Source organism: Panicum virgatum, chromosome 5K (assembly GCF_016808335.1).
Source record: "Panicum virgatum strain AP13 chromosome 5K, P.virgatum_v5, whole genome shotgun sequence".
Taxonomy (NCBI): Eukaryota; Viridiplantae; Streptophyta; class Magnoliopsida; order Poales; family Poaceae; genus Panicum; species Panicum virgatum.
The window spans coordinates 59,685,647-59,753,819 of NC_053140.1; the positions used below are offsets into that span (position 1 = coordinate 59,685,647).

The 68,173-nt window shown below is 47.8% G+C and overlaps 8 protein-coding genes across 10 annotated transcripts; 5 read left to right on the forward strand and 3 right to left on the reverse strand.

The window, feature by feature from the left end:
• The first annotated feature begins 2,623 nt into the window (after positions 1-2,623).
• LOC120709112 (transcription factor TCP20-like) lies at positions 2,624-4,989 on the forward strand. Its single transcript, XM_039994637.1, has 2 exons — positions 2,624-4,383; positions 4,495-4,989. The coding sequence occupies exon 1, from the start codon at positions 3,121-3,123 to the stop codon at positions 4,096-4,098; it is 978 nt and encodes a 325-aa protein (XP_039850571.1). The 5' UTR covers positions 2,624-3,120; the 3' UTR covers positions 4,099-4,383; positions 4,495-4,989.
• A 5,093-nt stretch (positions 4,990-10,082) lies between these two features.
• LOC120709114 (probable phosphoribosylformylglycinamidine synthase, chloroplastic/mitochondrial) lies at positions 10,083-15,803 on the forward strand. Its single transcript, XM_039994641.1, has 4 exons — positions 10,083-10,354; positions 10,623-10,725; positions 10,805-15,000; positions 15,383-15,803. The coding sequence occupies exons 2-3, from the start codon at positions 10,660-10,662 to the stop codon at positions 14,993-14,995; spliced, it is 4,257 nt and encodes a 1,418-aa protein (XP_039850575.1). The 5' UTR covers positions 10,083-10,354; positions 10,623-10,659; the 3' UTR covers positions 14,996-15,000; positions 15,383-15,803.
• A 960-nt stretch (positions 15,804-16,763) lies between these two features.
• On the forward strand, positions 16,764-21,375 carry LOC120709115 (beclin-1-like protein). Of its 2 annotated transcripts, none has more exons than XM_039994642.1 (10): positions 16,764-17,165; positions 17,675-18,033; positions 18,231-18,401; positions 18,767-18,891; positions 19,136-19,184; positions 19,774-19,932; positions 20,015-20,100; positions 20,254-20,325; positions 20,419-20,568; positions 20,954-21,375. In XM_039994642.1, exons 1-10 carry the CDS (start codon positions 17,018-17,020, stop codon positions 21,138-21,140), a joined length of 1,506 nt encoding a protein of 501 aa, XP_039850576.1. In that variant the 5' UTR covers positions 16,764-17,017; the 3' UTR covers positions 21,141-21,375. The 2 variants fall into 2 exon arrangements, with proteins under 2 accessions (XP_039850576.1, XP_039850577.1); XM_039994643.1 differs by having other exon boundaries at positions 16,846-17,165; positions 20,006-20,100.
• A 555-nt stretch (positions 21,376-21,930) lies between these two features.
• Positions 21,931-28,870, reverse strand: LOC120709113 (protein ESSENTIAL FOR POTEXVIRUS ACCUMULATION 1-like). Of its 2 annotated transcripts, none has more exons than XM_039994639.1 (9): positions 28,496-28,870; positions 28,293-28,364; positions 27,938-28,008; positions 26,977-27,825; positions 26,787-26,880; positions 25,815-26,663; positions 23,538-25,710; positions 22,993-23,132; positions 21,931-22,544 (listed from the first exon to the last, which is right to left on the reverse strand). In XM_039994639.1, exons 1-9 carry the CDS (start codon positions 28,536-28,538, stop codon positions 22,228-22,230), a joined length of 4,608 nt encoding a protein of 1,535 aa, XP_039850573.1. In that variant the 5' UTR covers positions 28,539-28,870; the 3' UTR covers positions 21,931-22,227. The 2 variants fall into 2 exon arrangements, with proteins under 2 accessions (XP_039850573.1, XP_039850574.1); XM_039994640.1 differs by having other exon boundaries at positions 23,538-25,707; positions 28,496-28,857.
• Positions 28,871-32,991: 4,121 nt separating this feature from the next.
• LOC120710308 (L-type lectin-domain containing receptor kinase IX.2-like) lies at positions 32,992-42,196 on the reverse strand. Its single transcript, XM_039995941.1, has 3 exons — positions 41,380-42,196; positions 34,298-34,363; positions 32,992-33,941 (listed from the first exon to the last, which is right to left on the reverse strand). The coding sequence occupies exons 1-3, from the start codon at positions 42,194-42,196 to the stop codon at positions 32,992-32,994; spliced, it is 1,833 nt and encodes a 610-aa protein (XP_039851875.1).
• A 4,644-nt stretch (positions 42,197-46,840) lies between these two features.
• Positions 46,841-53,269, forward strand: LOC120709116 (protein DEK-like). Its single transcript, XM_039994644.1, has 11 exons — positions 46,841-47,281; positions 47,509-47,542; positions 49,141-49,220; positions 49,303-49,362; positions 49,994-50,104; positions 50,184-50,261; positions 50,709-50,780; positions 51,706-52,168; positions 52,323-52,420; positions 52,499-52,529; positions 52,613-53,269. The coding sequence occupies exons 1-11, from the start codon at positions 46,964-46,966 to the stop codon at positions 52,789-52,791; spliced, it is 1,524 nt and encodes a 507-aa protein (XP_039850578.1). The 5' UTR covers positions 46,841-46,963; the 3' UTR covers positions 52,792-53,269.
• A 621-nt stretch (positions 53,270-53,890) lies between these two features.
• Positions 53,891-55,982, forward strand: LOC120709117 (omega-hydroxypalmitate O-feruloyl transferase-like). The gene is made up of 3 exons (XM_039994645.1): positions 53,891-54,178; positions 54,261-54,689; positions 54,789-55,982. Exons 1-3 carry the CDS (start codon positions 54,176-54,178, stop codon positions 55,674-55,676), a joined length of 1,320 nt encoding a protein of 439 aa, XP_039850579.1. The 5' UTR covers positions 53,891-54,175; the 3' UTR covers positions 55,677-55,982.
• Positions 55,983-65,191: 9,209 nt separating this feature from the next.
• On the reverse strand, positions 65,192-67,705 carry LOC120709118 (auxin-responsive protein SAUR24-like). Its single transcript, XM_039994646.1, has 2 exons — positions 66,748-67,705; positions 65,192-65,317 (listed from the first exon to the last, which is right to left on the reverse strand). The coding sequence occupies exons 1-2, from the start codon at positions 67,212-67,214 to the stop codon at positions 65,311-65,313; spliced, it is 474 nt and encodes a 157-aa protein (XP_039850580.1). The 5' UTR covers positions 67,215-67,705; the 3' UTR covers positions 65,192-65,310.
• Positions 67,706-68,173: the final 468 nt, after the last annotated feature.

Sequence of the window (68,173 nt, forward strand, 5' to 3'; positions counted from 1 at the left end):
GTCCGTCGGGTGGGTGGATCGATCGATCGATCCCCAAAAGCAAAGGAGACGCGGCTGAGAAGAAAGGAAAAGATTAGAAACAAGCACAGTCTGTGCTTGTTCGTTCAAAAAAAGAGAAGAAAGGAAAAGATGAAAGCGGGCGGATGCCATACGCGTCGATGCGACCGCACGGTGGCACCCAGCCGGCTTGCTTCTTCCTTAACCCGGCTCGGCTCCTGCGAGATTGATTAACCTAGGCGGTTGGCGGAGAGGAGGAGATTAGACTGTCGGGTGACGAATAGACCGGCCGGTTTAGGGTTTACTCCTACTACGCTACGGCTGACTAATCGGAGGTCGGAGGTAGGTTGGCCGATTTCGATTCCTTCCTTCGCCGAGCTCGAGCCTGTGGTCGCGCCGTCGGCGGCCAACGCGCCTGAGTTTGACCCGGGGTGGCCCACCCGCATCGCATGCTTATCCACTCGCCTCCGTCCATCCCATCGCACCCCCATCCGACAGGGACGTCGCACACCAGCTACAAGAAAAAATGAAAAAAAAACAACAACAAAAGCCAGAAAATATCTCAACCCTGGGAGAGCCTGCGGCCGCCCTGCACCGGAGGAATCTGCTGCGGAGTGTGTACCGCCCCCGGAGGACACGGGACACTGACGGCAGATGCCCGGAACACCAGGCCCTGTTTGGTTTCTTTATCACAACTATCACGCACAATTCTCGAAAAAAAAATCTCACATGCATGTAGTACTAAACGAAATTTATTTGCAAAATTTTTTCACGGATGGATGTAACTTTTCACGACGAATCTAATAACAGTAATTAATCGATAATTGGCTACAGTGATGCTACAGTAAACATCCTCCAAACGCGCGGTCGAATGCCTCATTAGGTTCGTCTCGCAAAGTAGCGCAGGGTTGTAGAGTTAGTTTTGTAAATTGCCTTTATTTATTACCCCTAATTATTGGTCAAAATTTTTATGCTACTTGTGCTACTTCAAACCAAACAGGACTTCACTCGGACCATGACCTCAAAACTCAAATCAAGGCCGTGTTTAGTTTGCCCATGAAAAAATTTTCATAAAAACTTTTTGATGCTTTGACTATTAATTAGAGATATTAAATAAAGTCTAATGGTAAAACTACCTCCGCAATCATGATACTGTAGCAGCTACTCTAACTAATGAGGCATGTGACCGTAAGACTAGGGAATGATTAGGCGTGGTTATTGTGGCATCACTATGGCAATCATGATGGAACTTGCCTCGTTAGATTCATCTCAAAAAATTACACTCATATGTGTAGAAAATTCGCAAATAAACTTCATTTAGTACTTCATACATGCATTCATCATTTTTGAAATTTTTTTGATGGGGTAAACCAAACATGGCGCAACACGATTTGTCTGCCCGCAACGCAACGAGTTCAGCACGAACGAGTTCATTTCACCCTCCCAAGTCCCAAATCCCAACCATGATCAAAACACTCCTGCCTGACTTGGTTAGCACTTACCACTAGCACACTTGTTCGTAGAAAGAATCGCGATGCTCTTTCTTCGTTCCTTTCCTTCTCAAAGAAAAAAAAACTGAAGCCCTTTATTTAAAATTCTACAATATTCTACTCTGCCATTAGCGCAAAGAAGAAGAAGAAAAATATTGAAGCCCTTTATCTAAAATTCAGTTTCAGAAAGGGTGCGTAGGCCTGCGTGGCTCGCGGAGTCCTTCAGACAGGCCAGGCAGACAGCCGCGGGCGGCGAGTCAAAGATGGCATGACAATACGCAGGCGGGGCCGCCCCTGGAATTACTCCCTCCGTCTCAAAAAAAATTTGTAAATCTTACTTCCTAAGAAGTAAAACAATTTCGAGTTTGACCAAATTTATACAAAATAATATTAATATTTGTATTACAATATAAATATCTTTAGATTAATCATGTATTATACTTCTATACTACATATATTTGGAGACACAAATGTTAGTCATTTTTTGAATAAATTTTGTCAAAATTAAAATAGTTTAACTCTTCGAGAAACGAAATTTACATTCTTTTTGGGGAGTAGCAATTTAGCATGGTCTAGTTAAAAATACTCTTCTCCATTGTCATCGTGAAGCTTTTCTGCCTTCTAGTTACAGGATAACATTCAGATCACTACAGTACCGCTACTACCTGACACTAGAAATCTAGAATTACTATTCTTTAAGTGTGAACAGTTAGCTAAAAATAGAGAGTATGTTATTGTGCCCAGGGGCGGAGGCAGACCCCGGGCCACCCGGGCCATGGCCCGGGGTTCGGCCCAAATTTTTCATGTATATTATCTATCTTTCCGTATATATTTTCATGTATCTTTTGAATTGTGAGTTTGTGGACGTCTATACTTAAAACTTGGCCCGGGGTTCGTCTCAATCCTGGTTCCGCCCCTGATTGTGCCCCATCTGGCGAAAGTGGTAGGATATACTACTATCACGGGCACAGGCTGTATGAACAGTCTTCTGATTACTAATGAACACTGGTGCAGCAGCAGCTACCGGTCCAAGTGGATTGTATGTAACAGAAAAAAGAATTGCACCCCTCATCCTGCTGCTGCTCCTGCTGGTGCCTGACAGCTTTCCCTTTCTTTTCTCCCCTCCTTTAATCCTTTTGCATGCAGTGACTCCTACCAACCTCAGGTGAACTCCCAAAGCGCGGCAGTAATTAGTACTAGCTAAAGCATCACTTTAGGCAGATTAACAGCAGGTGAAAGTAAGAGCTAGAATGATGTGAGTGGGGGAAGCGGAAAAAAAAAAGATAGAGGAGCAGCAGTTGAAAAAGAAAGTCCAAGTAGCAGAGTAAATCTAGAAAGTGGGCGTGGTATCTTTCCCTAGATTTTCTTATTCCCCCTTCTCTCTCCTTCTACTCTCTCTCTCTTCTTCCACCCCCTCGCCTCCCTCCCCATCAGGCTCCCTGGCCGGTCAGCATCTCCCCATCCGTCCCCCTTGCCCTTCGTCTTCGCCTTGTTCTTGGCTTCCTCGGGGCAGGGAAGGGAAGAGGGGAAGGAGGAGGCGAGACCCTGATTTGATCTGCTTGCTTTTGGTTGCCGAGGAGAGGAGAGGGGTTGGTGCAGTTGGAGGCGTGCCTCTGTGTCTGTGTGCGCGGAGATGGACCCCAAGTTCCCCACACCCCCACCGCTAAACAAAACGGAGCCCACCACCGCGACGACCACCACCACCACCTCCTCGACCGCGCAGCAGCAGCATCAGCAGCTGGATCCCAAGGACTACCAGCATCAGCAGCCGGCGCAGCACCAGGAGCAGCACCACCACCACCTGCAAATCCAAATCCGCCAGCCGCCACAGCAGGACGGGGGCGGCGGCGGCGCCAAGGAGCAGCAGCTGCAGGTGGCGGCGCCGGCAGGGGAGCGGAGGGTGGCGCTCGCGCCCAAGCGGAGCTCCAACAAGGACCGCCACACCAAGGTCGATGGCCGGGGCCGCCGGATCCGGATGCCCGCGCTCTGCGCCGCGCGGATCTTCCAGCTCACCAGGGAGCTCGGCCACAAGTCCGACGGCGAGACGGTCCAGTGGCTGCTGCAGCAGGCCGAGCCGGCCATCGTCGCCGCCACCGGCACGGGCACCATACCGGCGTCCGCGCTCGCCTCCGTCGCGCCCTCGCTCCCGTCGCCCAACTCAGGGCTCGCCAGGCCGCACCACCACCACGCGCCCCACATGTGGGCGCCGCCCACCGCTTCAGCCGGCTTCTCCTCGCCGGCCTTCTTGAATTCCGCCGGCGCCGGCGCCGGCGACGCCGCTGGTATCGGCGGCCTCATGCAGCGGATGGGGCTCCCCGCTGGCCTCGAGATGCCCGCCGGGGGCGCCGCCGGAGGGACCCTCGGCGCCGGCGGCCACATCGGCTTCGCGCCCATGTTCGCCGGACACGCCATGCCGGGGCTCGAGCTTGGGCTCTCGCAGGATGGCCACATCGGCGTGCTCGCGGCGCACGCGCAGTCGATCAGCCAGTTCTACCACCAGGTCGGAGCTGCGGGGGCCAGCGGCCAGCTGCAGCACCAGCATCACCATCACCAGCAGCAGGAGGACGGTGAGGACGAGGACGCTGAGTCCGATGAAGAGTCCGGCCAGTAGTGTAACCGTTCAACCTTGCGTTTCTGGGTGGTTCCTTGAAGAGGAGAGGAGAGGAAGGAGAGAAAAAGTGTATGCACGCCGCACGCAGGCCACGGGATGCTTCTGCTACTCTTGGGTTATTATTGTTCGTCGAGTTGTGATGAATTTTTATGTTCATTTTTTTCTTGCGTGATATCAAACTCAATGGAGGCCTTTTGCTCTGAGGACTTGTTGGATCAAGATCATCCCATGGTTCTTCCCACTATTCTGTGGATGATCACCCAGAGCCCTCTCTCCGACTTCCAGGTAAATTTTCCATCTTTTGCATTCAGTGTGCCATGTCTGGTTTTCATTGAAAGATAGTATGATTGACTGCTGAGGGTATCTGTTGATGTTTGTGCTATGTTCATCCTGCAGGTGTATAATAGCTGAAAGCTGGATGAATTGGATCAATCGCCCTTGAGTGAGTGCCTTATTTGTCATTGCAAAGTGTGTAGATATTCAGGTAATTTTGCTGTTAGAGGTGTTCTTTTTATCGGAGTGATGATCCACTTATTAAAAACAATTGAAGTAGTGGCCGGCAATTTGATCCTCCAAAGGTTGTTTCTGCAACGCAAATACAGCGTACAACTCTACTGCCGAGATTACCACATACCTGTTTGCTTCTTCTGTGGCATGCCAGTGATATGTTTCTGCCTTCTAGATTTCTTTTTTTTTCATGGACAAAAATGCATACCCTAGTTGTTTGCTTGGTATTGTTAAGTATTTCTGTACGTTGGAGGCATTGTCTATTACTAGTACTACATATGAAAAGGTAAAGATCAGTAGATGGCAGTACTGATAAATATGCCTGTACAAAACAGAATATATAGAAGGCCTCCAAATGGCACTTGATTTGATTCAGAAACGAAACCATACTTGGTCAGTCGCAGAAATTGATGCTTTGTTGCCAATGGATATTTCCTGGAAAATTTACATTATCGAGTTCCACTTGGTCGGGATTAAGTACATATATCTCTGAACTTCCAAAGGTGAAAACACTAACGTCCAATTACCAGAAGCTAAACTAGAATGTCAAAACCTTGGAATATTCTGCAATGAAAGACTTGTTCAGCAACCCAAACCACAGAGTTAGACCACCTCAATGTTAATGACCTTGCATAGTGTCTTATAAGAACTGGCTTATATTCGGGGGATGTCAAACATCTTCGGCTCATCTTCTGTGACCAGCTTTTAAGTTTTTTCCCTATTCTTTTTTTCGTGGTGAATATGGTTAGCCTATGTGCATAGAGAAGTGGTTTTGGCCTTATCGGTGATGAGATAGCTATTAGAATGTGTAGCATTAGGGACATGTCATTTTTTTAAGAATGTTCATATCGTCTGAACTGTACTTGTTGTGGATCTTTTCACTTTAAACAACATGCCAATGGCAACATCCAGATCGAGCTGACTTTAAGCTGGACAGCAGCATGTTTGATAAAGTCACTGAGAGATCACAAAAGATGTTACTTTATATGTGGACATCATGATTGTGTTGGCAAATGTGGTTGCCTTATGTGTTTTACTAGTTTATGGAGAGCTGCTTTTCTTCTAAACAACTGCAATTGCTGCTCAATGGTAAAAAATATTCCGTCTGGGTTTCATCTATACTTGCATGGAGTTCATTCATGTCCATTACCTGTTTTGTCCTTGCCACATTCATTTATGAGATCTTCATTGCAAGTGAGATAAATCATACATCTGTTTGGTACCTGTTGGGTCTTGCTTGCTGCTCATAAAATTGAAACTGTATGTGGTACTTTTGATATCGTCAGGGGCACATGGTCGGCTGTCAATGGTGGTGGTACGCTAGCACCACTGCATCAGCATTGTCCTGTGCTCAAATGTTTCAGAACCATAAAACAGATTTCAGTTGCTCCTTTATTGAGCTTTTTTTTTTCTGGTGGCTGTGCCTGCTGGTGACTTCATGGTTCTATCCACCCTGCTCACATTTATTTGGCGTGTTGCCGAGGGAAGCTTGACGTTGTCATTCTCATCCATGCTGCTTGATGCCTGGAGCCCTTGTCTGTCTGATTGTGAAAGTGTGACGTGGTAATTTGTTGCCACTCACATCCAGTTATTCAGAATTTCAGTTGTAAAAAATGCGTGCATTCATATAAAATACCGATTTTATTATGGTTTTCAGTGCAGAGAACAGTCAGAGAGTTTTCTTAACTGATTGCATCTCCTGCTGCCCTGGATGTCGGTCCCTTTAGCCAATGCCCCGGTTGCCTTGGGCTAATTATGTTGCCCTTTTCTAAGTTGGAAACATCTTGTTTCTGCTGAAACTGCCTGATGGATAGGACTGCATTCGAATCTTATAGGCTCAACTTTCATGTGTTCCTTTCTTTTGTCATTTCTAAATTGCTCGATTGCAACGCAAGTAATAAACTGCGTGTTGCTCGAAAAAGGAAAACTAATATGCCGCGGCCAGAGTTCCATCTGTATACTGAATTTCCCCTTGCGGCTCCATGTTTGTACAAGTTGGCTATAGTATTTTTTGCTTTAGTGTGAAGCATCTATACTCTATAGTGGTGACTGGCGAATGGAATCATTGTCTTTCATGTGGCTCATGCCTCTCTTAAAATACCAACAAGATTAGATTAGCACAAGATTACAGAATGTGACAACTGACAACCCCAGTGGAACGCAAAAGCTTCTTTACAATAATAACCTCGTATATCTTGTCACGATCTCTCTAGTCGGGAGGTCACTTTTCTGCCCTTTCTTGGCAAAAGAGGTGGAGCCGGGTGCTCGGAGGCACCAGCATCTGTTTCGCCCCTGGTGGCACTGTATTCTCTAGAGTTTACTTTGTCTTTGTGCTCGCCCAATCTTCTCAGAGGCTTTTCTTCTGCGCTCCTTTTCATCACTTTCACTGGCCTTGGGACCTGGCTACCATGGGCTTCTTTGCGCTCCCAGTCTCTCTTTGTCTAGGTGCGTGGTGAAGTGGGAAGGCTGTATATATTATTATCTGAATTAAGCTATCCTCCCCAGCTGAAAACTGTAAATAAAATTTGATACTTTTTTGTGTGTGTGTGTATTTTACCTTGGTGCATGCCGAAGTAGCAATAACATTCTGTTTGGTTGATGGGTAGTACGAGCTAGTGCCGTAAATTCATTTGGAAGGGGAAAAACTATGAATTATACTCCCTCCGCTCTAAATTGTATGTCGTTTTTAACAAATCTAGATACATAGCTTTTCTAATACATAGTACAAAGTATGTATCAAGATTTGCTAAAACGATCTAAGATTTAGAACAAAAGAGGCATTATATAGTACTGTATAATTCATGGTAATAATGTGAAACGGCAGCCAGATAGACCAAAACATCCATAAATCTCATGTGGAGTTGGTTTGGGCAGTACTAGGAGTCTACTATGCTTGCAGGAAAGCCTGTGTTCAAAACCTTTGCAATGAGTTCGGCCCCACTGTTAGGTTCATCCCAAGTGGATCGCAGCCGTCAACACATTCCGTCCGTCCTGCCGTCAGTTGTTAAGGTAGCTGCTAATCCATGTGAAGCTTTGTTCCTGGAGACCTAATTAACAATGGCAAAATAGACATTTTGGTCCCTCAACTTTGATATGAAAGTCAAGTTCATTCCTCAACTTTCAGATAGGCCAATATAGTCCCCCAACTTTCATTTTTGGGTCAAACTCATCATTGTGCTATATTATACTCCATAATAACATGAGATTTATGCAAAAAATCCTCTTTACTCCTGTCTTGTTTCTCTTCTAAATTTCTCAAAAGTTTATTATTACTAAAAAAATATTTAGGCCAATGCAAACAAATCATTGTAGTAGCATGAGTATCAATGCATTTAGCAGCTGAACATCACAAGTGTTAAATTTAGAACATCAAACTTTATTTATCCATACATAACATTGTATTGCGGGCGTGTGAAGAGTAGAAATTAAGAAGGCGAAGAAGAAGCCAATGGTAAAAAAGTTTTTTTGCATTAATCTCATGTTATTATGGAGTATAATATCAGCATAAGGATGAGTTTGACTCTAAAATAGAAGTTGAAGGACTATATTGACCTATTTAAAAGTTGAGAATGAATTTGACCTTTTCATTAAAGTTGATAAACTAAAATAACTATTTTACCATAAACAATCATGGCTTCTGGTTTCGTGGCGTGACTTGTCACGAGCCTTCTTCCTAGCTTTGTTCCTCCGAACCGCACCCGACGGCGGGGTATCGTGCCCACAGCAGCGTGTGGTCTGTCGTGGCAACATCCATCCATCGACGGAAACTCTCCATTGGTTGGCCTTTTTCTGTTTGATGAAATTAATTAATTTTTGACATGCCAGTCTTGAATATTTTTCCTCAGATATTAATCACGTAGAATATTCATTCTAGTAGTAGTTTATTTTACTAACTTGTTTTTTTTAACCAAATTTACTAACTTGTTTGACAACTATACAAGCCCACCTTGGCCCGTGGGGCACGAGTCAAGTTGCCAATGGATACCCACTACCCTTATCCAAATCTGTACCCATTGTATTTGGGTAGGATATGGGTTACCTATCTCAATTTGAATATGGGTAAGGTATATGTAAATACTATCCGTTTTACCCACATACCCATTAATTAGTTTTTTCTATTGTCTAATGTTTCGTAGCCCCGTGTTAGACGTGGGGCCCACGTGTATGTGTAGCTACACTGCTTTGCATAGAGTAGCTGTCGGTTATACTGAGTCATCTTCAACAAATTTCAGTCAATTTTGAAAAAAATTTATAGTGTGAACGCGAGCTTTTATTTTTAGAGTCCGGCTCTTGATGTGGGGCCCACGTGTAGGTCTAGCCACACTGCTTTGCACAGAGTAGCTGCCGGTCATATTGAGTCATCTCTAACAAATTTCAGTTAATTTTGATAAAATTTTATAGTGTGAACGCGGGTTTTTATTTCCAGGGTCCGGCTCTTAACGTGGGGCCCACGTCTAGCCATACTGCTTCCCACAGAGTAGATGTCGGTCATACTGAGTCATCTCCAACAAATTTCAGTCAATTTCGATAAAATTTTATAATGTGAACGCGATGTTTTATTTTCAGGCTCTTGATGTGATATCCATTTCAATCCACTCCACTCGGAGGCCTATTGCCTACCCATTGGATTATCTATACTCGTTGGACAATTATCCACTCATTTGGGTATAGATTAATTGGAAATGGGTAATTTACGAGTATGAGCTGGATAACCCGTTGCTTCCCCAACGATAACGTGAGGCACGAGGTGGCCTACATGCACACCAAGCGTTTCAAATTGGAAACCGAAGCCTCAAGGAACAAACATGGGCGCAACTATACATCACCGAAGGTGAAGGTGATGGAAGCGGCATCCATCGCCTCCTCCCCTGCCCCTGTGCCTGCAGCCTACCCTGGCACCTCCGCCGCTACTGCCCCTAATCTTTCTTGCCAGCGTTGCCACACTGTCCGGCCACTACCGCGTCGTCTTCTCTTCACCCGCCTCCGCCCACCGGGAGTCCAACACTGCTTGGCCAGCTGCGCTCCCGCGTCGCCTCACCCTACGCTGCCCAACCTGCCACTGCCCCACCCCCACCCCCGGCCCCCTCCTGTAGGGTCGGCAGCTATAAAAGCCCCTACCAACTCGGAAATCTAAGTTCCGTTGTTGCCCTTCACCACCTCGGCCGCCGGCCGCTCTCCCCACCAACCACCTCTTGTCGACCACCCTCTCCCCCTCTCTTGGGTCGCTGGCGCCGCCCACCGGAGCATGAGGAGAAAGAAGGCCCTTCAGGCGATGGATTCAAGTTTTGTCACGCGGGCGACATTGCGGCTAGACGGACTACGGGTGATGGATCCATGTGATGGTGGGCTCGATCCGATCGGAAGGCTCGCGCCGGCGAAGAAGGGGAAGAAGCATCATCATTGCGTGGCACTTGACACCACTACTCGTCAGCAAACTGGGCCAAAACAAAGCAGGCCGCCTAACCCGGCACCGAGGCCGAATTTGTTGTCGTGGGCTCAGCGGCGCGTACGCGGGCTGGCCCAACTGCGCATTGCACCCTAAAGCGGAAAGCATCTACCGCCCCACTCTCCTCCACCACCCTTTTTCTGCTCGCGCTCGCGGCGGCGGCGGCGGCGGCGGCTGCTCGTGTCGTCCACTCTTCCCCCGCCTTGCCCGCGAGTTTCGCCTCGGCGCCGCCGGCGAACACTCGCTGTCAGCCGCGGCGGTCCTCCGCTCGGCTGGACTGGCGATTTGCTGCGTCTTCCGTTGGTAAGGAACCCCTTCCTGGCCGCCACACCCCGCACCCGCACGCCCGCCGCTCCAGGCGCTGGCTGCCGCTCGCCTGCTCCCCACGACGCGCGGCCGTGCCCCAACGCGCCCTCCCTTGCCTGAGCCCGATCGTCTGGCGCGCGCACGCAGCTGGCGCGTTGGCACAGAGCAGGGGGCCATGTTCAACTTCTCTGTGCTTTTATATCTTTGCACGACTTCTCTACTTTTACTGTAGACTCAGCACTGATTCCCAACAATTGTGGTGCAGGTCTCCTGTTCGTTTCTAAAAAATCTTTGGGTTTGAGATGGCATCACCTGGCCAAATGACGTCAAGCAATCTGTTACACACCAAAGGCTTCCCTGGAAATATGGTATGCAATCTATGAAATAGCACAACTTTTTTTTGGCTGCAATTAGCTTGTTCTTATGTTCGTTCTCGACTCTACACAGGGAAAACGATATGGTTTAATTGGTGCTACAAGTCTTGGGTCAAGAAGGCTGCGAATGAGTCAACGCTGCTTTCATCAGCAGCATCTTTTCTGGCCACGTGCACAAAGAGTTAAGATTCGTAATATCCGGATGTCATCATCTCCTGGCGCTGTGGCATCAAAGGGGTTTGACAGTCCATTGGTTGAGAAATCTGATTCTGCACTGAACGGTGGAATTATTCACTTGTACCGTGTACCGTTTCTTCAAGAAAGTGAAACCATGGAGCTTCTTAAGAAAGTAAAGGCCAAGGTTTCTGCTAGTATTGCTGATATAATGACTGAGCAATGCTTCAACATTCAGTTGGACAATCCACTTACTCCTGAGAAGCTTTCTACACTTCACTGGCTCTTAGCAGAAACTTATGAACCTGAGAAGTTGCAAACTAGGAGCTTTCTGGAGGAGGAAGTGTCTGGAAGTTCTAGTGCTGTCATTGTTGAGGTTGGTCCCCGGATGACATTTTCGACTGCATTCTCATCCAACGCTGTCTCTATCTGTAAATCTATCTCATTAGTAGAAGTGACTCGACTGGAGAGATCAAGAAGATATCTTTTGCGCCTTGAGCCTGGTAGTGACCCACTTGATGAAATTCAGCTCAAAGAATTCGCTGCGTTGGTTCATGATAGAATGACAGAGTGCGTTTATCCCAACAAGCTCAAATCATTTCAGTCAGATGTAGTTCCTGAACCTGTCCGTGTTGTTCCAGTCATTGAAAGGGGAAAAGAAGCATTGGAAGAAATAAATGTGAGGATGGGGCTTGCTTTTGATAAACAAGATATTGACTACTATACACACCTCTTCAGAGACTATATCAAACGCAACCCAACTACTGTGGAACTTTTTGATATTGCACAATCCAATAGTGAACACAGCAGACATTGGTTTTTTAATGGGAAGCTTTTAATAGATGGAGAAACCATGCCAAACACTTTGTTCCAGTTAGTGAAGAGACCCCTGAAGGCCAACCCCAATAACTCTGTCATTGGATTCAAGGATAATTCGAGTGCAATAAAAGGATTCCCAGTAAATCAACTGCGCCCAACAATTCCGGGTTCCACTTCACCATTATCCATCATGATGCGTGAGCTTGATATTTTATTCACAGCAGAGACCCATAATTTTCCATGTGCTGTTGCACCATACCCTGGAGCCGAGACAGGTGCAGGTGGCCGTATAAGAGACACACATGCCACTGGAAAGGGTTCATTTGTTGTTGCTTCCACTGCTGGTTACTGTGTTGGTAATCTTCGAATTGAAAGTTCATACGCACCCTGGGAGGACCCTTCATTTTCTTACCCAGTGAACCTAGCCTCTCCATTGCAAATTCTTGTTGATGCTAGTGATGGGGCGTCTGACTACGGGAACAAGTTTGGTGAGCCTCTAATTCAGGGATATACCAGAACATTTGGGATGAGGTTGCTAAATGGCGAGCGGCGTGAGTGGTTGAAGCCGATAATGTTCAGTGGAGCGATTGGGCAAATTGACCATGCACATATATCAAAGGGTGATCCAGAAATTGGCATGCTAGTTGTGAAGATTGGTGGTCCAGCATACAGAATTGGTATGGGTGGTGGTGCTGCCTCAAGTATGGTTAGTGGCCAGAATGATGCAGAGCTTGATTTCAATGCAGTTCAGCGTGGAGATGCTGAGATGGCACAGAAACTGTATCGTGTGGTCAGGGCATGTGCAGAAATGGGACAGAACAACCCCATCATCAGCATTCACGATCAGGGTGCAGGAGGAAATTGTAATGTTGTGAAGGAAATAATATATCCTGAGGGTGCTGAAATTGATATCCGTTCAATAGTTGTTGGTGATCATACATTGTCGGTCTTGGAGATATGGGGTGCTGAGTACCAGGAGCAGGATGCACTACTTGTGAAGCCCGAGAGCAGAAGCCTTCTGGAGTCGCTTTGTCAGAGGGAAAGGGTTTCAATGGCTGTCATTGGGAAAATTGATGGCTGTGGAAAAATTGTGTTGATTGATAGTGCTGCTGTGGAGCATGCGAAGTTGAATGGCCTCCCTCCTCCAAACCCTGTTGAAGAACTTGAGCTTGAAAAAGTTCTAGGAGATATGCCTCAGAAGACCTTCGAGTTCAAGCGTGTTTCACAAGTCACAGAGCCTTTAGACATTGCACCAGAGGTAACACTGCTGGATGCTCTGAAGCGAGTATTAAGGCTCCCATCCGTCTGTTCAAAGCGTTTCTTAACCACAAAAGTTGATAGGTGTGTGACAGGTCTTGTTGCACAACAGCAGACAGTTGGGCCTCTTCAGATCCCGCTTGCTGATGTGGCTGTTATTGCACAGACATACACAGACCTCACAGGTGGTGCTTGCAGCATTGGAGAACAACCAATAAAGGGTTTGCTTAATCCCAAGGCAATGGCTAGACTTGCTGTTGGGGAGGCCTTGACTAATCTTGTTTGGGCAGAGGTTACATCCCTCGCTGATGTCAAAGCAAGTGGGAATTGGATGTATGCTGCAAAGCTTGACGGTGAAGGTGCAGATATGTATGATGCAGCAGTTGCACTGGCTGACTGCATGATTGAACTTGGTATTGCAATAGATGGGGGAAAGGACAGTCTTTCCATGGCAGCTCAATGTGATGGCGAGGTTGTCAAAGCTCCTGGAAATCTGGTTATTAGTACTTATGTCACATGTCCTGATATAACATTGACAGTAACCCCTGATTTGAAGCTCGGTAATGATGGAATTCTTCTGCATATTGACCTCGCTAAAGGAAATCGCCGTCTTGGTGGTTCTGCTCTTGCACAAGCATTTGATCAAATTGGAAATGACTGCCCAGACATTGATGATGTTCCATACTTGAAGAAAGTATTCGAGGCCATTCAGGAACTGATCACTCAACGTCTTATTTCAGCAGGCCATGACATAAGTGATGGTGGCCTTATTGTGAGTGTCCTTGAGATGGCATTTGCTGGTAATTGTGGTTTAAAGCTGGATATAGACTTGGAAGACAGGAGCCTTCTTGAAGGTCTTTTTGCAGAGGAGCTTGGCCTCATTATTGAAGTGAATTCAGAATATCTCAATGTTGTGAAGCAAAAGCTTGAAGCAGCAAGTGTTTCTGCTAATGTAATTGGAGAGGTTACTAGCTCACCGGATATAGAAGTTTTTGTTGATGGCAATCTGCATCTCAAGGAAAAAACTTCAGATCTCAGGGATCTCTGGGAGGAAACGAGCTTCCAGCTTGAAGAGTTACAACGCCTGAAATCTTGTGTCAAACTTGAGAAAGAAGGGCTAAAAAGCAGAACGTCGCCATCATGGTCTCTGTCCTTCACTCCCAAATTCACAGATGAGAATCTTTTGATTGCATCCTCGAAACCAAAAGTCGCTATCATTCGTGAAGAAGGGAGCAATGGTGACAGGGAAATGGCTGCTGCATTCCATGCTGCAGGATTCGAACCATGGGATATCACAATGTCAGACCTCTTGGCTGGGAAGTCCTCTCTAATGGATTTCCGTGGAATTGCGTTTGTTGGTGGCTTCAGCTATGCAGACGTGCTGGACTCAGCAAAAGGCTGGGCTGCATCAATCAGGTTTAACCAACCCCTCATTCAGCAATTCCAGGATTTCTACCATAAGCCAGACACTTTCAGCCTTGGAGTATGCAATGGTTGCCAGCTTATGGCTCTTCTTGGTTGGGTTCCAGGATCAGATATTGGAGGTTCTCTTGGCTTAGGTGGAGAAATGTCCCAGCCAAGGTTTATTCACAATGAATCTGGTCGTTTTGAATGTCGGTTTACCAGTGTGTCCATTGGGAATTCTCCCGCAATCATGTTCAAAGGGATGGAAGGTTCTACCTTGGGTGTTTGGAGTGCTCATGGTGAGGGAAGAGCTTTCTTCCCAGATGAAAATGTTCTAGCTGCAGTTGTGAAGTCTAATCTGGCTCCTGTGCGATATTGCGATGACGGTAACAATATAACTGAGACCTATCCCTTCAATCCCAATGGTTCCCCACTAGGCATTGCAGCCCTTTGCTCCCCTGATGGAAGGCACCTTGCCATGATGCCACACCCAGAGCGTTGCTTCATGATGTGGCAATATCCATGGTATCCAAAGGAATGGCAGGTTGAGAAGAGTGGCCCCAGCCCTTGGCTGCGGATGTTCCAGAATGCTCGTGATTGGTGTTCGTAGTGCAGGTGGGTCAATCTTATCTGCTGCTTCTTACTTCTATTTATGGTACTGCAAATGCATTTTGAGCTGTTGGTAAGCAAGAATTTTTACAGAAGCTTTGGGGTGCCAACTCTTCTATTAGGTATGCCTGGTAGCAATTCATTCATGTTAGCAAGACCAATAGTTCAAAATGACTTGCGCACTTGTAGCTCCCAGAGTCTCAGTCGAAGTAACAGTTTTAATTTTAACTTATCCCTGCTAACTTTGTGCACTATTGAATAAAATTTATCGCACTTACTAAGCACTTCAGTTCTTGTTTATAAACTAGTATTTATCTTGTTCCACCAGTTGGACTACAAGCTTTGCTTCCTTGTATTGAACCTCTGATTTTTTTGCTTTTTGGTGCAGCTTGGCACATTACGCTTACAAGTTGGGCTAGGATTTTGGAGTGCAGACGTTCAGGCCCGGCTGCAGGGATTTGGCCTGGGTTCTGGGCTACTAGCTGTGGATGGTATGGCTGTCTCATGCCATTTGAGACCTCCTTTAGTGAAATAATTGTATTTGGCTGACCAATAATCAAATGTTGAAAAGCTAAAATTTGAAATGTGGAAGAATGTATGACTGCCTGGTCGGTCAGGGCCAACTTAACCATGTACTGCTGGTGGTCTCTAATGATTACAATAATTGTAATAAGTGGGTTAAGGCATCATGCCATCTGTATTTTTTGCAGGGTAGTTTAGCGAACATATTTGCCTCATCTTGCCTTTTTTATATTTATCTGATTACATTTCATGGAACTTCCGTTTAGATTGCAATCACCATTATTTGAGATTTGGTTAGCGACCAGTTTGCTGAGCAGAATACTAGAACTCTTTTTTTTTCCTTCTGTAAGCAGCAGGTGCATCCTGTTCTCTCATCAGGATGCATCATCAGCATGGAGCATAGTTCGTATTGCCATGCAGACGGCTAAACTGAAGAGCCGGCACAATCAGTTGTGTGTATCTTATGGCGAAGTAAAACCGTTTCTTCTCTGTGCTAAATTTCATTTTCTGTCTCGCAATGCCATTTAACAATGGTCAGGTTTCACCTTTAGCATGTATAGCTAATGATCAATACCTTCAACTCCAGTAAACTACCTTCAGATGTACTCCACGATTTTTTTTATCCTGCATTGCCTCTATATCTCGAGCTTATCCTCCAAAACAGCTTCTCAAGTTTTGGAGTTATGTAGTTTTGAAATAATTCAGGGGTTCATTGTGGCGCCAATAAAACTTCAACTGATGACTTTTTATTCTCATTTTATCTTCCATTGCCCCTTGCTGCATGCAGGCACTATTATTACATGTACACATGATTTATAATTTTGCGTATTGTAGTGTCATGGATACACTAGATTCTGCAGGTACATCCTACCTACAATGCCGATTTTTGCTGCCTGTAAGTACTTATGGATTTGTTTCTTGCATTCCTTTTATGGACAATTGCTGCAACGTTATGGGGGCAGTAGAGATCCTCGAGATGTGATTGAAATTTCTTTAGATTGTGCCCGGGCACATGCCCACCCAGCCGGTAGCCGTCAGATTGAGCTACATTGGGATATGAGTTTTTTTTTTAATGTTCTGATTACGGCGTGACGGTAGAATGGTTATGTTGTAATAGCCGGTTTTCAAGTCCAGAATGAAACATGGACTTGGCATATTATTCAGGGAGGTAAAATAGTTTTTTTTTCCTTCCAGTAAAAAGGTTTGTTTATGGGTGCATAAAAGCCCATGTTTCAGCCCAGCCCAGCCCAGTATCTGACGCACGCGCGCACGCGCGCTGTCGCTGTGGGATGAGAGACAAAAAAAAAACAATTTCTCCCCGTCTCGTCTGTCTCGTCTCGATGCTGCGTGCCGGACACTCCATCTCCTCCGCGATCCCCACTCCCCTCGCCGGCCGAGGACGAGCCGCTGGCCAGCAGCAGGGCTCGGGCCACAGCTCGTCCATTCGATTCGTTGGAGATCGCTAAGCGGGAGCGGCGTCCTCGGCGAGGAGGCAGGCTACATGAAGCCCCCGGCCGCCGCCACCGGCGGCAAGGGAGGCGCTGTCGACCCGTCGCTGCCGCGGTTCAGGTGCCAGGAGTGCCGCCGCGCCCTCGTCGTCGTCGGGGTCGACTCGTACTCCGACAGGCTTCCCGCCCACGCCGCGGCCGGTACCCGTGCCTCGTCTCCCCACCCGATTAACCCTCTTCCCTTCCTGTACTTACTTGTCAATTACTCCATCGATTTGAGTCGCTTCTGTGCTTGAAACCACTCAGATTATGCCAAATACCCTTCGCTAGAAGTCTCAGCCTGCGCTGGAGATGTAATTCACACACAATTGAACCTCCATGGCCGCATTTGGATAAGCGAAAGGGCCAAAGCTGGGAATACTGGAAAGAAATGTGACTTGCAGGAAACGAATTTATATTGATAGAACTAGGAGAAGATGCTGCGAGAATCATGTTGCTCATGATCCCTAATTATTTAGTCTTCTTAATGCTGGAAGCCGGAGTTGCTTCACGATTTCAACAGTTATAGCAATTTAGCATATTGCCATTTGCCTTGCTTCCTTGAGTCCTGTTATTTCCCTTTTTTTCTCAAGACACTACCCATTGAGCCTTTTCAAGATACAACTGTGGTATTCATGGCACTTATCTAGTATGCCGTTAAATTAATGCAGGTAATCACGCACCTTCTGTTCAGGGCAGTGTTATGGGTGCAAGCAGGATGGACAACTCTTATGTCGTGCTATCCAGGCAGAACAGATCTCAAGGTCCTGGAATTCCTCCGCGCCCACCAATTGCAGCAGCACCACACACTGAACCTAACCAATCAACAAGAGCGATAGAGGGCTCATATATAGTGCTTCCACCGCCTGCTGCTTCCATATACAAGACACCTGCCTCTGAAAAAGGTGGTGCCCAGCTGACACCACCGGGTGTAAACTCCAGTAGCCCTTCACCAGGAAACAATTCTGGATTTCACTCTAGTGTTACTGTGCTGAAAAGAGCTTTTGAGATTGCTAGCTCACAAACTCAGGTATAATCGATTGCTTAAGATGTGCATATTTTAGTTGTATATATACAGTATAAATATGCATGGATTTGCTATTTCTGTCCTTTGTGTTTCTTCTTGCATCAGATGTGCTAGATTTTTTCCTGCCAAGTGTAGGACATTATTAAAGTGATGTATCTACTAGCAACAATACATTTGTGCTTTTCCATTTACATATGCAGGTTGAGCAGCCACTTTGTCTGGAATGTATGAGGGTTCTTTCTGATAAGATGGATAAGGAGATTGAAGATGTTAATGCTGATATTAAAGCTTATGAGGCTTGTCTTCAACGTTTGGAGCAGGAACCCTACAGTATACTCAGTGAAACAGACTTTCAGAAGGAGAAACAAAAGGTGATATTCCTGTTGCCTATGGATGGTTTGATGATAACTTCAATTATGAAGATGCAAATCCTACTGTTTAATTGATATACTTCAAGCAGCCACTAGGAACAGTATATGGTGAGCCAATTTGGTCCTTTGACCCTGTTAACTGTTATCATGTCAATTCGCTCAAGATAAAAATTATACTGTGATATATTCAAACATATTATGAGATAATCAAACATAAGCTATCAACTAGAAATACAACTTCCATAAAAAAATACAGATGAATGAGTCCATGTTATCAATCGTATGGTAGATTTACCAGAAATACTTTTTGGTATGCGCGATATTCTTACAAATCTTACTGATATTTGTGTGTTCTACAATTTCAGATCGAGGAAGAAGAAAAGAAACTTAAAGCTGCTATTGAAGAAGCTGAAAAGCTATATTCAGAAGTTAGTTCCGAGATGAAAGATCTTGAAATAAAGTCTAAACAATTTGAGGAATTGGAAGAACGGTTAGTATCTGTTCTTGATGCTATTATTCTTTTATAGGTATCTTCCTGTCATTAGTACTGCTCGTTTGTGATTTGTCTATACTGTACACGGTTGTGAATATTTTTTATTCGCTTTTAGTTGCTGGGGAATAATATCGCAGAATCATGGTTATGCTGGGGAATAGTACAGCTTTTTCACTATCTGCACTTCTAATGCTTCAAATACTTGTCATGCAAAGTTAATGTTGTAAATTTTTTGAATTAGGTATTGGCATGAATTCAACAGCTTTCAGTTTCAGTTGACATCTCACCAGGTATAATTACTTCAGTCCATATGCATATGGAATTATGGATCTCTTACTGTCAGAATAGCAATACATCAAACTGCTGCTGTCATACTTTGAAGGTTGAACTTTTGTTATTGTTGATCCCCTAAGGATTTGTTTGGATAAACCCATCCCCTCCCAGTATGTATGGATTAGAGGGCAAAATGAACCAAATTTCCACCTCAATCCCTCTCAATATGTATGTACTGGAGGAGATTAGCATGTATCCAAACAAGGCCTAATTTAAATATATTTTTGAACAGACATGTATTTTGTTCCATATCAGTTACAGGCTAACAAATAAGGCAATATTAACCAAAAAGTGTGTCGTTAGTGTTCTGATCATATATTAATTTCACATCAATAAATTACTGACAGAAATCTAACATTGTTTATGACATGCATACTGTTTGTGTTGTGGATCTTCATGCTGCCTTCTTGTTTGGATATACCATTATATATTCCAATTTTTATTTATTATCTATATGCATGTCTTATTAATCTTGAATAGTTTGCCAGATTTATTTTTGGTGACATTTTCATTTCATTATCTGAAAAGTATCACTTCACTATTCAGGAAGAAAGAGATGCAATTTTTGCCAGGATAGAAGTTTCTCAGGTTCATCTGGAACTGTTGAAGCGTACTAATGTTCTCAATGATGCATTTTATATTTCACATGATGGTGTAATTGGAACAATAAACAATTTCCGCCTCGGACGTCTTTCTAATGTAGAGGTAAGAATTAAGATGCAGGTCGCAAAATGCATAAATACCACAATGGTTCACTATACTCAGTTATTCTCAAAAGACTGTGCAGGTTGAGTGGGATGAGATAAATGCTGCTTGGGGTCAGGCTGCACTGTTGCTGCATACTATGGCTCAATATTTCACTCCGAAATTTCAGTATCCTTCGTTCTCTATCAGCACAAATAGCATTCTTAGTGCATAGGTTAAGTTAAAATTTTATGAAGTGCATAAGCCATAAAGTTAATACTAAACACACTATAGTTATAAATAAGTCGAAATATCCTATGGAGTTCCTGAACATTTTCCTAGATACCGGATCAAGATTCACCCTATGGGAAGCTATCCAAGAGTCACCGACATCCACAACAATACATATGAACTGTAAGCTTTCTGCTAGCAAATGTATTTTTTTAACCTTCTTGCCTTAGCAAGATTTGAAGATTCCCTTGTATAAGACACACTGTTGATGTTCAGGTTTGGCCCTGTAAATTTATTCTGGAGCACCCGATTTGACAAAGCCATGACATGGTTTCTCACTTGCCTGCAAGAGTTTGCTGAGTTTGCCATAAATTTGGATAAGGAGAACAATATTCCACCTGAGAAGTCATTGAAGTTTCCCTATAAGTAAGCCTTCTTGCAAATCTATTGTTCTCATAATCCTCATGTTTAGGTGCCTTGACCATTCTTGTCATTCATACATCCGGATTTTTCATGTTTTATGCTTCTAACCTAAGGTTCTTTTGCAATTGCTCTTATAAGAACAATTTAGTTCTGAAGATTTCTACCTGAGGTGAAACTTGTTCAAATGTATTAGGTTTAGTGGCAAGCATTACGCAAGGCAATAATTTTTGTGGCTTTGGACCTTTATTTCCTGCAACAATTGGTGCAGTGCATATGTAGGAACTCTGTTATGATGAGTTTGATGCCAGAAGATAGTAAATTGGAAGGTTTCTTTTATGTCTTTTATGTTACCCGTGTTGCTGTTAATTGAGATTACTTCATTTTACAGGATCGATGGTGACAAAGTAGGGAGCCATACAATCGTCTTAAGTTTCAATAAGAACGAGAACTGGACCAAGGCGCTGAAGTACATGCTGTGCAATCTGAAATGGGTTCTCTACTGGTTCATTGGCAACACAAGTTTTGCGCCACCATCGGGGCCAGTGCACATACAATCTCTGAGGAACAAGAACTAAAGCTGTTTTTACCTCAACTGTACATAGTTTAAATGCAACAGAGTTACTGACCCTAGTCAATGGATTGTAGTGACAATAACGACACATTTGATGTACATACATGTAGCAACATACCGTCTATACTATACTTGAAGGCTTCCGTTCTGACTCAACCCGATCGTATGTGAATTCCAAGGGCTGGGCCATCTCTGCACGCAAATTGTAACAATAATAAGATTTTTTACTCTTCAGTTTCTATCTGCTGGTCGGGGGTCCAGCTGTCTAACAGTCAATAAAAAAAATCAGATTCTTCATACCTCGCGTCACCAGGCAATTGAGTCCCACTCAACAGCATGAGACCATAGTTTTTTAAAGCTCTCCCAAGTGACCTGACCTGTACAATAACTCATGCGAGCAGAAAGCATAGCTGAACTTAGGCCCCGTTTGGTTGCCTCCCGTAAAATTTTTGAAAAGATATCTTTCTATATTTAAAGTACTAAACATAGACTAATTAAAAAAATAATTACAGAACTCGTCTGTAAATCGCGAGACGAATCTAATGAGCCTAATTGATCCGTCATTAGAGGTTGTTTACTGTAGCATTACTGTAGCAATTTAGCTTCTGAATACAGCCTAATTAGGTTCATTAGATTCGTCTCGCCATTTACAGACAGCAGTCGCAATGCGTTTTTTATTTCGTCTAGATTTAAGTCTTCATGCAGGTGCCAGAAATTTTTTTTGGAATTTTGAATTTGGTAACCAAACACGGGCTAAGATAGACAGACAGAAACAAGTTACAGCACAGCAAATCAATGCTAACGGCGAAAAGCATCCTGGCTCAGGTGCTATCATCTATACATTCACAGTTTACGACAGATCACCAACAAAACTGTGGACCAAAATACACGATGATCTTGTCTGTCCTGTACAAATGTCAACTTCTGTAAACCTGAGGGCATCGATACAGAAAGTCTACCTAATTTCACTACATCTTGACAAATCTGGTAAAAACTAAGGCTAAAGAAAAGGATCTAGGCAAAAAAATGGAGCCACACCACAAAATTTTTGTGGAGTTACAAAGAGGTGAGCATGTACACACAACAGTATGCTAATCATCTCGAACAATCTCGCCCATCATGATCCGGTTACTGTGGACCTTGAAGCCAAGAAGAGAAGGGTCGATCTGCTTTCCTTTCTTTGTTTTCTTCTTCGCACCTTTACCACCTGGGCCACCGTCAGCAGATTCCAAGGTATCATACTGCAACGGAGGTTTCTTTGACTTCAGCGCTTCACTGAATGAAGGACCAGAGGCATCTGGATTGTTTGTGGCTGATGGCACGCTATACACCCCTGTCTCTTTGTTGCTAGGAACAGAGGCTTCCATAGCCTGGGCTACCGATGTGACACCTGATTCCATCTTATTCTCTGCACAGCAGATATCATCAAAATTAAAATCATGATATAATGCAGACCTATAAAATTCCAAGAGAATTTGACCATCAATAGAACCATAGACTTATTTTTGAAATTACATATGTTCATGAAAACTACTAGTCAAGGCTGTCTAAATTACTTGTACTTGAATCCAAGGGAGTCAAATAACATGGTAATTAGGATGATCCAGTTACACCGGTGCATGTGCAACAGCTTAAGCACTGACGTTTTGCACAAACTATCACATGAGTAGATATAGCTATCAAATCCACAATCTGGTGGCCATCCAGTTTGCTCTCTATATACTTAATGTCTAATAATTGACACCCAAGGTTGCATTGAAGCAGGTTCCGCAAACTTTTAGGAAACACTCACAAAGTTATATTAACTAGATCAAAATTTGACAATTCCACTGAACCATATAGTTTTAAACCCATACCAACAGAGGACATAAGGCCTGCCTTCTTCAGCCTGATTGCTGATAGATCCGTAGAAACAGCCTGGGATGTAGCTGTATGTTGGTTTGTGGAGCGTTTTAATAAGGAGTGAGAGCTCCCTTTTGATACACCAGTATCAGACCTGCATATGAAACACAAAGCGCATTTATATATTATAAATACAGTAGAAAGCCAACTTTTGTTCTCCCAAAAAATATAATTTTTAATCAAAACAAACACAGGACACTGTAGCAAAGTAGTTAATACTGGAGACACGCCTTAACAAATACTGAATAGCAATAAACCTTGGTCTTGAGAAAGACTTTGCAGAAAGGTATGTTTATCCATGAACCCAAATTTCACAAAAATAGAAGTATAAATTACAATTAGCCAATGATCTAATTAAAGGACATTCAGAATAAAGCGAGGATTGCACCAAATAAATTATTGGGATGGTAATGGTGAAGTGGGAAAACAATCCTATCAAGGTTCACTGAGAAAGATACTGGATAACAGAGTGGCACAGCTACAAAGTTTAGAATAATACCAGTTGTTAACAGCATCTTCAGAAAAGTTAGTATCGTCCGCAACCAAGTTCACACTTGAACCCTGCTTTTTCCCCCTGGTCAACTCATTGACACTCCCAACCAAATGATTAGCTGACGCTCTGCCACCTGTGACATCTGAAAAGTCGCTTTGAAGATCATCAATTCCAAGAAAATGCTTCTGCTCAAGCATTGATCCAGAGCTTGATCTAATGTTGTATTTTCCACTGTTCTCAATACTGTTGGGTAAACTATCAAGGTCGGCTGATCCCTCCTGCGCTGACTGACCTGTTTTTGCAAAAAGTGACCTTTCTGCAAGAGACTCCTCAAAAGATAACCTGTCCACTGGGGATCTCAAAGGGTTTTCCGCAACAGGTTGTGCAAAGTGATCTTTACGCCCAAACGATGCCGGCACTGGAACATCAGGGAAGCCCAAAGATTGTTGTGACTGAAGGACAAGTTTGCTGTGAATCATATCACTCAAATCTTGCTCCGTGTTCCTCTCTTTGTTCATAAGTGCTGCCCATGCATGTGGGTTGTCAACAGAAAGGTTCATTTCCACATTCCTCCTCTGCTTCTCTGCTTCAATCTGCAACTGGTTGATACGTGAAGATTCCATTAGACTATTTTGCATTTGTCCATTGGCATCTGACCAGTGCCTTTCCAGCCTTCCTAAGTGTGAACCAGAAAGCTGCTCTTGAAGCCTATGTTGCTGGGGGTGAACCCCTGAAGGAAGCATAGGCATTTGTCCTAAAGAATATAAATCACCATGTGTTTCCAACTGACCAAGTCCATGATGGCGTGCTAGGGCATTTATAACATCTGGATTTGGTACAGGACCACCACCAGGAAAAGAACCTGACCGTTCGAGTGAGTGAATACCTTGGCCTCCCCTATGCAATCGCTCGTGCAAGGACAAGTTCCGGTCCAGAGGTTCATGCTGCTCAAACGACGAAGATCTCTGAATGTTCTCTAGGAGATCGAAACGACCATGCCGAGATGCATGACCTTGATTTGGACTGGTTCCTGGGCGGATAAACTGTGCTGCATCATCCATTGGCCAGACCCCACTTAAGTGCCTTTCTTCCTCCCTGCCTGAATGTTGCCGCAGAGCATTAGCCAGCTGTTGTGACTGAAGCTGCTCCTGCTGAAGGCCTAAAAGAATTTGCTGCTCCAAAGGAAGCATCTGTCTCTGGTTTGGACGTGAGAGAACATCCAACATATCATTATGATGCTCCCTATGAAGGCCATGGCCAAATTTTGCTTGAATTAGTTGTTCAATCGCCGCATCATGCTGCCTTTGTAAATGGTGAGGTTGTTGATGCAGTTCATTTAATACATGCTCCCGAAGTAAGACTTGATCAACCATATTCGTTGGTCCAAAATTTGAACCCTGCAACTGTTGCTGCAACAGTTGCTCAAGAATCATCTGTTGCTGCTGCTGCTGCTGCTGTTGCTGCTGCTGCAAAAGCTGGGCTTGCCGTTGTTGCTGCAGCTGCCTTTGGTGCTGCTCCTGTTGGAGCTGTTGGCGACGTTGCTGCTGCTGGTCAAGTTCAAACTGGACTCTCAAAAGATGCTCCACATCAGAAAGTGGTTGATTCACAGGCTGCCGGTGTTGGTGCAAAGAATCAAACACTTGGCCTGGAAATGGACCAGGAAACTCCAAGCTGTTACGGACCATCATTTGCTCCTGCTGCAGTTGCTCCCTTCGGATCTGTTGAAGCAGCAGTTGCTCCTCAAAATTCAAATGATGCTCAGCCTCAACCTGAGGGATTCTGCCTGAAATATTTGCGTCGTTCATACTATCCAGCCGCCCAAAGTTTGCAGGCCATTCATCACGCATACTAGAAGCTTCATTCATCCTGCTAAGTTGCCCATGTCTCATGTTTACAGGTGGAATATCCTTGGGCGCTGTAGGCTTGGGATTTCTACGCTCATTTACGCCAAGTACATTTGATGAGAGAGGTTGCTTTGGATGCATCCCTTCCAGCTCAGACCAAAGTAAGCCAAGAGGACTGAGATCACACTCTCTTGGAATATCATGCTGCTGCAAATTAGCTTCGCCCACAGCAGAATGAGGATCACGTGGTGCCAACTGGAAATCTGCACGGTCATTTTCAAGATCCCGTACAGATTGACCCATGCTGCTATTAGGCCTCCCAGTGTACAGCACTTCTGTCATGAACATGAAACAAATTAACATTTACCTCAACAAAATACAAACAGGTCAAATGAACCTTTAAGCAAAAGATAAAAGTCTAAACATAAAGGAAACAAACCTTCAGCATCCTGAGTCACTGATTCAGGAATGTTCTGCTGGCAACTACTAATATTTGCTGTATCCTTTCCTGTTTCATGTGAAGATAACCAACCAGTACGCGAAGGTAATGATGCGTCATGATCACCTCTTTTAGGATCAACTGCATTGCTTTCAGAATCCCATTTGGAGGCTTGGACACTTTTCCCGGAAGAAGCAGAAGTAGGGATTGCAGCTTCAAATTTACTTTGGGCAGAATCCAAAGATTCAGCACTTTCATCACAGACTGCAGGTGGATGAGACTGCGGCTTCTGTCCAAGATGTGGCATGACTTCAACAAGTGGGCGGAAAGGAACATCATCTGGAGCCTGAGACAAACGCACAGGTAACTCCAAACCAAAGTATCCATCTTCATACCAGGAGATTATGTCAGCACCCAGAAATGGACCCTGCACGCCTCCTTGGGGATCCAGATAATACAATGTCAACTCCTCTGGGTAACTAGCATGGCCACCTGCTTTTATATCAATGTCACTATTTTGGTACGGGATAGGGGGTTCTGAGTGATGCTCAAAAGGTGGCACATCAAACAGTGTGTTTGCATCATCAGGTAGTTTAGTGCTAAGATCAAGATCAGTACTTGACTTGGCTTCATCAGTTTTCAAACCATCCTGAATGCCAGCAATCTTGTATTGATTACTGCCAGCATTTTGTTCCATAGATTTCTTTGGTGGAGCAACACCACCAGACAGCATCCGGTTGTCATAGAAGGCATCCTTCTCCGAGATTAAAGTTGCAGATCCTTCCTGAACCAAACCACCAGATGCTACATCGACCTTGTCTTTGTCTTCATCAATGCCAGAAGAGGGTTCTGAAACAATTATAATATTTAGACTATACACAATGGATAACAAACCATGCAATACACGGTAACATTTGCATTTCTCAATCAGTAAAAAATGATGTCACAATTAAAATCATGCAGTGTATATACCTTCAAGCTCTTTTGCCCTCTCTTTTTTGTTTCCAGTTGCATTGCTTCCCTCGCTGCTAATGACTTTACCCTTTCTAATATCTTCCAGAAGAGCCTATAAAGTAGAAGAGCAGATAAATATAAATAAATGGAAAATCCAGAGAGATAAAAGAGGTTACAGAAAGTAGGCAGAATATCACCCAGGCACTACCTCTTCAACAGTATCCGGTGCAACAAAGGCAAGCGGTTTTGCAGAAGTAGAGAGTGTGATGGAAGGAATTTCTTCCGGTTTAGCATCATCAAAGGATGACATCATATTTTTTTGCCTGTAAATATCCAGAAGCTTCCCTCTTGGGTAGCGGAAGCTAACAGCAGATTTTGCAGACCTCCCGTGCACAGCCGGGGCACCAATTGGTCCTGCAGATGATGGCCGGCTGAAGGATGTGACTGAGTTTGGGTTTCCCCTGCCTCGCCCAGGGGCAAAGCCAACATTTGAGTCCTTTACACGCCCTTTCTCCGATCCAAAGCCTGGAGCAGCGCGGTATGTTGCCGTCCCAACAGAATGACTTTCCTGCCGGTGACGAGGCCTCCATTTATCACGGGAATCAGACTCAGACAGCAGCCTTCCTGTGAATGTCTGCTTTTCAGCATGTGTTTCATCCTTTTCTGTGTCAACTTTCTTTTCTGACCTAGAGTCCTTCTCCTTGTCATCAGGTCCCCATCTTGTTGACCATTTTCCATCACGGCGACCCTCATTCCCCATGCGGGTGGAACCATCATTCCACCTTTCAGATGGAGGAGGTGCACGTGAATCAGTGTTATCCCTTGCAGAAACATTGTCAGATCGTCGATCAATTTTACGATTATCAACATCCCGCTCCACTTCCTTCTTGCGCTCCCTCCTCCCAAGCAAGCTTGTTTCCCTCTCCTCTTCAAGCCAACGAAGACTATTGTCAGCATCAAATACATTCCGCCTTCTTTCTTTCCTATCAATAGTTCCTTCCAACATCCTCACTTCCCTTTCAGCAGGTTCAAAGGAGGACCCATGAGGCAGTGAAATCTGCAGATTAGAGTCCAGCATCATTAATAAGCACTTCTATGGTTCTACCGGGAATCGATCAAATTTACAGTACAGTAAAACAAACACCTAGGAGAGAGCAGTGTTTACAAACCTTTCCATCAGCCGGCTTGGTGTAGAGCCACTGAGGAGACAGAGGAATGCTGTTATCCAGGTGCAGCTGATCTGCGTAGCAGAATACTTCAGGGTCAACGCGCAGCAAAACATGGTCGTACCTTCCACATAACAGCCCACTCACGCACAAGCTCACACTCCTACGCGCACATCATACGCATGGGAGCACACGCACAGGCACACGTGAGCCGAAAGCAAAACGAACGCGCAACACTCAACCGAATCCTACGTCCTTCTGCGGCATACGCCACAGTAATCCCTCAACTGCTAAACGTACATCCCGAACTGAATCAGCGAGGAACAAGGAACGTGTGGTTCCGGGCAGGAATCCTTACCTTTGGAATCGTCGACGAACCCCATGGCGGCAGCGGCGGCCCTGTCCTCCTCGATCCCAAGCGACAACGCATCTGCGCGACGCAACAACCACACGTCAAATCGGGAGCACCCACCAATCAATCACAGATCTGCGCTGCGGCGATCCAGGGCCGCGGCAGATCGGATCTCCCGCGTCCCGCGGCGCGCGGATCGGGCGGCTCACCTTTCCCGAGCGCGGCCGGTCGATCCAGCTTCCTCTCCGCCATCGCGGCCTCGCGAGATCCGAGAGCGTGGGGGGGTGAGCTAGGGTTTCGGGCAGGAGCGGGAGCGGGAGCAGCGGCCTCCACGGCGCGATCCGAGCGAACGGGGCGGGGCGGCGGCGGGGAAGGGAACCGGAGCTAGGGTTTTGAGAGCGGCGCGAGGCGTGGAGGACACCGGCGAGGCGAGGCGAAGCGAGGAGCAGGAAGAGGAAGGGAGGTGGCCGGGTTGGGTTGGGTTGGGTTGGGTTGGGGGCGTGGGAGCTCTGTGTTTTTTGGGAAGGCTTTTTCGGCTGCTCGTTTCGATGGGTTTGCGAAGCGGGCGTGCGCTGTGGGTGGCTGGCTTGGAGAAGGGGAAGGGATGACGAGGGCCAACGAAGGGATAAATCATGGATTTGTTTTCTAGTGAACTCTTTTCTCTCTCATGATTTGTTTATTTCTACCATAATCTCTTTATTTAGTTGATGATTGATGACGATAGAAACGTTTTTCGAAAATGGAGGGGAGGTGTCGTCATCATTATAGAATGGAAATTTGTTGGGTGGAGGACTTCATTGCAATGCATGAGTTTACATGTGCGCCGAGATCAAATCGATTTGTTTTGAAACATGTCATATTTTTTTGAAACATAGTATGTACTTGTTTTGCAATATGTCACACTTTTTTAACACATGCAAACACTTACAAAGGTATGCACTCACCCTTATAAATATACGCACACACCTTTATGAGCAGTTGAGCATCTCCGAGAGATTGGACCGGCAGATCCTCGAAATTGACGAAGTCAACACTGCCATATCGCTATCAATGGACACATTGCCTACCACCGAAAAAATAGCGCCGGTTAAATTCTAGAATAAATCATCTTGGTGGGCAAGTTCCGTCATAAGAAACCTTACCAACTAAACTATGATCAGTTCGGAATCACATGTCACACTTTTCATATATAAAATCAAATTTAACATATCTCTGAGATTATTTATCGCATACTACTTCATTTCCATATTACAAGTCATTTTGAGTACTCGTCTGTATTATTTATAAGCAAGACTATACAAACAATATATATATATATATATATATATATATATATATATATATATATATACTTTGGGACTTATGGAGTAGACGACAACCACATAGTATATTCAACAAGAAAATATAGTTACTTCAGATACTATCTCCTTGAAAAAGGCAACCCGAGCGTATGGTACATAATTATAAATTTTTCACCATTAATTAATGCGACCTCCATAGATTACATGACTTTTGGTTTGAACCTATAGTATTTTTACGTAGTAAATAGTGAGAAATGGTTCGCTTGTCCATCCGTCCACTATGGGAGGTTTTTTTTTTATACTAATGCTCGTCGCTTTATTCAGGGACCACGAGGCTCAGCGGACTCGCGAGCCAATAAGTTGTTTACAAAGCCGGATGTTCCAAGTGCCCATTGCGACCAACTCGAGCTAACTCATGAGCTACTTTTTTACATAAACGGGACACATTGTAGACATAATAAATTTCGCTTCTCTGAACAACACCACACCTTGAGCTCGATCAAGTTCTTCAGAACGAAAGGCTTTCACCAGAGTTTGAGAGTCCGTCTCCACAATAATATTTTGCATACCATGATCCGCTGCTGCCTGCAGGGCTGCCAAGCAAGCATGAGCTTCAGAACAGAGGGCATCACGCACGACAGCTATCCGGCCGGCTCCTGCCAAGACTGCATCAGAGAGATGGTCGCGGATTACAAAACCCCAGACTCCCTGCAAATCCTTTTCCCAAAACGCTGCATCCACATTGATCTTCCAAGCATTTGGTGAAGGCGGCACCCAGCGTGTGCCCCAGATACCTTCAGCACTTCCAGTATCATTAGTAACCACCTCCGGCAATAGATTAGTCAACAAACGAGCTCTACAGATCACCTCATTAGTTGATTTTCTCTCTTCCCCAGCATTTGCTTTGTTGCGAGCCTCCCACCAGGCCCAGAGCAGACCAACAACCAGAAGTTTCTTCTCCTCGGGCAAGGATAGTATATGATCTGTTACTTGCAGAGCTGACTGCATATCCACAAATCTGGTCCTTTCCTCTTCAAGATTCAGAGCTCTCCAACATTGTTTTGCAAACTTGCATTTCAGAAAAACAGTGACCTCCATCCTCATCTAGCCTCCAACACACTGGGCACCTCGTGTCAATATCCATTCCTCTTCGGCTGATGTTACATCGAACTGGGAGACTGTTTAGTGTAAATCTCCAAAGGAAATGTTTCACTTTTGGTGGACAATTCAATTTCCAAATCCTCCTCCACCTGAAACCACCATCAGCCTGGTTGCCAGCACCTGTACTTTCTTCTCCTTGTTGTCGGCAGACATCTCTTTCTTTGCTATCATTCAGAACATGGTAAGCTGACTTTACTGAAAAAACTCCCTTCTTGTCAAAATGCCAGGCCAAAATATCCTCCATGATAGGCTTGATTGGTATACTGAGAATACGATTCCAATCCTCCTCCCAAAACACTTCATGAATAAGTTGTGTATCCCAGTCCCCACTCACCGGGTTTATCAGTTCAGAAACTTTAGTCAGCACCGTATGACCTCTAGGTGTAATTGGCCTTCTTGTGATACCGTCAGGAATCCAAGGATCCAACCAGATATTGATCTGTGTACCATCACCCACTCTCCAAATCAGCCCTTTGTTCAAAGCCTGTATTCCTCGAACAATACTACGCCATGAATATGATATACCCGGCTTCTCTTGTGCCGACAACAAATCACCTTCAGGGAAGTATTTTGCTTTTAGGACCAAAGCACATAGTGATCCCGGTTTGGCTAGCAATCTCCAGCGCTGCCTGGCAAGCATAGCAATGTTAAACATCTGTAGGTCCCTGAAACCCAGCCCCCCTTTCTCCTTCCTGGCGCATCAAATGATCCATTCAGTTTTTTTAAGGTTTGGTCTTCGGTTGCATATTTACATTCAAGTTCAAGCAAATAATCTCAAAACTGGGCTCGGTCCAGCCCAACAACTTCCAGGTCGGACCCCAATCTTCCTTTTTTTTCTTAACCGCGCGTGAAGGCCTGTGCCCGACCAGGCTTTATTGCGGGGCTCTCAGGAAATGCAATCCGACGCGCTTGCGTTTTTCTTCTATGGGCCCGTGAAGATTCTGACGGCATTTGGGCCGCCTAAGTTCCACCGCAGCAGAGACGGACCTTTTCCGGTGGTGATCTCCAGCAGCAGCACTGGGCGCGTTTGGTTCGTTGCTGTGCCGAGCCTGGCTTGCATCTGGCATGCAGCATGCAGGCTGCGCTTGGATAGGCTCAAGTCATGCAACACCTTATTGTTTGGTTGTTAGCATATATTGAGCCGGGATGAAGACAGATCATGTTTTGGTTGCTTGCATTTGATATGAAAACTTGCATCTGCTATACAGAAAACAGCAGCCATCGGCCGGCCTTGCATCTCGCGAGCCAGGCTCCCAAAAAAGGAGTCCACGGGCGTTTTTCTAGATGCAGGCGGAGGGGATAAAAATGCATGACGGGTCAGACCCTGGACGCAACTGTGCTGCACCCCGCGGGCCTGGTTCGGTCATATGCACCGAACCAAATACGCCCACTCTGATTCTCTGAAGCTGAACGTCTCAAATGCTATGCTCACACAAGTCCCCGGATCAAAGGATGGAGAGAACATGGTACCATACTTAGAGAAGGAAAACATAAGCAGCAATGATCTGAATTCTGAATCACTAACTGGGCTTGTTTAACAATCTCATTTTCTTAAAGCAATAAAAAAAAACAAGACAGTTTCACTGTGTGGTTGCTCATGTAGTCATGCTCACGGGTCTATATGTAGTTACGACAAACCAAGGCGAAAAGCTAGTACACCGAAGGGAGGCATAAAGTTTTCAAAAACACAATTCAATGTAAAACCCAATCCATAAACTAAATTACCATCCATGGCAAGCGGAAAAAAATGTAGTCATGATGTCTTAAATATTTGGTAAAAAACTATCTTCTTTTTGTACGCAAGAGTGTCAGGATTCGAATAAGATGGTCAGAGATGGAGGGCAACAAGTAGTAGGGGAACAAAAAGAAACAGAGGAATACCTGTCCGATACAGGGAATATTTTTTTTTTTTGCAAGGAAGGGATAAGTACTCTCTATCCAGTGAGGGCGAAGTCTGAGTTTACATTCCATTGCCATTACAAGATGGAAAATACACTCTCCATTGACAACTTGAAAGAGAAAATGAAGCAAAGATGGTTGTCCTAGTGTCGAAGTCGGTCCATTTCCTGATTAGAACCTACAAAAAATAGTTTTTGGTTGGAATTTGATGGGTTCTCTCGTGAGTCAAATTGCCCAATAAAACGCTACCGCCATCAATAAGTACATTTTGGTTTTGGGCCCTCTTGTTTTATCCACTGATTAAATAAAACATTGAGTAAGAAGACACTGTCTCGTGGGCGCCGTCACGACGAATTCTGCTGCGCCGCGTTAGACGAACGTGAGTTGTTTCCGGCACCAGGGTCGGGTAGCGAATGGCGGAGATCGGACAGCAACTTGACGGCATTTGCGATTTCTGGCCGGTCTTGGCGCTGCGGTTGGACACACAAGAGACCAACGGCCATCACTCGCTCCATCTGCTCTCGGTCGAATTCGCCGTTCAGCCGCGCGTCGGCCTTTTCGAGGACCGCGCCCCTGTCGTAACATTCGCGGACAGTTCTGACGAGCTCCGTCGCGTCCTTCACCTCGGCGAGCTTCTCGCCGGTGGCCATCTCCAGCAGCAGCACCCCGAAGCTGTACACGTCGGAGGCCGTGCTCACCCTACCGGTGGACTTGCAGATGGGATCCATGTACACCTCGGTCCCGATCATCTGCGTGCCTCCGAGGGAGCTCTGTCCAGGGTCCACCCGCCTCACGAGCCCGAAGTCGCTGAGCTTGGCCTCGAAGTCGTCGTCCAGCAGCACGTTGCTGGTCTTGATGTCCCGGTGCAGGACGATGAGGTTGTGGCAGCCGGTTTGGAGGTATTCTATGGCGCGGCCGACGCCAAGCGCGATCTTGTACCTCTCCGGCCACGCCAGGCCTGGCCCGTGGAGGTGCTCGTCGACGCTCTTGTTCTTCACCAGCTCGTACACGAGCAGCTGCTTGCCGGCGCCGCCGTCGCACCAGCCGACGAGCTTCACAAGGTTTCGGTGATTCAGCAGGCCCAGGATCATGATCTCGGAGGCGTAGTTCTTCCGCGATTGTTCCCGTTCCGATACCGGATATAATTTTTTCACCGCCACCTCCGGGTTGGGCAAGCTCGGATGCCGCAGAAGGCCTTTGTACACTCCCCCGAAGCAGCCCGAGCCGAGGAACCTGTCATTGTTGAAGCCATCGGTCGCCTCATACAGCTCCTCGTATGAGAATTCCCTTGGAACTGAAATTCACCATAGATGAAGCAGCAGCCGGGGTTTTGATGAGTTTCGCGCACAATCACAGTTAAATCCAAAGCTCACTCAGGCCCGTTCGCGAAAATGTTTGGGTTTTAACACTGTAGTACTTTCATTGTTATTCGACAAATAATGTCCAATCATGAACTAAGGTTAAAAGATTTATCTCATGCTAATCAGTTAGACTGTGTAATTAGTTATTTTTTAACTGCATTTAATGCTCCATACATGTGTCCGAACATTTGATGTGACGGGTACTGTAGAAATTTTTTTAGAAACTAAACAGTGCCTCACACACACTCTCTCTCAAACTGCAAACATATTAGTAGTATATTGTATCTACCTGGCAATGAGATCCTCGCATTGGTTGACACCTCTGGGAGCTCTTGGTACGAGGATTCCCTTGAAACTGAATCAAACAACAGAAGGGTTTCGGTTTCACGCACAATTACAGCTCATTAAATCCAACTCGATCGTTTTTTATTTAACGAAAATTGAAAATTGAGATGGTGTTTTACCTGGCAATGAGATACCCATCCTATGCGCGGTCGTCCTTGGCGCCTCTTGGTGTGAGGATCCTTCTGTTGGACCAAGAATTGTATTTGTTTAGGCATCTGTTTGCTGTCACGGCTTATATGTGGTAACATACGATTGTTTTCTAAAGTTCATACTAATCACGTGTAAAACAAGTATTTTTAAATATGAGATTATAACATTTAGCGAAGAGCTTTGCTTAGCTCCTAGGCACCGCTATAGCCCGTGACGGCAGCTAGCATCACCCACTGTAGTGTCTCTGCTTGAAACTAGGGGTGCGAAGAGGTGACCCTTAGATGCACATCTAACTCTCTTTAGTTTAAAATTTTATACTACTAAGTAGTATAAAATTTTAAACTAAGGAGGATTGGAGGTGCACCTAAAGCACACTAATTTGCATCCCTACTTGAAATATTGGCGTAGATAGGTCTTGGTGTCCTCGGTTCAAAAAAAAAGATAGGTCTTGGTGTGAAGCTCCCTCGTAACTTGACTTTTCACGAATAAAACATTATGTACACAGTTTAAACATGTTTGTTTTATTTTAGAATAGAAGGGAGAGAAAAATAAATCCATATCCTATTATTGCCAATGGGAGACTCATCTTGGTGGAGCTCGACGTTAATCCTCACGAGATGCTAGAAAAAGAAAAGATAAATTCAACAAATTCTCGCAAATAAAAAAGAAACATCTTGCCAACAATCTACTATGTTTTTGAAAAAGTTATCCACACATGTTATTCTGAAATAGTATAGTAACCTCCTAAATCCATATACAAATTATCCGCCTCCGCCATTATAAGAAATAATATAAAGTAGTTATGTAATCTTCATTCAAATTACCTACCTATATTATTATTAAAAAATAATTTAAAGTAACCCCTTAAGTTTGCACCAAACTTATCCACATATCCCAAAATATAACAATTTTTAGACTTGGTCAAAGTTAAACAATTTCATCTCTGACCAATAATAGCTCAAAAAATAATTACTTTTATATAAAAAATATTACATGTTCTGATAGTTGGTTTCATTATGAATAAACTGATATCACTTTAATGTTGTCAATCTTTACACTTTTGTACCATTTACTGTCAAAGTTTAAAAGGTTTGACTTTAAGAAAATCTAAAAAAAATTATTGTAACACCTCAGGTGTTTAAAAATATTTAGTAAGGTCATTAACCATGTCATCGTGTATGATCATCAAGAGTAAATAATGCATTTCTTGTATGTCTACAAATGCATGGGTATGTATGTATGGGTACATGTGTATGTGTGCAAGTATAGTGTGATTTTGTAACTTTTCATAAACAACTCAAATTTGGCTAGTGAAATGCATCTACACATCCCTATTAACATGGTCTACAAAAGTCTAGTTGACATCATGATCAAAATAATAATGACTCCACATGAAATGACAAATAATTTGAATCATAGTTTTTGAAAATTAAAATAACTTTCAAATCAATGCTCGAATGAAATTTGGCCTGAAAGGGAAATTGTAGGATTTTAAATTTTGAACAACTTTCATATTCAAACTTTTTCGAGCTTCCATGGAAAATTTTGAGAAAATCGCGAGTCAAAACACATTGACCTCTCTTCTCTCTACTCTCTCTCTCTTCCTCCTCTGTCTCCCTTCTCTGTTTCTGCATGGCAGAGCAGAGCAGCAGAGCTACGACGCCGCCTACCCCTGCCGCTGCCTGTGCCGTCGCTACGCCTGCTGCCGCCACCACGCTGAGACCCACGCCCGTCCATGAGTGCCTGCTGCTGCACGCCCCGACGGACGCTCAACGACAACCACACACAGCCGAGCTCCCGCACGCACGCAGTTGACCAAGGAGCGGAGCAGAGTGGCATGCCTGCCGTCGCTAGCCGATGCCGCTTTGCCGGCTGCGCTCCTACTCGTGGCCTTCCATGATGAGCACGCCAGCGCCTAGTCCCGTCACCCCTGTGACGCCGTGCTCTCCTCGCTGCGCCCCTGCCCAGCTCGACGAGACGACGTGCCGACGCCGCATGCCATGGCGCACGCGCCTGCCTGAGCCGCTAGCCGCGGCCGGCCTTCAATGCCGCGCACGCCCGCACCTACTCGGCCCTCCCCTTCTCTTCGAGCCGAAGCTCCCTCACCCCTCACTCTCCACTTCCTTGCCCAAGAACCAAGTCCCAGCCTCACCTGCGCCCAGGCACACCTCCGCCATCACCATGGCCGCCGCCATCACCTGAGCCACAGCGGAGCTCTCCCTTCCGGCCCTCCTCCGCCCGAGCAAGCCCCCTAGCTAGCTTCCCCATGGCTTGGTGAAGCTCCCCGACCACCCCACTGCCGCTTCCCCTCGCCGGAGCGCCACCGCCGCCGCACATTGCTCGCCGCGGGGAGCACACCTCTGGCCATCCCCAGCCTCGTTTGAGCCCACAAACGGGTAGAGCTCGGTCTCCTCTAGCTCCTCCCCCACTTCCCCCTCACCGCCGGCGACCAGAGCCGACGGATTTCAGCCGGAACAGGCTATCCCTACCCTCACCTTCTTCAACCTCCGCCCAGGGACCTACCTATGAATATTTTTAGGATTTCAGGGGGTTTTCCGGATGAATCCAGGGGCCTGTCTGCGTTTCTTTTATTCCTTTTTGTTTTCCAAAGCAGTGAACTTGTAAAATTGATATAAATTCGCAGAAAAATCGAAAAAATGCAAACTCAATTGATCTGAGTTCTTTGTTACTAGATCTACAACTTTAATTATATGCACTTTTTCATTTGCTCCCTGGTTTTTGTTCTAGATTAAAAACAAATTTATTAGGCACTTAATTAGATCTCAAGTTCTATACACTGCATGACTACCATTATTGGTAAGTATGTTGCATGTTAGAAGGTTAGCCTAGTGTAAAAGTTTGGTGGCCAGTTGACACTCCTAGCTTTAGGTTTCTTTAACTTTTGCTTTATGTCTTGATTAATTAGTTTTGGTTGTGCATGTTGTTTAACTTTGTTTCATGAGATCAAACATTTACAATACCTTTAAATTGATGCCTAGTCACTGTATAAAAAGTTTAGGAATTTTTAGATGTGTGGAACCAGTCCAACTAATTAATAGCAAGAGTAAAGGGGATAAATCAAGGAAAATAGTTCCTCTGCATGGAAAAACCTGATATTTTTACCAGAGCTGTTCTTTAGGTACTTAATCATGATGGAAAAATTTGAACCTCTAAAACATAGTAGAACTACCTGTAGAAATTATTTTTCCTATACTGTAGTTGTACATTACTTTATTTTTCCTGCTCTGTATGTAGCCTATTTAAATATAAAAAAATTACATCACGCTAATCTTTAGGTAAAAAATATTTAGTAAAAGTTTCATTACCAGAACTTGAATATTTTGCCCTGTACAAATTCATCTTGATTTCAGTAGAGGCTAGGTAAAAGATTTTTCATGGTGTTTATGCTGCATGAAATGGACTGAATTTTTTATCGTAGATTTCTTATCATGAATTGCCTTCTCTGAAAAAATTTCATGACTAGGGAGTGTAGGAAACTATAGATTTTGATTTATACATGGATAACTAGTGTAAATAGAGTATTTTTGAGTTGCATATAATACCCGATAAATGATTGCCCTGTGAGATGATTTTGAAAATGGTTGTTTTCAAAGTTGGGTTTTGTTGGATTACAACTCTATAGTGAAGAAATGAATAAATCATTACCACTAAAGTAACTCACGCATATGCATTCATGTAGATTCGACTACTCTCGCTGATGGTACGTACGAGCTGGTGCCGGAGTCCGAGAGTGAGCAGCGTGAAGCTCAAGTGAATCTAACTGAAACCACTGAAGACCCGAACCAAGTTTCGGAAGAGCCCAAGGCTAGCTCCGCTCAGGAAGATAAGCCCCGGAGCATGTCCCGTCAAGCCCCAGAGCATGTCCCGTCTATTTTAAATTTATGCAACTTATTGTTATTCTTTTTTACTTGTGCATTTAAGTTTACAGGAGTTGATTGGAACCTTAGTTGCATGATCCTAGGTACCTATGCTTGAACACTAGTATGTGTAGGTCGCTAGTTGGCTATGCTAATGGTTCAGTAGAAGTCGAGTGATTTCCGGTCACTCGCGAAAATTATAGGAGTTGGATATTTACTACATGTTGCAACTGTAAGGTCTACGGGCGGGGCTGTGGTACTTGTGATGCCCCGTCTATTTAGTGAAATTTGATAAGACCGCAGTGTGTGGTAGTGGCAGTCAAGAGTTTGAACGTACTAACCACATGCCGATAAATATGGTAATTGATAAGCATAAGTACCAGATTGGCCCGGCAAGTGGACTTTACTTTCACCCTCTTTTGAATGTCGTTTCTCATGCGCGCACATGCGGGTGCAGAGTCGTCGTACTCTGTAGTCGAGGACGGTGACCCTGATCCACAACCCGGAAAGAAAGGGGAAATGTTGCACGTGTGACTCTGGGAGTAACCACGTGACGTGTGTTTAGGTCTGCCTTGCAAGGTTAACAAATTTGATTCGAATCATCTGCCTCTCACGGATATTGGGACTGCTTAACCCTTTTGCCACATAGAGTAACAAGTGGAATGTATGATGATGAATCTTGTTGGATGATGAAAGATAATTATTTCCACCATATATGCTATTGGATAGATGCTGATGTAGAATGGTTAATCGAACTAGAACTTGAAAGCTAAAATCTGAAAATAAAGACTTACTCTTTGTTGCTTTTCGGCAAAAACAAACCCCTCAAGCCAAAAGCCTTGCATGTCTAGTTAGAGGACTAAGTATATCCTAGTCGGGTAAGCCTTGCTGAGTATTAGTATACTCTGTCTTGCTTGTGGCTCAATTTGTTTCAGGTGATACTTTTGAGGACATGATTGCTAGTTTGACTTGGCCGTGTACTCTGCCTCTTGGTTGGTCGGTGGAGTGGGACACGACTCAGGCCGATGGTGATAACAATGAGTGATGTCATGTACGGGCCTTATCGTGACATTCTGTATCGTCGTTTAGTTGAACTCGTTTTATTTTTTTTCGCTGCAAGAAACTCTGAGCTATGTCTCAAGTTGAACTGTTGAACTTTATTGTCGGTACCCCAGGACTGGGGTACCCCTTCTTGCTGTATCTAGGCAAGAGCCTTATAGTTATCCTTGACTACGTCCAAACAGCCGGACCCCTGTGGTCCGGAGTCCTGATCTCTCGGCGACGGTTCCGGACCTGCCTCACGGCTGGTAAAGGTCCGGGAACGACGCGTGTCCCGGAAGAGGCGGGCAGCCCAAACAGCCGGGGCTCCGGACCTCCCGAGGGGTTCGGACCCCTGCGGAAGTCCCGGACCCCTCATAGGGTCCCGGACCCCTTGTATGGTAACCGGACCACTCGCTAAGGGAAGAAGTCGACGCCCTGCCTCGGGGTGGTCCGGAGCGACACGTGTCTACAAGCACGACTTTTCAAGGCCGCTTGGTCTCCATACTAAGCCTCACCCACCACTGCATTTATTGTGGTAGGTGGACACCCGCATTGATGCGGTGGAAGCCAAGGCGATTCTTTGACCAGGAGGCACTATTGATCGCGTGTTACCAAGATAGTGGAGCCGCAGGCGCCGCCCACGCCGCGCCTGCCAAGTCTGCCATAACAGATGGATACGACGGCTTGGCTTCACCCATTATGACGCCTACATAATAGCCTCCACAGGCTACGCCGCAAGCTACGCTCCCCCAACGGACACCTTGGTGACGGGACAAGAGAAGACCACTGTAGCGCTAGCAGAGCGTATCGGAGGAAAGATCCGTAACCACTGTACCCATCTGAATACTCTGCGTAGTATGCTGCGCAGTCGCGTTGGGCCCACCTGTCGGGGCCCCAACGTCCTATGTATCCGCCCCCTTGGTCTATAAAAGGGGGCGCCCGCTAGAAGGAAAACTCAGGCTGGGTGAGAGCCAAGGCCCGGCAGAGGATAGGTTCGTACACAACCAAGAACAATACTTCTCCCAGTGGACGTAGGGTATTACGCTCCGGCGGCCCGAACCACTCTAAATCGTGTGTTCTTGTGAGCTTCCTCCAAAAGCTAGATCAGCCCAATCGCCAAAGTACTTCCCAGAGTCCTCCCTCACTGGGAATAGGCGGGTGCGCTCCGCCACCCGGCTGTGGGTACCCTAGAAATCCTGCAACATTTATGTTTTCAAATATGTGTTGAACTATGTCTTTCAAATTCGAACCTGGTCTGTAATATTATTTATGTTGAGACTCTGTTATGTAAGAATTGATCAATGTTGTAATCTACGGTCCCGCCTTCGTGCGGGCTGTGTTGCTTTGCCGATCCTGGAAGCTACGTGGTTTTTATCGGGATTTTACCCGAGGGGCTGTCGATATGAGCCGTCTGAGGTGTGAGTTAAACCCCATTTGCCTTTGCGATGGTGGTTAGCGCACTTAAGTTGGTTTTGTCGGGCGGTTCTGCCACAATTATATTCCAGGTTGGAGGTACTAATAATTAAGAAATGAGAGAGAGAGACAATTTATTTATCAGCTACGTGCCCTATTTTTTTCTCGAACTTCTTATACATGTACCTCTTATAGGTCGTGCGGGAGAGGGGTTGAATGGTTGATGTTATAGTATGATAAATTACCTGACACCCTGCACCGGCTACAACGATCAATGACAATATAAATGACTGCGAGCAGTAAACAGACACCTTCAGCAGAAATCACTGTTACTGCCCATGGTTTGGTCTTGCAAGATGGATCTGTCAGCATAACATCCACAATGGCATTAGACGTACGGTGGGTGATGGGGTAAGGTAAGGTGACCACTGGACCCTGAAGCGATCGAGTCCATGTGATGTGATGCTCCCTTCAACTAATCAACTAATTAATAGAGTGATCAGATTACCTCCTGCCCCTGCCGTGTCTGTTGAGTTGGGGTTACCTGCTGCCATGTCTGTTGAGTTGAAGGCCCAAGAGAGGAGCTGGTGCGACTCGAAGAAACCCCCGGTGGACGCCGAGAACCCCACGGCCGCTTCCTGCGGCAGTCCAGCGGCTCTGAGGTCCACCGACGTTTGGACGCCATGAATACTCCCATCGGCCAGCCGGATGCTGACCGCCATCATCCTGGAGCCTGCGTCGTAGGTGATGTTCGCTGACATGGTGCCGTAGAGGCCCAAGCTCGGGAGGTCCCTCGTGTAATTGGCGGAGCGGATGCTGTTGACGTCGATGCCGACGTGGTCGGCGACGCCCGGGGGGTCCAGGTTCGAGTTCCAGAACGTGTCGAACTCGACGGCGACCGTCGGCGGCGAGCCCATGAGGTTCTGGTTAGTGTAGAGCCCCAGGTATTGGGCGCCGGACTCCCACGGCATGGTGGCCGGGAACGGCCCGACGAAGAACGCCATGCCGTCCCCCCGGGTGCTGCTGTGGTTGCCGACGATGGCGAAGGAGAAGCTCGTCGCGAAGCTGGCCGCGGCGCCGGTGCGGCAGTCCCACAGGCGCACGGGCTGCGCGTAGGCCACACGCCCGACGCTGTTGTCGCTCATATTCGAGAGGCTGATCCTGTCGCCGGCACTGAACGAGTCGTTTATGTACACGAGGTTTGCCCTGTCGAGGACGCCGGGGATGGAGAAGTCGTACTGAAAAGAGAGCGCGGCGGCCTGGAGAAGAAGCAACAACTGACACAGAGAGCCGAAGAGGAGCAAACTCTTATCAGATAGGCCATGGCCGCAGCCCGCAGCTATGGCATGACGATCAGCCATGACCTCTTTTTCAGGCAGCGCTAGTATATGTATACATTTCCTACACATTAGTACAGAGAAAAACAGAGCAAAAAACAGAGTTCAAAACGCGTCTCCAATGCCAGAGAGAGAGAGAGAGCTTTGGGAACTCGGTCACCAGCTGACCGAGTGAAGCCCAGAACCCTAGCACTAGCTTTGGAAACTCGGTCACCATCTGTGAGCTGAAGCGCCTAAAAAAACAGGCGTGCTGATCTAGAGATAACACAACAGACACCGTGCTGAACGATGAAAAAGAAGAATGCGTCGACCAAAGCCCTGTTTAGTTCCCAAAAAATTTCCTACAGTACCCGTCACATCGAATTTTTAGATACATACATGGAGCATTAAATACAGTTAAAAAAATAACTAATTACACAGTCTAACTGGTTAGCACGAGATGAATCTTTTAAATCTAATTAGTTCATAATTAGATATTATTTGTCAAATAACAACGAAATTTGCTACAATATCAAAACCCAAAACTTTTTCGCGAAGGCTAAGTAGGACAAACACGATCGAAGCACACTAGGCTCCCATCCAGTTCTCCCGTCAGGCCGTCCGTCGCGCCACCGTGCCCTACCTTGCCGACCGGCTGTTTTACCAAGCATACTCGACTGATGATGGATGAGACATCCGATTAGTATCCAAATTGAGGCACGAGGTTTTTACCTACATACCATTGCAAAAGTTACAAATTACCTGTACACCATCAAAAATTTCTAAAGTTCTTTGGCACCATCCAAATTTTTTTTCTTTCCCTACGTGCCATTCCATCGACCTTCCGTCCGTTTGCCTGTCCTGATGTGTGGGCCCGATCCGCAGCGCCGCCCCTCCTTCGCGCCTGGTGTTGCAGCTGCTACCGGCAGTGTCCCCGCCGCCGCGCCCTGCGTCCCCAAGCCACCGGCAGGTGCTCTGCTCCTTCGCCGCATCCTGCTCGCCGCCCTCCTCCGGCGTGCGAGCCCCTGCAGCCTCTGGTCCACGAGCCTGCGCCGCTCACGCGTTGGCCCACACGCGGCCGCCGTCGCGTCGGCTTGCTGCCCGCGCCTGCCGCTGCAGGACCGCCATGCGCCCGCGCCGGCCGGGGCGGAGCTCGACCCCGCGCGCGCCCGTGGCGGCCGGGGCGGAGCTCGACCCCGCGCGCGCGGCCCTGTTCCGGCGCGAAGCTGCGAATCCGAGCGCCCGCGAGCTAGCCCCGCAGCCGCGCGCCAGCAAGCTCCACCGGCCGCACAGGTATGGAGCTCTGCCCGCCACCATGGGAGGTCCGCTGGCCGCACGGAGGTGGTCCGCCGCCCTGCCGTGGGGGAGCTCCACCTAACGCGCGCCACACCAGGTGGGCTCCACGCCTCCGCCGACGCTAGCAGCAGCTTCGCCGGGCTAGGGGAGGTCCGTCGCCCCACGAGGGAGCTCCACCTGCCGCGCGCCACACCGGGCGGGCTTCGTGCCTCCGCCGCCGCTAGCAGCGGCTCCGCTGGGCTCGGGGAGTGAAGCGTCCCCTCATAAGAGAAGACTTAAATGTGATACCAACATCAGTCCCAGGAGGCTGATGACACATTTATTACATCAGATGGTTCATCACTGTACAACTCTACGAGGTAATGGGCAGTGAAGTGCCACTATCGCGATGATTACAACTAAAACCCACACAACTACATTAACTACGAAGAGGGGGCCATCAGAGTCTTGCGCTATGCGGAACTTCCCGCGGGTGACCCTAACCACAGGCAAGGTTGGGTGCAGGACGGAAACTCTAACTACATTGACTACAAAGAGGGAGCAGGGAATGCGGGGCAGGGAGCGGCGAGCGGCGCGGCGGGCGCGCGGGAGCGTGCGCGTGGGCCGCAGGCCCATGGGGTCGGCCGGGGGCGCGCACTGCAGCGCGTGGGCAAGGGGCAGCGGCGGCCTGAGCGGCGCTCGGGGGCGCGCGGTGCGCGGCAGAGAAGGGAGGGAGAAAGGGGAGAGAGGAGGGAGAAAAAGAAAAGAGAAAAAAAGAAAAAGAAAAAAAGGAAAGGAAAAAGAAAAAGAAGAGAAAGGAAAGGAGGAAGAGAGAGAGGGCGAGCGTGCGCCGGCGGCGATCGCGGCCCCGGTCGGTCACGCTCAGCGGTCGCGTGCGCGCATGGACGAGGACACAGGGAAAGGGGTCGGGGGTTGGAAATCGGACGTTTGGAACAGAGAAAGATTCTAGGAATTAGGGTTTAGGGTTTTAGGAGAATTTTGAGCTCAACGATGAAAAGTTTTGAAAAAAAAATTTAGCGCGTGATTTAATTTTGATAGATTTTTGGGATGTCACAGGGGGGTCCGCCGCCCCCAAGGGGGAGCTCCATCTGGCGCAAGCCGGCGAGGTCCGCCGGCTGCGCTCGGGGAGGTCCGCCGGCTGCCGCGCAGGGAAGGAGCTCCGCTCGCCACCACGGGAGCTCCGTCGGCCACGCGCAGGGAGCTGCCGCAGCGAGGAGCTCCGCTGGCCGCGTCGGGGCACATCGCGGGCCGCGCGTGGGGCTCCGGCAGCCTCCATGGGAGCGTTGCGAGGGGAGTTGAGAAAGACTCATGTACCGGGCCCACATGTCAGTATGGGGGCAAACGACAAGAATTAACGGATGTCGACAGTAGTGGCACACAGGTAAAAGAAACTTCGATGAAGGGCACAGAGGAACTTTTTGAAATTTGGATGACATGTAGGTCATTTCAACAATTTATAATGACACATAGGTAAAAGCCTCTTGAGGCACAGCCAGTTTTCAGACCAAAGAGGCGGGATTGAAGAAAGCTTTAGAAAAACGCTGCGCACCATACAATTTGCAAAATAATCTCCTGACCTTATCTGTATGTTCTACGTAGTATTTTTTTTATGTTATGTTCTAATACAGAATTGGAATAAAATAATATAAGACAGTAAATCGGCAAATATTAGGAGTCACAAGTATGACTGACAATCAAATCATCACACAAAGCGGACTATTTTTATTTGTAGCGGAATAATTTTTTTAAACCTACTGTTTGTTGAGCCGGTTTTAAACTCAAAATACGAAATTCTGAGAAGGTGGGTTGCTATAACAACCTCACTCGAAGTCACACGCGTAACCGAGCAGCCGTAAATCCATGATGGAAACGAAAGATGAAGCAGGCCCAATGCTGGCCTGCTTATTCAAGGCCGAAGTTCTGTCCAAATTCCATGTAGCCCGCTGGGAAATCAACACGGCCTGCCTCTTCATTCAGGCACAATTAGATCAGGCCCATCCAGGCAGGAGTTGGCGCGCGGGGCGGAGGACGGAAAGGCGCGCGCGGGGAAAAAGTTTCGGCTCGCCGCGGTAGGCGTCGGTGGCGGATAGGGGTGGGCATTCGGTGTATTCGGGTATTTCGATTCGGTCTATTCGGGTTTCAAAAAATGAGAACCGAAATTTTAAAGACAAAATTAGGAACCGAATCCGAATAGACCGAATATTTCGGTTCGGTCTATTCGGTCCACCGAATTAACCGAATAATAAACACACCCTCATCTTCCATCAAAATATATGCAATGAATAGTTAAATAGAAGTACGAGTAATAGCGATAAGTAACTATGAAAAAATAGCATAATGAAATAGACATACAAATATTAAGATGAGATAACAACTATTAGCTAATAAGTTCAAAAATCACATAAGATATCATGGCATACCAAGAGTTTAAATGAATTTCGGGTTATTCGGTCTATTCGGGTTTTGGAGGCTAGGAACCGAACCCTAACCCGTACCCCGAATTAAACCATAAGTGTGGACCGAATCCGAACCCGAGAACCCGAATAGACCGACATTTCGGTCTATTCGGTTCGGTTCGGTTCGGTTTGGTTTTTTCGGGTTTTAAATGCTCACCCCTAGTGGCGGACGTCCCCGCAGGGTTTCAGAAACCGTCCGGGAACCGCCGGTTTCCGGGATTTTTTCCCGTTTCCGGTCCGGTCCGAGACAGTAAACCGGGTCCGGTTTTTTATATTTTAGGCTTCTAAATCCAAAAATACAAAAGTAAATTTTTTGTGCTACTGTTCCGGTTCTGAACAGTACCACCGGTTTTTTAAACCCTGTCCCCGCCCCGCCTCCCCCTCCTGAAAATTTTCGTCCCCAAATTTTCGAACCACCGCACGGCCGCCGCGTCCGTCGCCGCTGCTGCCATTTTCGGCTGCCGCCCAGGTGCGCGCCCAACAACGCTCCCTGCCCAGTGGGCCCCAGAACGACCCGTTTTACCGTTCTGCCCCTGCCGCCCAGTTATTCTCATTTTGCAAGGTAGCAGCGGTAGTACTACTTATACACTCCGTTGACCGTTCTCACTTCCGGATATATTCGAGAATTTTATTTCTCAGACGGGTAAAACTTCGCCAAGGACGAGGGTAGCAGTAGCACACGCGTGTTCTCAAGAAAACTGTAACCTGACACGATTTTAATTCCCCAAGGATCCAGGTCAAATGGGTGTGTCCAAACACGTGATGACAGGAAAGGGCAAAAGGGTAAAACGCAAAACTGAAAACCGCACGCGGAAAAGAGGCAGGGGGCAGTCGGGCGCGCGCGGGATTGAGCGCCAAACCCAATCCGCACCGCGCGAGACACCCCCCATCTCCATCCCGTCGCGGCACACGTCACCCCATTTATCAGGCCGTGCGCCGAAGCGGCAACCCCTCCTCCCGTCCCCGTCCGCCCCGCTCCGCCTCCCAAAAATTTCCCCCTTTTCCTCAGCCTCTCTCCACGCGAGCGGGCCTAAAACCCTAGCCCCGATCCTTCCCGCCCATGGCCTCCGACGACGCCAAGCCCGCTTCCCCTCCCGCCGCCGCGGATCCGCCGGCCGCCGACGCCGAGGACGCCGCCGACCCCGACCCTGCCGCCCCGGCGGACGGCAAGGAGGAGACCACCCCGCAGCAGCCGGAGAAGAAGCGGGGCCGCAGGAAGAAGGGGGAGGCGCAGGCGGAGGCGGCGAAGAAGACGCCGCCGCCCAGGAAGTCCGGCCCCGCGGCGGAGCGCCCGTCCAGGGAGAGGAAGACGGTCGAGAGGTACTCGGAGCTCGCCAAGCGCGTCGTGCCCGTCAAGAAGTCCCCCGCTATTCTCCAGGTGAGCAAGCCCTCGCTTTTCCGCCCGGGCGTGTTCGGCGCGCCCCTGATCTACTGTTTTTCGTGGCTTTCCTCCTGGCTACTGTGGTACTAACTTGCTAAAAATAGCTACTTTGAGGATGTTTGTTTGGACATCCCCTTTACGTGCTTGGGGTCTGTGCTTCGGATTTGGGGAATTTGCTGATTTGCGCTCCTATGGCTCATGTTTTTTGTGCTTCTCTGCTCTAGGGCTCTGGAACCAAGCTGAAAGACATACCCAATGGTAAGTTCTCGCTCCTCAAACGTGTCTCCCCGTTTTCGTTTCACTGGCGTGGTCTCCCTGTTTGCTTATGGCGTTTCATTGTGTGGTGACACGTCGTTTAAGATCTGCCGAGCCGTAGGATGAGATACCTCTGTTTGACTCTGTCGAAGTTGGTGTTTTGTCTGCTTAGGAGTCAAAATTGCGCCCCCCCCCCCCCCCCCCGCCGGCTCTCACACACACCCCAACCAAAAAAAAAACAAAAACAAACTCGGGTATGGATGGTGTATGCCATAATGGAAATTTATGGGGACAAACAAATTGGTTTCAGTTGGTAGTGGAGCTGAATAGGTAGTTGTGGGGTTTATTTTTTTTTGGGGGGATTGAAATTTGAATAATCTTCTCCAGTATATGTTTGCCAGCTTGCAGCTAGATACCTCTAATTTGATGCGGCTTTCTTAGGCTACAGATGCCTTCAAAATGACTGGCTCTTGCCTGCAATCAAGATTTACTTATAATTGTGTGGTGTGTGGAACTTATATTAATGTGCGTGGTTTGGATCAAATGCAAAGGAACCAGTAACTTGAGTTACATTGTGTAAGATTTATTTCATTAAATGCAGAATGTGCTGCCATGCCCATGCCATGGCACTAAATCCTCTCTAGGCTTAACCAACGAAAAAATAAATGATAGGCTGGTATGTTACTCTGTTTACTTAAGGGGCCATAAGGATGAGGTGGTATGTTGCTTGTCACTACAACTTATAGGCCTGTTTGTTTCTGTGTCTGGTGGCAGTGCTTCCTGCAGAAGTGTGTTGCAGATAAGTGGGGATTATTGTGTCTTGCATTTTTGTCGGTTTGCGTTCAAAGTTTGATTATTTCTGGCAGTGCCGTGTGGAAACTTGCAGCGCTCTGTTGTGGGATTTTGGCTTTTCTGTCACTGATGCTGCCAGCCGGGAAGACAAATGGGGCCTATATGTTCATCCTTGTCTAAATGTGATTACAATTCAGTCATTTTACTGATTCATTGATTATACCACATTTAACCCTTAAATAACTGATTAGTGTGTAGTGCCTATTTATGCTTTGGAATTTAAGTTGTTCTTCTATATCTGGATCTTGGATAGGTAATAGGTTGTTCTATGCCTAAGTAATGTGATGACCTCTTTTCTTATATTGGTTGAAAGTTTTGTTGAAATTACTGTGGAAAAGAATATAGGAAATACATTGAAGTGTGTTGTGCCTGTTTATGCTCTGGAATTTAAGATGTTCTTCTATATCTGGATCTTGGATAGGTTGTTCTATGCCTAAGTAATGTGATGACCTCTTTTCTTATATTGGTTGAAAGTTTTGTTGAAATTACTGTGGAAAAGAATATAGGAAATACATTGAATAAATGGAAATGTTTTGTGACGTGCATAACCTTTTAGTGGTGCTTTATTGTCTGAGAGATTTTCTTTGGGTTTAGCTAACACCTATTAGAAAGTATCCAATTAATAATCTTTGTGTGACATCAATAACCTTTTAGCTGTTGCTTTGTCTGAGAGATTCTCTTTGTGTTTAGCTAAGTCCTAATTGAAAGTTTCCAATTAATAATCTTCACCTTTGTTCATGCAATACCAGTTTCCTTCAAACTATCGAAGAGAAAGGCAGATGATATTCTCCAAAGCCTTCATGTTCTAATGTATGGGAAGAAATCAAATGTAAGGCTTCCACAGAATCTTGTATCCCAGTGTGGTTTCTTTTTATTTCATTTACTTTGTTAACTGTGTTGATGCTCTTCAGGTCCACTTTTTGAAGAGAAACATATCTCAATTTTCTGGTTTTGTTTGGACGGACAATCAAGTAAGTTTTTTCTTTTATCACATTATATTATGTAAAACAAGATGTTTTACCCACATTATGTTCATAGCTCCATTACCCATGGTAAACCTTCGTGTGAACACCCACTGTGTTTGCTGTAATACTGTACTACTCCCTCTGTCCTGTAATGTAAGACATTCTGGAGTTTTTAGGACAGATTATGGTTGTGTACAAAAGACTCTCCTATCCCTAATTATTAAGCATTGGAAATGTGCTAATTAAACTACCATGCTCTTTCCCATGCACCTCCCCCTACATGGTTGCATGCACATTTTTCTATTGGGAAAGACCTGAAAACAATGCGCAATTAAGATGTTTGGGTCCACTCTCAACCTAGAATGACTTATATTTGAGGACAATTTTTGAATCCTAGAATGACTTATATTTGAGGACGGAGGGAGTAGCTTATAATTATGACCGTAGATATCTTAGTTCCTGCAAGTTTTTCTTGTCTCATGTATATTGTTATGTATACAATTGTGGCATTTTATTAGTGGCTTAGTGCTATACAGTTGTAACCTGACCTGCTATTTTTCTTTGACAAATATGCATGTATTTTTTCAGAATTTCATGTGCTATTTGGTCATGTTTGCCCTGGTTTTAATGTTGTCAGGAAAAACAGAGGACAAAAATAAAGGAAAAGCTTGATAAATTTAACAAGGAAAAGTTGCTCGACTTTTGTGAAATACTGGATATTTGTGTTGCAAAAGCAACTACAAAGAAGGTTAGTGAGATAAGCCCTGTTTATTGTTAGCATGCGCTGTGAGACCTTTAGTAATGGCTTGTGCTTTGCTGAAATTCAGGAAGAAGTTTCTGCCAAAGTCTTGGAGTTTTTGGAGTCCCCTTTTGTTACTAGGGATGTTGTTCTCACTGATAACAAGGTATGACCTCTGATTGAAATTCTATCTTTCCATATGACACCTTTGATCAGCATATTTTTATCTGCCTGGGGCCACAAAAAATGATGCCCATGGCTGGAAATGTATTTAGATGGGTTGGAAGGGCAGCTTTATATATTTCAGTGTTTTAAAGGCGGTAAGGTGAGGCGAGGCGAGGCGAGCTGGGTATGCCTAAGGCGGCACTGTAACCCAAGGCGAGTTGGGTCCGCCTGGACGCCTAGGCGATGCCTTTAAAACACTGATATATTTACAGCATGAAACCCCTTATTAGCGCTGGGCTTACTTTTCTTGGACTTAAATGGGTTGGAAGGGCCACTTTATATATTTACAGCATGAAACCCCTTTTTAGTGCTGGACTTGCTTTTCTTGGAGTGCAGATGCCCTTGGTACCATGAACTGAAGTGTCTATTCTTTTGTCCACCATTGCAGAAAGGGAAGAAACGTGGGAGGAGACCTAAGGGAAGTGGTGAGCCAACTTCTGAAGGTGCTTCTGAAGACAAGGTAATCCTATCTGAAGTTCTTTTTAGTGCCCTGCCAAAACCAAAACAACCACCCTTAACCTTCAAATAAATAAATACTCCCTCTGTCCCACTAAGAGTGTTTGTTTAGCATTCAAAAATTGTCCAACAAAGAGTGTTTGTCTAGATTGTAATGAGGTTCATCTAATTAAAGCAATGTCAAGTACCAAGAAACTATTATATAAAGATGCATGGAACCAATCAAATACTACTTAGGTATATGCTAATTTTCTGTGTCCCATGCATTTGCATTTATTAAGGATCTAGGGAACAAATAAACAGTGTGGTTTTGAATCCCAATTTCTACAGTTAATTAGGGGTGACAAGGTCATTTCTCACTGCTAGTAATGTGTCCAAAATTTTCTAAAAGAACACTTATTTTGGGGCGGAGAGAGTAAATAGATAATAAAACAAACATCTTTAGCACTTTCATTTACTTTGGTTCTAAATAATCACACCGGCTGTCTCCTACTTCCTTTTTATTTGGTATATTATTTATTTGTAATCACCATTGTAAACTATCTGGAAACTTCTGATTAAACCATTGATTGTAGCTTTGTAGCAGAACAACCTTGTTGATTGTTCTGCGAAAATGAGCTAAGGGAATGTGAGCATACATTTGAAAATGCTAATCTAAACATGTAATATTTGCTATATTGCCTTTATGATTATCAGTGTTTTTCTCCTACTGTGAACACTCCCTTTCTGTATTCCTTTTGTTGGGACTGTTGCTCAACACTTGCTCTCCTTCACTACCCATAGTAATTTGTTACTATCTGAACAAGGAAATAAGTGAACATAGATGGACAACATCTATCCAGTTGTTAAAATTTTAATGTCTTGGCACACCCCTTTACTAAGCATAAAGAATATGGGATCCTGATGCTCCTTTTTGTCCTACTAAGCAGAAAAAGAAAAGGGGCAAGAACCAAGCAGCTGAAGCTGGGAAAGAGAGTGATGTTGAGGAAGATGCTGGTTCTCACGATGCTTCAACAGGAGAGGAAGGTGATGAGGGATCTGTAGCAAACGATAATGTTGCGAGTGATGATGAACCTGATGAGCCTCCAGCAAAGAAAAGGTCAGCAGATGTAAATCAAGTTAAGAAGGAAACTGGGTCTAATGCAAAGGAAAAAGACGCACCACGAAAAAGGGTTTCTGCGAAACCTGCAAAAGGTGCTTCAAAGCCTTCTCAAGGCATTAAAGATGAGCCTGATATAGAGGTCAAAAAGGCTGGCAAGAGAGCAAAGAGTTCTAAGGAAAGTGATGCTCCACAAGATTCAAATATGGTGGACAAGGCCTCTAAATCAAAAACGGTTGATGGAAAAGAAAGCCACAACAATAAGGTTGCTAAGCCATCCAGTAAAAATAAAGGTTAGTGTCTCGAGTTGATCTTTTTCTGGCCATGCAAGTGCCTTTCTGATTTTCTTTACTACTATGTATATGGCCAGTATGATTATGTTTTTTGAGATGCCATATAATCTACTTGACTAGCCATAATAAGCTATTGTCCTTCTCTGCTCTCCAGGTAAAGGCAAGGGTGGTGCAAAGGGTAAGCCTGCCCCAACTAAGGCACAGCTGCATGCTGTTGTTACCAGAATTTTGAAGGAAGTTGACTTCAACACGGTAAGCAAATGATTATGTTTTGAATCTGGTCCATTGTTTTCTTTACTTTGTATCCTGACTGGTTATACTTTTGTGTAGGCAACTTTGGCTGATATTCTCAGACAATTAGGTACTCTCTTTTATGTTGATTATTAAGTTCATTAGAGTAGAGGGATGGAATATACTGACATGTCTTTGATCTTTCTAACCCAGGGGCCCATTTTGAAGTGGACCTCATGGACAGAAAAGCAGAAGTGAAGTGCATCATTGAGGATGTAATAAATAATATGTCTGATGATGATGGTGGTGAGGAAGAATCAGATGGTGAAGCAGAAGCCAATGGTAAGGAAGAGAAGGCAAAGGGTGATCCTGATAGAGGTGAAGATAATTGATGCAAAGGATTGGATTTACATGCATGGTCAGGTTTGTATTATGCCAGCGGTTTGGATTGATCTTGGGAGGACTATTCTGTTGGTTCTGTACAATTGGGGCACCACCACAAATTGGTGACCTGGGTAGTACAAGATTGTTAACCATTTCACACAGCCGTATACACCTAGTTGTGCTTGACTAGGTAGCGACCTGTAGCCTAGTTGCTGGTCATGTATAATAGCTGTGGGTTTAATAGCTTTGTTGCTTAGGTAGCTAGCCTGACTGTAATATGCACAATAATTCTTGGCTTGTTTCGTCCATTTAAACATGTAAAACTCTATCTTTCTGAGTCGTTCCTGTTTTGTACATTTTGTAGTTCCCTCACAATGTCGAGGTTTTAGTCACAAGCATCCCTGATGTGAGTGGTTTTTGTTGAACTGCTATCACGGACAAAGTGTGTTAGGTTTCACCTCAATTCAGATAACCTCATTTGTGCTGTTTCTGTTTGTGCAATGTTGAAGGTTTATCTGTAAGAGCTGTTAGGTCTGTCTGTAAAGGAAATGTTTCTCATGAAATATGCTGCAGCGGAGTGTGGGCGGAGGCAAAATAACATGGAAGTGATACAAAAATAAAATCTATTGTAACTCGATAATAAATATATATTTCAGAGTATGTGTTGGAATATTTAACAGATGAAAGAGAACGTGAAATAGATAATTATAATTATTAGCTATAAATTTTATTTTTATATTAATTCTAATTAGCGCGCGGATTTGATTGGCTAGTACTACTTAGTACCATGCCTGTGTGGGAGCATGATTTGATAGGCTAGTACTACTTGGTACCATGCTCGTTGGTCTGCACTTGTTACTTTTTTTTTTGTCAGACGTTGATTTATCTCGGTAGTCTTTGGACCGAGAGGGGGCTAACGATTTTCGAAACCCTAAACTCTCTGAAATCTAGAATACCATGTTAGTTGGTCTACCGTCATGGCTAATAATTCATCCAGTTTTCTGAAACTGTCGTTGTGTCTACCTGTCATTTTTAACATGGCTACCTTCACGTGTCTGCACAATGATAGTAGGAACGACACGGCCGTGTTACGTTATTCGGTGTCGTGAGACCGTTTAGCAAAAACACACACACACAACACCATCTGGAATACGGTATGATGCTGCATTGGATGTAGGCCGTTCCGGTTCTCACCTGCTTGGAGAACCATGTGCATGCTGGTCGCGTTCTTGGCTCACTCCATCCAAATGTCCCAACCACCAACTCGTGCACACTCACAAGAAACCCCTCGTTATATGCCTGCTCCCTCGATCATCTCCCCTCCTGGGTCTGCTTGCAAATCCCAATCCATCGGTGTGCTCCGCTCCGCTGCTCATCTGCCTCGCTCTGACAATGGTAATGTTTTTATTCATCCGGTTTGCTCATCGATCGAATTCTCGCCATGTATTAAGTAAGGGGCCTGCCTGGATGCACGCAGGGTGTGTTTGAGCTTGGCGTCAAGCAGCAAGGGGAGCCGGCGCTGGTGCCGCCGGCGGAGGAGACGCCCAAGGGCCCCTACTTCCTCTCCAACCTGGATCAGAACATCGCCGTCATCGTGCAGACCGTGTACTGCTTCAGGGGGGCCGGCGACGGCGACGGCAGCAGCGCCAGCGTCGTGCTGAGGGAGTCCTTGGCGAAGGTGCTCGTCCACTACTACCCGCTCGCCGGCCGGATGACGATCAGCGGCGAGGGGAAGCTGGCCGTCGACTGCACGGGCGAAGGCGCTGTCTTCGTGGAGGCCGAGGCGGACTGCGCCATGGCGGACATCGGCGACGTCACCGAGCCCGATCCGTCGGTGCTCGGCAAGCTCGTGTACAGCGTCCCCGGCGCCAAGAACATACTCGAGATGCCGCTGCTTGCGGCCCAGGTATAAACGCCGTACGAGTTCGATCAGTTCATCAACATGTCATCGAGTAGCTTGTTTGTGCTAATAATGGAGTAATGGTTTTGGTGATCGGTCGGCTAGGTGACCAAGTTCAAGTGTGGCGGCTTCGTGCTCGGGTTGGCCATCAACCACTGCATGTTCGACGGCGTCGGCGCCATGGAGTTCGTCAACTCGTGGGGCGAGACGGCACGCGGCCTCCCGCTCTCGCTCCCGCCGGCCCTCGACCGCGCCGTCCTCCGCGCGCGCGACCCGCCGCAGCTCGAGTTCCCACACCACGAGTTCGCGCAGATCACCGACGACGACGGCGCCGACGAGGTCGCCCCGCCGCCGCACGACGGCGCGCCGCTCCTGTACCGGTCGTTCCGGTTCACGGCGGCGTCCATCTCGCGGCTCAAGGCGCTGGCGCCGCTGGAGGGCCGGCCGTGCACCACGTTCGAGGCGCTGGCCGGGTTCGTGTGGAGCGCGCGCACGCGGGCGCTGGGGATGGCGCCCTCGCGGCGGAGCAAGCTCCTGTTCGCCGTGGACGGGCGGCCGCGGTTCGCGCCGCCGCTGCCCGCGGGGTACTTCGGCAACGCCATCGTGCTCACCAGCGCGGCGTGCGCGGCGGGGGAGCTGGCGGCGGCGTCGCTGCCGCGCGCCGTGCGGCTGGTGCGCGGCGCCGTGGAGGCGGTGACGGACGCGTACATGCGGTCGGCCGTGGACTACTTCGAGGCGACGCGCGCGCGGCCGTCGCTAGCGTCGACGCTGCTCATCACGGCGTGGTCGCGGCTGCCGTTCCGCGCGGCCGACTTCGGGTGGGGCCCGCCCGCGGCGTACGGGCCCGCGGCGCTCCCCGAGAAGGAGGTGGCTCTGTTCCTGTCGTGCGGGGATGGGGAGGAGCGGGGCGGCGGCGTCCGCGTTCTGCTGGGGCTGCCGCCCGCGGCCATGGCCGAGTTCCAGCGGCTCGTGGAGGAGGTGACCGCGGCATGAATTACAAGATCGAGACAAATCCCAGAATCCGCATGGGATGGTTAAAGCCATACGTACGTGTTGGTGGCGTGTTACGTTACAGTGATCCACGGAACGGGAAAGTATCTCCACATATACTTGTGCCCACACGATTTATCTCCACCATTCGTTCATCTCACGTGATATCCATCCAACCGTCGAATTTGTCACCTTCCCATGTTTTTCTCACCTACCCATGATTTGTCTCACCACTGATTCCAAGATGAATGGTCCGGATAGCATGTGGTCACAAGTATATATGTGAAAAATCCATTGTTCTCCGATGAACCCTCAATCATTGTTTAATGGATACAATGCTTGTTGTTTAAATTAACGCACAACAAACAGTTAGATGAGGAATTTGAGCAAAGGAAACAAATGCAGATGTGACGAACACACAAGAGAGTAGAGCACATTGAACATGTTACATTCAGTAGTGACGGAGCTAGCCATGACGGGTTGATTTCCCATCTTCCTCTCCTTTCTTCTCAAAATGGAGGAGGTTGCATTATTTGTGGGGCGGTAGGGGGACTTGAGCCCCCTTTAGACCCACCATCGAATTTGCTCCTGAATTGAGTATGACAAGATAAGGTCGATTATAAAAGAAATAAATAACAATAGTTGGTCCCGCTGCGAATTTAAATAAATACTCCCTCCTTTCTAAAAATCAATGAGGGCATGCATGTTCCGGTGATTGAAAGGTACTAATAGTGCATAATGGCACTTTTTTCTCTGATTTTTTTGTATCCGTTGGTCTAACAAGACATTATTTAAATGAGTTTTAAAAAAATAAGTAAAGGATATTTCAGTATTGTTTTTTTTTCAATTGGGATCCACTGTACATGTTGAAACAAAGAAGAAAAACGATAGTTGCTCGACTCCCATCTCCGCGTATCTCCTTGAGGGCACGCCCGCCGGTTCCACTCTCCTTCGAGCGCTCGCCCCCACCGGTTCCATTATTTGTAGGGTGGTAGGGGAACTTAAGCCCCTTAGACTCACCACTGAATTTTCTCCTACATTGAGTATGACAAAATAAGGTCGATGGTAAAATACATAATTAACAATAGTTTGTTCTTTCAGCTCTGCATCAATATGTGGAGTTATAAAAAAGACCCCACGGGACCCCACCCCCTCCCCCCGCGTCGCTCCCACGGGGGCGACCCGGGCGGGCCTGCCGCCGCAGCCGCCACCCCTCCCTCCTCCCTCCCTCCCGTTCGTCGCGCCGCCGCCTGAGCAGGCCGGCGGAAGTCCGTGCGGCCCGCAAGGACGGCGGCGGCGGGGCACCCCTTTTCCACTTCGCGTTCCGGCGGGCGAAGGACGGAGCGCAGCTCGTGGCGGCGCCGGCGAGGGAGGCCGGATCCGGCGCCGGCGGGCGTAGATCGGGTGTCCCCGCGGCCGGATCCGCCGGCGGTGGCTGCTCCCAAGGCGCGGGGGCGACGACATAGCGCGGGATCGGCGCCCGCGATGGACGACTGGCGGCGGCTCTTGGCGCGGCCGCGCTGCGCGTGCCGGCTGTGCTTGGAGGCGGCGCGACGGCGCAGTGGGCGGCGGCTCCGGCGTGCGTGTGGAGGCAGTGCGACGGCACCGTGAGTGGAGGCGGCTTGGTAGCGCCAGAGGCTGCGCGGTGTCTGCGGGTGCCGGCGTGGCTGGGCTGGGCTGGCTGCGAGACGGTCTGCCGGCCTCGCTCCAGCGCGGCGGGCCTGGCCATGTGCCCCCGGCGGGGCCGCGGCAAGGCGGTTGCGGAGCTTGCGGGGAGCGGAGGTGGTCACCTGCCTGCAGTGTTCGGCTGGCTCGGCAATGCCCGCGTGGTGACGGCGACAGGCAGTCCGGGAGGCGAGGTTGGTGGTGGTGGCGGCCATGGCTGGCAGTGAACTGGGCTTGCGGCGGCTGCTGGCAATTGGGTGCCGGGAGAAATCTTGCTCGGCGGACGCTGAGCTGACAAAGGCGATGCCTTGGGCGCCGTATTCCTGCTGAGGACTTTGTCAAGGCACTCCTCCTTGCTTCGATGGTGGATTCTCCGGGTGAAAACCTTGCCCAGCTCGGGCGGGTGGCGTTGGCGCAGCTTTGCGTCATGTTCTTCCTGAAGACGCCGCCTTTGGAGTTCCCTTTCTTCGCAGTGCGTTGGAGCCTTCACTTATTGGTTTGGCGGCGAGTGGCCACGCATAGCGTCGGCCGTGTCGGTTCTAAACCCCAGCCATGGTCAACGGGTCATGTGGTACAGTGGGTGGACACCAAGTCTTGGACTCGAGGGGTGGGGGTACGCGGTGGCGGATGGCGGCCAAGAAGTGGACATTGCCGCAGTATTGTGAGGGCAGGACCTCTGCTTGGCATTTGAGGGCGACGGTTTGGCCGGACCGTGCGCTAGAGGAGACCACGAAGTTGGCAGAGGCCGGCGTGGTAGGAGGTGGCCGGCGGAGGTGCTTTGCTGATGTGTTTGTGCAGTGGTCGTCTTTTTGGTTGCCGGAGGCCCCGTGCGACATTGCTGCTTCTTGACGAGACGACTGGGTGGCTTGGGCTCCAAAAGTGTTCTATCAGATCTAGTGGACGTTGTGCGGCAGATGGATGGCTTGCGGCAGCTATTCGAGTATCGATTTGACAGCTTGCAGCGACCTATGGCGGCCAACCCTGCTCGGCGGGTGTTGGTCCGGTGTAGGGCAACTTCGTGAGGAGGCGTAAGCGGACTCGATGGTGTGGTAGCTACACAGCTTGCAGCGGACCACGACAGCTAACCCTGTATAACAGTGGCTAGTCCGGTGTGGGACATCGTCGGCAATGACGGCGTTGGCGGTGACAATGGTTTATCCTCTGTGGGCCTTCGCCATGGTGATGGTGGTGCATTTCTGGTGCTCGAGCGTTGGCGATATGAAGTGTTTCCGGTGGGTGCTGCCCCAATCCAACCTTCTGGGGTTGTCTGTGTGTTGCGGTGTCGATGTCCCAATCCGACCCGCTAGTTGCTAGTTGTTTTTCTTTAGTTTCTTTTTGTTTTGCCTGATTATGGCCTCCCAGGGTCATAGTCTTGTATTTTTTCTGCTATATTAATAGAAATGCACACGTCGTGTGCCGTTCGTTCAAAAAAAAAATATGTGGAGTTATGGGACACTTTGCAGCACTTTCAGCTCACTGCGGAAAATCCTATCACTTGGCGCCTAACTGCTAATGGTACTTACTCGTCTGCGTCTAGGGGTGCAAAAAGGTGCCCCTAAGGGTATCCACCGCCCCTCTTAGTTCAAAAGTTTGTACTAGTTTTTAAAAGTGAGAGCTTATTTTGAGAAATTAATACTAATTTTTGAACTAAAGAGGGACGGTGGATATCCTAAGAGGCACCCATTTGCACCTCTAGCTGCGTCAGCTTATGATGTCCAGTTTATTGGGCCCTTTGCCAATGAACGCTGGACCCAGGTGTGGCAAATGAAAGTGGAAAACAAATGCCGTTTCTTCATGTGGCTGCTCCTTCAGTGCAAGTTACCCACAACACACATGATCATTGGTGGCACAGCTGATGCAATTTGTAAATTGTGTCATTGTACATAGCAGACCACCTTATACATGGTTGCAAACTGCTGATATGCCCAGGGAGCATGGCGACTGCTAGCACAGCGGGCATCCTTCACTTTCTTGCCGCGTTCGTTGCCCCTGTCCACGGTCCGAGATTGGTGGGAGCAGCTTACGACAACCTATGCTACTTGGAACATCTGAAAGGAACGGTGCCGATGGGTATTCGACTACAAAGCCCTGGCCGTTGATTAGTTGGTCCTGCTAATTCTACAAGACGTGGCTGCTTACCGCCAAGCACACGCGGTTGCACATGCAGTTCCAGCTGCTTAGTACTAGTACTCCACTTGCTGTACTCTTGGGCGTTGTGTTCCTAGTTCGTTTCTTTTTTGTATTCTCTGTGTAAATTTTTGACCTCTCCTTTCCACTATTAATGCAAGAGCAGAGCACCAGCTGTATTCCCTCAAAAATAGTTTGTTCTTTGCAGCGTGGCCTCCCGTCGTTGACATTTTTTCCTTCTCGACATCTTGAGCACATTCTAGTTTTGCATGGTAGGGGAATGCTCTTTGTTCATGAGAATTTTCCAGCCCTGGAAAATATATAGTAGAGATGGGTAACACAAAGTCCTGGACATATATATGGATTCATAAGAGTGCAAAATGTGAACCACACAGCGCTCCATTGTTGCACCCATGACTGATCTGGTTGTTCATGTGGTCGATAATAATTTTGCAGGCATGCTTTGGTAACAACTGGTTTTGTTTGGAAGTTGGAACTATGCTTCTGCGAGTTTCATTCTCTGTTCTCAAATCTCACCACATGTTTTGTTGCATAAGTATATATCGGTGGTGTTTTACAGGCCCATCCGGACGAAAAGCATTGCTATTTTCCAGCGGATCGATGAGCGTAGCACTTGATTAGCTTGCTACCGATCAGAACATCACGGTGCGGTCTCCTCGCGCACGTCGTCTGGGCCGGCGTCGGAGAGCGGCGCGGCGCCGCTCAGGCCGGCGGCAATTGGCTTCACGCACGACGAGGTCGTCCGTGATGGCGCATGCAGCTGGTAGGCACGGGTCCCCCATTCACGCGCCGCCACGCTCCGCGCCCAGACGCGCCTCCCGGACGCAGAACTGCAGAAGGATGGGATGGGGACGCGCTTCGCAGGGGCAGGCAGGGCCAGCAGATGGCCAATGCGTCGGCGGCGGGTCCACTCTATAGGACGTCGCCGCTGGCTGTTCGCACATCGTCGCGAGAGGAAGACGAAAAAGCCTTCGCAGCGTGCCGTGACCCGCCACGTCGGTCTTAACCGTATAACTGCGATCCAACGGCGCCGAGAGGCTCGGGGTGGACGGTATTTCATTTACCGTCCACCCTGGACGGTAGATGCAATACCGTCCACTCTTGGGCCATCTCATCGGCGCCATTGGCGACGGCCAAGCCGTCCAGACCTCCACCGCCAGCACTCGTGCTGCTAGATTAGTTCGCGACGTGTTCCAGCTTCGCAGGCCGGGAGAAGGCGCGGTCGACGGTCTGCACCGACCGGCGGCGGCGTGCGGCGTGACGCCATTGCACGGGCGGCGACCGCGAGGTGCGGCGCGTGATGGAGCGACGTACTCTCGCCCAGACGGGCGGGTTTGATGGTTGAGCGCCGCAGCAACACCACGCACGGTGTGCTTAGGGGGCCCGGCCCGGCATGCTGCCACCGCACACGGCCGCCGGGTGCTCGCACACGCGGCGGCCGAGGAGAAGCCGCCGGGTGGCAGCGTTGTCGTCGGACGCCACGGCCACCACACTGTCTGTGTTCCGATCCTTGGCATGCCGCTGTCCCCAAAATCCTAGCTGTGAATGCTAGAGGAACGGGCGGGTTTGATGGCTGAGCGCCGCCGCAACACCACGCACGGCACGGTGTGCTTAGGGGGCCCGGCCCGGCATGCTGCCACCGCACACGGCCGCCGGGTGCTCGCACACGCGGCGGCCGAGGAGAAGCCGCCGGGTGGCAGCGTTGTCGTCGGACGCCACGGCCACCATGCACACTGCCTGTGTTCCGATCCTTGGCATGCCGCTGTCCCCAAAATCCTAGCTGTGAATGCTAGCGGAACGGCGGTGAATGCCTTCCTGCCGCTGCTCGTCTGCTCCGCCGTCTCAGCTCGATCGTGCCTGCCTCTGTCGGCGTGTCATCGAGGGTGCAGGGCACAACGCGCGCGGCCCGTCGCCCGTCGCGAGAGGAAGACGAAAGGGGCCCTCGCGGACTGCAGCTATCCGCCACGTCGATCGCGACCGCACACCTGCGATCCAACGGACGGGAGAGGCCCAAGGGGTGGACGGTATTTCATTTACCGTCCACCCCGGGACGGAAAATGAAATACCGTCCTGCCCAGGCTCAGGCCGGCCAGCGCCGTTGAAGGCTGCCACGCCGTCCTGAACTCCAACCCCAGCTATCCTAGGCGCAAGTCGGTGCGAGACGTGTTCCCAAGAGCCAGGGAGAAGGCGGCGCCATCGCTCTGCTTCGTCGTGGACAGGACGACGATGCCGTCGCGACACCGCGGTTTGGTGAGAGGACGCCGGCATGGGCACCGACCCTGAGCTGCGCCTGCACTAGCGTGCGCTCTGGTGGAGCTCCTCGCTCGGATGGATGCGTTCAACGCGCGGCTGGTGCTTCAGCGTGCGCTGAGGACTGTCATCGAATCCAGCTGCTGCCCGTGTTAGCTCCATCTTCTGTGTTGCTCCTCTCTCGCTGTGATTGCTGCCATGGGTCACCACCATCAGACTGAAATGGCCAATGCGTCGGCGTCGGCTGCTCGCACACGTCTACATGATTTCTCGGCGGCGGCGCGGCTCAAGTGAGCTTTGAGCAGTTGCCAAGGCGAGTCGTCGTCCGTCGAGGGGGACAGAACAATTGAACTTGGTCCTAGCCATGGGCAACCACCAGCAGTCAGCAGATGGCCAATGCGTCGATGGCGGATGGCGGGGCCACTCCAGGACGCCTCCACCGCACACGGCCGCCGGCTGCTCGCACACGCAGCTGCCGAGGAGAAGCCGGCCGGGCCGGCGGTGGCGCTGGCGCAGGTAGCAGCAGTGAGAGATCGCAACGGATGGAGGATCAACCGCCTTCGGGTTCCCCTGCCCGGCGGCGACCTCGCCGCCGGCAGGGAGCCCCCACCGTGATGCCGGGAGGCCTCGGCACCTTAGAGACTCCCGGAGACGAGGACGTTGAGCGCATAGGAACCCATGGGCTCGCCGCGGCGCTGAGGCTGCACGCACAGCATGGAGTAGCGCCTGAGCCCGAAGCAAAATACTGACAAGCCAACCTCTGCGCGCCGGCAGCTTGCGGCGGGCCGGCGGCATCGGCATGGCCTGTGGTGAGTGGTGAAGGGGCATGTCCCAGGAGCGCCGGCCGGTAGGTGCGTGTGCGGTTCTAGCCTTCTTGGCGTGGCGTCGCCGAGTGGGTCCCTCTTCCGGTCGCGACTCGCGAGCGCGGCATAAAGTTCCATTCGCCGATCACGTCGTCGACGAATCAAACTAAAGGCCAGGAACCTCCATCTGTAGCGCTTGCCGGTCGACGTTCTCGGCTACGGCTCCGGTGTCCGGTGGCGCAAGCATCAGCCGTCAGGCGTTGGCCCCAGTCGACAATGGCGAGCCGCCGAGCCTGGTGGGTGGTGTGCTCGTGTCCTTGCAGGATCGTAGGTCAGACGTTTCTGGTGCAGGGAGTTAAGGCAAGGAGAACACTGCGAGATAGGCATAGGCTTCGATTCCATTACATTACAATGATCTGATGTTGAAGATAGAACAATTGGATGCTCCTCGGATAGTAATTCGGTTGTGTGGTGCAACTAGAGTGATCTCCGCTTTCAGTTTTGCCCAACACCTTGAAAAGTTGAAATTACCACATAACAGAGCTTGGCACCTTCGTTACTCTTATTATGTTTCCTAGGTTCCAATTTTGTATGAGCAAGTTGCATCTGAATATCAGGCTTTGTTTACCATCTGTTTCGCTAAATGAAATACTGATCGCCACTGTGGTGGATGCTAAACCGGGAACTGAAAATCAAATCCATAAATTTAATTCGGATCTTATTGGTCCCTTCGTTTGTGCTAGTCAATTTTTTGGATACAAGAACCATATAGGCTAGGAACAGCAGCTGTGATTTCACTTATAAAAGATCCAGGATATAATTCCACTGGTATGGGACTAATTCTGCATGCCGACTTTACTAGTGCTGCATCTTGATGTTCAGTACAGCATTTTTTTTGTGTGAAAAATACAGAAATTATGTTAAGCAATAAGGTTAATGGGACTAATACTGTTTTTAGTCCGGAAGAGCAACGAAATCACACTTAAGCAGTGAAGTGAAGTCTTCAGCTTGAGTGAATCAGGTGCTCTCCAAAGTCTGACGAAACTGCTCTCCAAAGTCTGACGAAACTGAATCAGGTGCCCCTTCCTGATGAAACTGAAAGGATACACCGCCACTGACGAAACTGATAACTGAATGCAGAATCTTCAGAATGCCCAACTCCTAACAAAATGGGAGCGACAGCCTAGTTTCAATTAGCCTTTTTAGTAGGTCATGATATGTGCCAAGTTGCCAACACAAAAGATAAATTGATTCTTGCTTCCAATTGTCAAAAAATAGAAGAAGGATCTCATATACTCTCATGCTTCCCTCACACTGGAAAGATGCTTGAGAATGGATCTCAAAAAGCATTGTCGTCCTGGGGCTGACTCTGAATCCAGCGCAGCCGCCGTCCTCGCGCTGCCTAGTGGGTCCATCCATCCTCCGGTCGCGGTCGCGGCGCGCAGTGTAAAATCCAGGCTTCAAGCATCGAGGCAGGCGGGCGCACGTCGCAAGTCGCAGCAGCAGCAAGCAGAAGAAGCAGGTCCGCCGGCACGCCGCGGCGCCGAGGTGGGATGGGGAGTCTCTAACTCGATCCGCGTTGCCAATGGCGAGGCTGTAGTCATAACAGGAGCACGAAACGCGGGGGACGGGCTGATGGGTGCTTCAATGGCTTCGAGCCTTGTCGGCGTCCCGCGTCCGCGCCGATGGGCGCAGCTGGGCCGGCGTGCTGTCCTGTGTGGAGACAGCAGCTTGATCCGTGCCTGCCTCTGTCGGCGGCGTCGCGGATCATGGGGCCTCTACGCACTACGCAGGCAGGAACGCTGCCACGGCGTGTCGTCGCAGAACGCGTGCGGCCGGTCGCCCGTCGCGAGAGGAAGACGAAAGGGGCCTTGGCAGACTGCAGTTATCCGGCCACGTCGATCTCGGCCGTACACCTGCTATCCAACGGCCGAGAGAGGCTCCGGGGGTGGACGGTATTTCATTTACCGTCCACCCCGGACGGTAAATTGAGTACCGTCCCGCCCAGGCTCAGGCCGGCCGGCGCCATCGACGGCAGCCACGCCGCCCTGACCTCCACCGCCAGCTATCTTGGGAGGGAGGCGGTGCGAGACGTGTTCCCGAGCGCCGGGGAGAAGGCGGCGCCACCGTTCTTCTTCGTCGTGGACAGGAGGACGCCGTCGCGGCACCACGGTTCGGCGCGCCAGGCCGCCGGCGGCACGGGCACCGACCTCGAGCTGCACTAGCGTGCGCTGGTGGAGCTACTCTCTCTGATGGATGCGTTCAACGCCCGGGTGGTGCTTCAGCGTGTGCTGAGGACTGAGCCTGTCACAGCAGAGGAAGAAGCAGACATGGCCGCCAATGCCGCGTTCGCGCTCTATCCGCCGAGGAGGCCTCCCGGCCCGCCGGCGGCGTCGCCCACTTCCTGCGCGTGGATGAACGGACACCGAAGCCAGCATCGTCAAATATGTCATCAAAGCCCACTTCCTTTATCATTCAAACTTAAAAGATCAAAAATTATTACTGTGATAATCTTACCAGAGCTGCTACCTAGACCAATATTAGTACCAAAGTCCTCAAATTTGTCATCAGTACCATCCTCTAAATCTGTACAGTAAGGCAATACATCAGGAAAAGACATTGCATTCAGATCAGGCAGTACTGATCCCTGGCCACTGTGGTGTTCATCTCCACCAGCATCAGGAGCTTGTTCATCTTCTCCAGCGCCGTGAGCTGATGCATCTTCTCCCGCGCCCTGAGCTTGTGCATCTTCTCCAGCGTCCTGATTTTGATCATCTCCTACGAATTTGACATACAGTTTAGCGACCAAAAAAAGAGAGAAAACAAATACATAACCTGAACTAATGCAACAACCTTCTTCAGGCTGATGAAAAAATATGGGTTGCCCAAATCAAAAAAAAAAATCCTCTTGCCACCTGATCCCAGTCAATCGGGTTACTTATATAAACCTGGACAACAGGTTGCCCCAGCCCCTGAGCGTCCTCTTCAGGATCATTTTCAGACCCTGGAACATTGAGATCAATTCCAAGAACTGGGTGTGGATCTGCCATGGCTAAGTGGAGCTGAAGAAGGGAGTGGCGATGGGAACAGGATAGCTGGGCTGGCCTATTTATACACATGAACTCCATTTGCTTTGGCGCTGATTGAAACTTGTAGATGAAATTCAAAGTTTCGGTCAGATTTGAGGTATCGGGAGAAGGTACGAGCGCGCGGTTGGGAAAGTATTTGGCGAGGGGAAAAATAGGCGCCGCGGATGGAAAAGGATTTGGGTTTGGCGAGGGAAAATCTGATCAGTTGTGGCGCGCACGGTTGGGCAAGATTTTGGCCGAGGGAAAAAATAGCTCGGTTGTTTTTTCGAGTAACGAAGCGACGAGGCTGCCGGGCTCCTTGTGCAAGTCAACTGTTCCCTGGCACACCTTCTGCTCTTTTTTATTTCTTTAAATTTTTATTTGTTGCGAGACTTAACCTAACACCTTACGGCACGAGCTGACGAAGCGAATGAAGGAAAGCTCTTCGAGCTTTCTCCGCCAGCGGGAACAAGCGACGAGGCTGCAACGTGGCTGACCCGACGTAACTACCTTGGTCTCTGGACATTAATTAGCATTCTTTTAAATAAAAATTATGAATATCCTAACCTCTATATCGAAACGATATATCAAGTCATTATTACAGGTCACAGCTCAAAAGTAAAGAAAAAACAGATTATAAGCATAGCCTATTACAATTGCCACCCATTCCTTTATGATGATGCACATTAATTAACATGCCATGTAGAATTATATGATGATGTGGCATGGAGTTTAAGAAAAAAGAGAAGATACCAGTTTCATCTAGATGAAACTCTCTCTGCACGAATACCAACATTCTATGAGTTTTGAAATTAAATGCAATAGAGATACTAACCACCGTACGAAATTATGCATTGGAAGAGATAGTTTCAAACTTTGTTTCATAGTCTTCTTGCTTCCATGGCTATCTTGGAAATATCAACATGAAACTCTCCAGTGGGATTAGCCTAAGAATCAAGGGAGGAGGGAGTATCTAGGCAGAAACCTAGCTACTGATGTAGTGATCTAAACTAAACCTGTATCTTTTGGGACCAAACTAAACCTCCTTATAACCTGATGTAGAGATCAATTCAGCACCACTCTCTAAGATCAATTCAGCACCACTCTCTGTTCTTTTTCTTTCTTTCTGCTCGATCTCACCTCCCCCCGCCGACCACCGGAGATGATGACCTCGGGCTGAGCATCCGATACCCGGCTGCGCGGCCCTTGATGCCGCTCTGCAAGCCGCATATGGGCGACGAGGCGGCGGCGTCGAGCTGCTGGCCGCCGCCGCCGTCGGCCTCGTCGTGCTCCATCTGCCACAGCACGTCGAGGAACGCGTCGACGTCGCAGCCGGGCAGAGCAAGCGGGCCCTGCGCCGCGTAGCCGTACTCGCGCTCGGCGTCGTCGAGGAGGCGCTGGAACAGCGGGTTGTTGGCGCACTCGGCGCGCACCACGAAGCGCTCCCGCTCGGGGCCAACGTACACCGAGAAGCACCCCGCCGGCGACGCCCGGCCGGAGCCGCCGGCGCTCAGCCCGGACTTGCACCGCTGCAGGGTTCTTGATATGAGGCTCTTCCTCACGACCGGCGGCTTGCTCGTCGACGTCGTCGTCACCACCGTCGCCATGGGGCCTTCTTCCTTCTGTATGGCCACGACCACTGCGGCGCCCCAAGAAAGACGAGGATCGGAGCTAGTGATAAGGTTGAGTGTGAGAAAAGCTGCTGCTGCTGCGTACCGAGCTGAGGCGAGGGTTGGATCAGGTTATAAGGAGGGGAGACAGAAGGCAGCCAGCTAGCTAATGCACGCGCCAGGCTAATGGAAACAGGTACCTTCTGTCCTATATCGAATTGATGCAGATATCCTTGACTTCTTGGGAGCACAACATGTCATCTGTTAGGATGAAGCTTGCATATTGGCGGATGAGAGAGAGAGAGAGAGAGAGAGAGAGAGAGAGAGAGAGAGAGAGAGAGAGAGAGAGAGAGAGAGAGAGAGAGAGAGAGAGAGAGAGAGAGAGAGAGAGAGATGGGTGGCGATGACGTGAGAGAGGACAAGCTAGCACTGCACGAGAGACCAGAGGTTCGGAGGAAGGAGAAAGAGATGCTAAGAAACAAATGGTGTTTTACTTTAATTTCTTGGTTATTTACTTCCCTATAGAGTGTGAGAGTATATATAAGAATTTGACAATGGAGAGAGAGAGATATGTGGGGCAGGGTACATGTATGTACGTAGGGCTAGCTCAATAATTCTATTGTGTGGTGGCAAGGCATGCACACAGCACACTATCTGCAAATGGTCAACGCCTGCCTGCCGTGTAGTACGTTGAAGAAGCACTGCCTTGCATGCCTGCTGCTACATGAACATGGAAAGAACCATGTTTAATTTATTTTGCTATTTATTTTACATGACCTTTTTCTTGTTCTATACAAATAAATAAAAAAGACTTCTAAGTTTGTACCGATCGAGCTCGAGTCAACTAACTATGCTAATAAGTTCAACCAAGATTATGAAAAGACCGATCGATGATATTTATGAAATCAAATGAGATATAATGTTAGGTTCTCTCTCTCTCTCTCTATATATATTTT

Bases quoted from the DNA above. Each gene is read 5' to 3' on its own strand.
- LOC120709112 (XM_039994637.1), top strand. From the start codon at position 3,121: ATGGACCCCAAGTTCCCCACACCCCCACCGCTAAACAAAACGGAGCCC.
- LOC120709114 (XM_039994641.1), top strand. From the start codon at position 10,660: ATGGCATCACCTGGCCAAATGACGTCAAGCAATCTGTTACACACCAAA. The intron at 10,726-10,804 runs GTATGCAATCTA...GACTCTACACAG, and splicing joins AAGGCTTCCCTGGAAATATG to GGAAAACGATATGGTTTAAT.
- LOC120709115 (XM_039994643.1), top strand. From the start codon at position 17,018: ATGAAGCCCCCGGCCGCCGCCACCGGCGGCAAGGGAGGCGCTGTCGAC. The intron at 17,166-17,674 runs GTACCCGTGCCT...AAATTAATGCAG, and splicing joins TCCCGCCCACGCCGCGGCCG to GTAATCACGCACCTTCTGTT. The intron at 19,933-20,005 runs GTAAGAATTAAG...TATTCTCAAAAG, and splicing joins GACGTCTTTCTAATGTAGAG to ACTGTGCAGGTTGAGTGGGA.
- LOC120709113 (XM_039994639.1), bottom strand. From the start codon at position 28,538: ATGGCGGAGAGGAAGCTGGATCGACCGGCCGCGCTCGGGAAAG. The intron at 28,009-28,292 runs GTAAGGATTCCT...TCTGCTACGCAG, and splicing joins GTTCGTCGACGATTCCAAAG to ATCAGCTGCACCTGGATAAC. The intron at 23,133-23,537 runs GTATTATTCTAA...TTTCATATGCAG, and splicing joins GAAGATGCTGTTAACAACTG to GTCTGATACTGGTGTATCAA.
- LOC120710308 (XM_039995941.1), bottom strand. From the start codon at position 42,196: ATGGCTGATCGTCATGCCATAGCTGCGGGCTGCGGCCATGGCCTATCT. The intron at 34,364-41,379 runs GTAACCCCAACT...TGTTTGATTCAG, and splicing joins CTCAACAGACATGGCAGCAG to TTTCAAGGGAATCCTCGTAC. The intron at 33,942-34,297 runs GTAGATACAATA...GGTGAATTTCAG, and splicing joins TGCGAGGATCTCATTGCCAG to TTCCAAGGGAATTCTCATAC.
- LOC120709116 (XM_039994644.1), top strand. From the start codon at position 46,964: ATGGCCTCCGACGACGCCAAGCCCGCTTCCCCTCCCGCCGCCGCGGAT. The intron at 49,363-49,993 runs GTAAGTTTTTTC...TAATGTTGTCAG, and splicing joins TTGTTTGGACGGACAATCAA to GAAAAACAGAGGACAAAAAT. The intron at 50,262-50,708 runs GTATGACCTCTG...CCACCATTGCAG, and splicing joins TTGTTCTCACTGATAACAAG to AAAGGGAAGAAACGTGGGAG.
- LOC120709117 (XM_039994645.1), top strand. The intron at 54,690-54,788 runs GTATAAACGCCG...TCGGTCGGCTAG, and splicing joins TGCCGCTGCTTGCGGCCCAG to GTGACCAAGTTCAAGTGTGG.
- LOC120709118 (XM_039994646.1), bottom strand. From the start codon at position 67,214: ATGGCGACGGTGGTGACGACGACGTCGACGAGCAAGCCGCCGGTCGTG.